This window comes from Protopterus annectens, chromosome 17.part0, assembly GCF_019279795.1.
Source record: "Protopterus annectens isolate FY-2018-M chromosome 17.part0, PAN1.0, whole genome shotgun sequence".
NCBI classification, from domain to species: Eukaryota; Metazoa; Chordata; order Ceratodontiformes; family Protopteridae; genus Protopterus; species Protopterus annectens.
The window spans coordinates 568846272-568918360 of record NC_056751.1 but is presented as its reverse complement, the minus strand read 5'-3'; positions in this window follow the sequence as shown (position 1 = coordinate 568918360).

Here is a 72089-nt window from a genome sequence, read left to right as displayed (position 1 = left end):
TGATGACTTTCTCCAGTATAGAAATCCACAAAGAAATGTTCATAGAAAATGAGGTTCCCATTTACATCCAGGTCCAGGGTAATACACCAGCTTTGGTAGTGTTTTAAAGTAAAATAACTAAGACCTTCAATGTGCCTTTCTTAAACTGAAGAGTGAGTAAAATGCCTTAACAACACTCAGTAGTCTAAAGCGAAGAAGGCCATTGAACAGGACAGTAAGACCTAGATTCAGCTGGTCCAAGTTTCAATAGGATGTACCCAACTTCAGTTGTTGGTCATAGCAAAGAGGATTAAAGGGGGAAAAAAAATCCCATTTAAAAATATGATTTGCACTTTGCAAACTCATATGATAGGTTCAGGTTTCTTGTGCCAGTACTTATGACTAATTTGTAAAAGGCACTGGAGATGTTACAGAGGGTGTATAATTAAAATACTAAACTAAGGGAGTTTGAAACAGGGGGCAAAAAAAAATTATCTTTTCAGAATTGACCTCTGCCTCTAAGGCAAGACAAAACATGTGGTATAGATTCATAGGTTCATAGGTAGATACTAGGCTATCTGCCCTAGGGCATTTATAAGCCTGAACAGAGTGTATTTGGCTTCTGCCTCCCTATTAGATTAGCCTACTGTGCCTCTGTAAAGTAGGTCACAGAAGGTACCCTTTTAAGATAAGTTTACTGTGCCTCTGTCTAGCAGGGACACAGAAGAGATTCCGGGGTGAATTTGCGATTTCCCATCCACGCGTCCAGATTTCACTTCAAGAGGGTCAGCGAGGGGCTATGTCTAACATGAATTGGGATTCTATTCCAGAGTGAGGAGAGCATCTGGGAAATGAATCTGTTCCTCCAGCATGTCCTATTTATTTTTGTGCTGAGGTTTAGGTCTCTGGAGCATGTAGCTCTAAGGGACTTGGATTTTTTGAGGTGGAGCATGTCCATTAATTCTGGGTTTGACATGGCTTTGTACGTCAGGCATAGATCGCCTCTGAGTAAGCGGTAAGCAACTGAGTAGAGCTGGAGTTTCTTTAGTCGAGCTGCATAGGACATCTGTTTGTAGCCCATGATCCTCTTGGTGAGGTTCTTTTGGGGTCTCTCTAGTTGCTGCAGGTGTCGGGTTAGGTACATCCCAAAAGGAGCATTGTATTCAATTATGGGCCTGATGAGTGACGAGAAGAAGGGCACAATGATCTCTCTTGATCGAGATGCAAACCCTTTCGTGATAAGGTGGGCTATATAGAAGGTCTTTCTAACCACTTTGGCAATGTGATTATCAAAGGAGAGATTACTATCTACGTTGGTCCCCAAATCTCTAATTACTTCTTCCATACTTAATGGATTACCACCTATGTGGTAATTTGTGGGCACTTTGTTTTTCCCAAAGGGGATGACTATGCACTTTTTAGCATTTATCTTGAGGCCGTGGCTCTGGCACCAAGCATCCGTCTCTGTGAGATCCTTTTGGAGGATGCTTGTGTCAGCTGGAGATTCGATTCTGGCCCCCAGTTTGCAGTCATCTGCGAACTTTGTCAGCCATAATCCCCCCGTGTTAGCCTGAACCTCAGAGAAGTATCTACCAAACAAGAGAGGTCCCAGAACTGAGCCCTGTGGGATGCCACTTGTAACTGGTTTGGATTCGGACATGTCACCTGTGATTCTGACCATGTGGGTTCTATCTCTGAGCCAGTTTGCAACCCATCTTGTGATATAGGGGTTGATATTTAAGCTGGTAAGCTTATTTATGATGCCCGAGTGGGATATTGTGTCGAAGGCTTTTGCGAGGTCCAGGTAGGCTGTGTGGACTACCTTGCCCTCATCTATGGCTTTGGTAACTGTTTCAAAGAAATCAACTAGGTTTAAGAGGCAAGATCTGCCCTTAACAAAGCCAAATTGGGTAGGGTCCAGTGTCTGGAGGCTCCCAATGTCTTTGTTTATGAGTTCCATGATAATACGCTCCATAGCTTTACAGACCAGACTAGTCAGGCTTATGGGGCGATAGTTTCCAGGGTCTGTTGTGGCACCACCTTTGTGGAGTGGGACCACTGTAGCTGTACGCCATTCTTTGGGTACATATCCTGTAGTAAGGCTAAGTTTGAACAGTGACTTAATGTGAGGGTTCATTTCTTCTTGGAGCTCATGTAAGACACAGCCTGGGACACCGTCCAGTCCCATAGATGCTGTGTTTTTTGCTTTGGAGAGGGCAGCTTTCACCTGTGCATTTGTGATGTCAGGGAGGTTACATTCAGTTGGGATAGGCATTTGCTCCTTTGGGGGGGAAGGGGGGGAGAAGTTTGCGCTGAATCTGTCTGCCAGGATGTTGGCTATGTCTGTAGGTTCGGTATGTTTTGTACCTTTATGCAACAATTCAGAGCATATCTGGGAGTTACTGCCCATGTTCCTGACATAACTAAAGAAGGCCTTGTGATTATCTTTAGTGTCTAGGGCAATTTTTCTTTCAAAGCAGGCATTTGATGATTTTATGAGGGATCGAAGTTTCTTGCTAATACTGATCAGAGATGCCTTCCCTTTTTGGGATTTTGCTCTGTCATGTAGTAGCTTCCTCCTTCTGCTGTATAGCTTATTTATGGCCGGGGTCCACCAGACCAGTCTCCTGCTTTTGGAGGAGTGAGTCTTGGTTTTATTTGGGATAGCACGATCCATGCATTCCTGCAAGTGCTCATAGAATGCATTTGTACAGGATTCTGCGGATTGGGCTGTATTATCCTCTGGCCCAGGGGCTTTGAAGGATTCCACCTCAGTCTTGAGAAGTGCAAAGTTGGCTTTTGAGAAATTCTTTACAGTGATTTCCTTGGCTGGGGTGGGGACGGGATATGGATGTCCAGGGAAATTTGTTTATGGTCTGATCTTACCAATGAGGGGTTTACCTCTGGTGTGGAACATAGAGTCCTCATGTTGGTGATGACCAGGTCCAATATGTTGTTCCCTCTTGTGGGAGTGGTGACCAGTTGTTCCATTGCATTAGAGTTTATAAATTCAAGGATCCATTGGGTGAGGGTGTTTGGGCTTGAGTAGTTTTCCCAGTCAATGCTTGGGTAGTTGAAGTCACCCAATAACATAGTGTTTGGAGAGACCTTCATATTCTCCAGTGTTCTCAGGAATGCAAGTAGGGTTCCTGTAATAGGGAGGGTGTTCTGTAGCAGGTTACAAACTGAAAGGCAGTTTTGCCCGCTGTTAGTTGCACATGGATGGTTTCCGATGCTTCGTGCAGTGCCACTAACCTGGAGGTGTAGGTATCTTTGATGAATATAGATACTCCCCCTCCTTTTGTGCTTCGGTCCAAGTTTTGGGGCCGAAACTCATGGTATGAGTTATAACCTGATAGTGCTGGAGTGCTCTCAGGAGCCTTGAACCAGGTTTCTGTTACTGCACAGGCATCAATTTTCTCCATACTGAGGAGAGCCTCGAGTGCGTGCATCTTGAGGTTTAGACTTCTGGCGTTGAGTAGCATTACCTTTAGTTTTTTTATCCTTGGGTTGGCTATGGAGGTGGGTTTGTCCTTTGAGCCTTGCCTAAAAAAGGCCCTATGGGGGTGGCAAGAGCCTTGGCCAGTATACAAAAGCCTAAGGGTGACAGGTGCAAGCCGTCCCTAGAGAAGCAACGTGGCTTGTCGAGCATGTCATCCAGGCTGACAGACACTGGATCCCCATTGAATGACACCAATACTTTAGCCAATTGTTGAAACTGATCATTTTGTCTTTATACTGTGGCATCATTCTTGGTGAGGGCAAGATGCTATTCAAGGTCAGGGTCATACCAGCCTGGGCTACATGGTCAGAGAGCTTCTCTATGTCTCTTTTCATGTAGTCCAGGGAGGTACGTCTCAGGTCATTCACACCAGTATGGACAATGATGGAGTCAAACTTGCATTTGCTTTGGAGTGACCTGAGTGCTTGCATTATGTGGCAGATCCTGGCACCCAACAGGCAGCTTACAGTGACCTTCTCCTTGTTCAGTCTGGTGAGCGGGACGTCAGTGTGCCGGACAATAGAGTCCCCTATAACAATTGTATTTGGTGTGTTGTTTGGCCTTAAGGGCTGTGACTGTGAGGCACACTGATTTTGTGAGATATGTGATTTGTGGGTATTGTTGAGGGGTGGCTGTTGCTTGGATATCTGCTTAGGAGGTCTTTGCTGTTTAGGCAGATTTTTATTTAGAGCCTCTGAGTATGTTTTTGTGTGTTTATGTGTTGGGTATGCAGATGCAATAGGTCTGTGTGAGACTGGATTTGTGGTGTGGGTGGTTACCTCTTCCTCCTGACTGACTGTGCCAGTCTTGGGTTGAGAGAGCTCTGCCTCCAGTTTGGCTGTGTAACTGCATCTCTCACATGTATTAGAGTTTGTTGGAAGGAGGAGAGGGTTGTCTGTGTACATAAGGCAATTGTACCATTGCCTCAAAATTCCCAGATTCACCAGTTGGACTGGAGAGTAACCATGAAACTGACCCTTGGACATACCAGATTAGTATAGGGAACTGTTTTTTTACTGATCAGATTAGGGAAGGGAACTTATTTTTCACTTGATCAGGAAGTATGTCAAGCGATGGCTTTGAAATACATTAAACATGCACTCAAAACATTGAAACTACATTTTAAAACATTCAGAAGACTACCGTGAAGGAAAATAATTTTTGTACATAGAAATGCGTGATATTTATTTCAATAAATGCATCTTTAGTTAGTAATGTATAATGTGTTAGGCTTGATTTATTAACTTTGAAGCATTTGCAAGCAGGTTCCTTTAAGAGGTGCTCTTTTAACTTACATTTATATAATTCTAGCGCATTTTCTTTCTTGATATCAGCAGGTTACGTTATTTTAAATAGTGGATCTGTGTTTAGAGAAAGTATTTCTTTTATACTGGCTTTATAACATTTATAACAGGGTCTGTGGAGGATTATACATTCATTAAAGGCATTACCAAGTTTATATGTTTGATGCCTAAAAGGTAATTTACTTTTTTTAATAGTGTGCATTAGCCGATGTCAGATTTCCTTTCAAGATGGCAAGGACTATTTAAGGTGGCAAAGACAAAAAAAAATGAAATGTACTACAATATAAAACGAATCTGTAAAGATAAGACTAGAGATGATAATCAGATAAATACGTTAAAACCAAGGAGAGATGCTGAAGCTGTTGTATCCAGCCTGGGAGATGGCATAGATACCTGCAACAGTCGATCAGAAAACTCTACTTCTGTTGCTCAAATAGTCAAAACAGTGTCTAAAGCCAAGAAGCAAGACATAAATGACCATTATTCTTTTTTTGTTGAGAAACAGAGGCTTTTTTGAGCTACTTGTTTGGACAGCTTTAACACCGCATCATACTTAACACTGTACCGAGATGAAGGTAAGCCCAAAGCCATAAAGGATACTGGTGTCCCAAAGCAAAGCATTACATAAAGAAGTCAATTAAAATGCCTAAACCTGAGGTTACTGAGGAATCCCAAAGCAAAAGAAGCAGTCAATGTGTGTTAGTCCCTAAGCCTGGTCACTCCATAAGAGTCTGTAATCATTTTGGAAAGCTGAATTTCCTATTCATATTTGACACAAATCCCCCTAAATTTTATCAAGAGGTACTAGTAGATCCTTTTTAGCTTGGAGTTCAAGACAGAAGATACCATTCATCACTCCTGAATGAATTTATTTTATCATATTGCTTTGCCTTTGGACTTCACAGAGATTTTTGCTTCTTTGCAAATTCTCATGAATAAAGTTTTTAAACCCTAAAGCAGAAACTCAGTTGCTTACACTGATGATATAGTAATGTATTCAGAAAAAAATGAGATCATGTTTATCCAAAGTACAAGTGATACAAGGCTCTTTAAGATAAGTAGAATGTATAGTTACTGCTGCCAACAAGTTACATTATATGGTAGAACCCAGATACTTGGATATTTCATTGGGAGAGGGGTAATTTCTTCCCAAGCAGGCACATTGGGAAGCCATAAAAAAGTGGCCTGTACATTGTACCAAATGACAGGTAAAAGCATTTTTGTAACTTTTGTTGTGTGCACCATTACATCTGCAATTTGATTTGGTGTGTTAGCTTATGAGGCAGGGAAGAAGAACACCTAGTTTACAGGAAGTCAAGTTTGGCCAAAACTAGATACTCTGTTGAAAAATGAAAAAGTCTCACTGGTAAATGAGCACTAACACGTATTATATTATTCTCTGTTGGGATGTAGCATCATTGTTTTTCCTGATCATGTACCAGTCCAGTGTCATTAGCATCAAATTATGTAGGTAGAATTTATTACTATAGCCCTTTTATTTCACTGTTAGTCAGAGTCCTGGAAACAGTCACAAGAATGCAGACGGGTTATCCTGGTCTTGCTATATGTACAACATATATTATAAAAATTATGCTGGTGTATGCAGATAGCAAAATACAGTAGTAAAAATCTATATTAACATAGTACAATGCAAGTCACCTGTAGAAAAGCTGTAAAAAAGCTGGGATCCTGCAATTTTAGTTGTATTTCCCTCTCATAGAGAGGGATTTTGAGGGCAAAATTGAAAACTCTTGGTAGACCCTGACCAGACAAAGAACTCCAAGAAGAGCTAAACCCACACATAAGGCAGCTGTTTAATCTCAGCCTTACTACAGGATATGTACCCAAAGAATGGCGTACGGCAACAGTGGTCCAACTCCACAAAGGAGACGCTTCTACGGACCCTGGAAACTACCACCCCATAAGCTTGACGAGCCTGGTCTGCAAAGCTATGGAGAGGATCATTATGGAACTCATAAACAGAGACATTGGGGACCTACAGACACTGGATCCTGCCCAATTTGGCTTTGTTAGGGGCAGATCCTGCCTCTTGAACTTGGTCGACTTCTTTGAAACAGTCACCAGGACCATTGATGAAGGTAAGGTAGTTCACACAGCCTACCTTGACCTAGCAAAAGCCTTCGACACAATACCCCACTCGGGCATCATAGACAAACTCTCCAGCTTAAATATAAACCCCTATGTCATAAGATGGGTTGCAAACTGGCTCAAGGACAGAACCCACAAGGTCAGAACTGCTGGAGCCATGTCAGACTCTAAACCAGTCACAAGTGACATCCCACAGGGCTCAGTCCTGGGACCACTCTTGTTCAGTATTTATTTTTCTGAGGTACAGGCTAACATGGGAGGATTGTGGCTGACCAAGTTCGCAGATGACTGCAAACTGGGCGCCATAATTGATTCTCCAGCAGACACAAGTATCCTTCAAAAGGGTCTCATAGAAATGGAAAACTGGTGCCAGAGCCATGGCCTTAAACTAAACACCAAAAAGTGTATAGTCATACCCTTTGGGAAAAACAAAGTGCCCACAAATTACCACATAGGTGGTAATCCATTAAGTACGGAAGAAGTAATTAGGGATCTAGGGACCCAAGTTGACAGTAACCTCTCATTTGACACTCACATTGCCAAAGTGGTTAGAAAGACCTTCGATATTGCCTACCTTATCATGAAGGGATTCACATCTAGATAGGGAGAGGTCATTGTGCCCCTTTACTCTTCCCTCATCAGGCCCATAATTGAGTACAATGCCCCATTTGGGATGTACCTTACCCGACACCTGCAGCAATTGGAAAGACCCCAAAAGTACCTCACCAAGAGGATCAAGGGACTCAAACATATGCCATATGCTGCCCGGCTAAAGAAACTCCAGCTCTACTCAGTAGCATACCGCCTACTCAGAGGCAATCTATGCCTGACGTACAAGGCCATGTCCAACCCGGAATTAATGGACATGCTCCACCTCAGAAAATCCAAATCCACCAGAGCTACGTGAGCGAGAGATTTGAACCTCAGCACAGAAATAAATAGGACATGCTGGAGGGACAGATTCATAACCCAGAGGCTCCCTTCACTCTGGAATAAAATCCCAGTCCATGTTAGGCAGAGCCCCTCACTGACTCTCTTCAAGAGAAAATCTGACGAGTGGATGGGAGATCGTAGGTTTACCCCGGGGGTCACTTCTGTGTCACTGCTAGACAGAGGTACAGAAAACTAAACCTTAAAATGGGCACAGTATACTCATTCCAAGGGGTGGCATAAGCCAAACACACTCTGGCTAGGCTTATAAATGCCCTAGGGCAGATAGCCTAGTATGAACCTATGAACCTATGATCCTATGAGGAAGAACTGTATAACTGCTCAAGGAGCATGAAGAGCATAATTCTGCATTTACTCAATGATTACCAGGACTGACACTGCAAGTAAACTGCAAATAAAGAAAGAAACTGCTTTTATTGTAATGTACTTGCTATAGTTATTATCTCTCTCTCTAGATATATATGCATCTTTCTCTCTGTCTCCCTGCATATATATATATATATATATATATATATATATATATATATATATATATATATATAAAGAGAGAGAGAGAGAGAGATAACTGTCTAAACTGAAAAATGTAAACTTAACGTGAAACAGCCAACAAAAAATGTTAACAGCATTATTTGCACTCCTATATGCAGCCTCTCTCATTTTTTTATTAGGACTGTTTGGATGTTTAATTTTGTATTTGTGTGAGACTGCTATAATGCTGGGGTTGAGGAATATGCTTTTTCCCAGTTTAGTATGATTTCAGAGTTGGTATATTTAATTACTGGGGGTATAGTGGGCATGGGAGTAGAAGGGCTGCCACCTTTCATAATGATTTTTTTGGCATGCTCTGAGATTTTGCAAATAACAGTGTTGCATTTTTCCTTAATCACTCATTAACACCTACACTAAGTGTGCATGATTTTTATTCAAGAACACCCCTTCCCCTTTTTGTGCTTTCTAGTCACTCAGAATGATTACACATGGTACATGTAGTCTGCACTATGTAGTAACCTTTATGAATCCTCTCAATATTTAAGATTAAAAGAAAATCAATAGGAAAACTAGGAAGAAGGTGTGAGTTATGCTTATGTTGTCTGTTCACTAAGAACAGTGTACACTTTGGATACATTTACCCCGGGATTCAGGAAATGATATTTTCCATGCAGGAGCACTGTAGCCGCTCTTGCATGGAATATGGCCACCGAGCAATCCAGGAATGTGCAGTTTTGATGTGCATGAGCATCCCTACACTGTTCCTGCACGGAAAACCATGCAGGATGCTAATTACCTCTTCTGCTGGTAAAAGCTATGCAAATGAGGTGAATTAGCAGTTCAGGAACCAGGTAGGTAACTATGCAGGAACAGTGTAAGCTGCAGAAATGTATTCGGCTACTAGCTGAATACACTTCTGCAAAAATGAAAACGGAGCCATGACAGCTCGAATAAATGCATGTACCCTAATCTGTAGGCATGCCAATGGCCAAATATATGGCCATTGGCATGTTAAAGTGTTTAATTTTTTTTAAAAATAAAAGTTTATTATTTTTTGGCCAATCTCGACTGTTTAAGCATAGGGAAGCATCGCGCAAATGGGGTTGTGGGAAAAATTTAAAAAAATTAATGTGAAAAGTCCATTTTAAGGGAAATCTGCATTTTGCCATTATATTCAATGGCAAGCAGAATCAAAACAATAGCAGGGAACAGTGGCTGCTACGAATGAAGGCTCTTGTGTAATGCAGTAACTATGGATTAAGGCAGTGAGGTATGTTACGACTTATACTGAATAAGTGTCACACTGCACCTAACCATGTAGGTGTTGTAACCCTATCATATAGACAGGAGGTGCAACTAACTTGAAAAGGGAGTGTCATGCTTGCTGTAAGCACATTGGAGCTCTGTTACCCAAGTTTGGGCTTAGCTAAGCACAGCTAAGTGAGGGGGTGTGTCTGAGGCTGTATAGTCTTATTCCATGAACTGAGGAGTGTGTTTGTGCCCAGGGGAGGATCATTTCTCGCTGTTTACACTAGCTACAGGGCTTAAACAGAAAGCATATAGGAAAAAAAGAAAGGAAATAACAGAACAAGGGAAATGCAGTACAAATCAGCAATATGGGATTCTGTACCCCACAATGGACCATTGAAAACACTCAATAATACAGCTGGCAGGTGGCTGCATAGCTAAAAATGGGAGGAGATGTAAAAAAATAAAGGTCAACAGAACAATAAAGGGGAAATGAAGTAGAAATCCCTAATATGGGACTCTTGCAACTCACAATGGGCCATGCAAAGCACACAATAATTCAGCTGGCAGTTGGCTGCATAGCTGAAAATGGGAGGAGATGTAAAACAAAAAGAAATGAAGGGCAATAGCACAGTAAAGGAGAAATGAAGAAGAAATCATTAATATGGGACTCTTGCAACTCTGAATGGGCCATGCAAAGCACACAATAATACAGCTGGCAGGTGGCTGTATAGCTGAAAATGGGAGATGTAAGTAAAAAATAATTAAAAAATGAGCTACAGCAGAATAAAGGCAATCATGCACAAATTACCACTAATGTCTCTAACACTCACAGTGGCCAAAACAAAGCCATGAGTAATATAGGTGGCAGATGGAATGTATCATAGTCAGCCAATCATACAGGCAGCATCTGCAGCACAACACTATAAAGTATGGAAACACCTTACAGACAGTTTTTTTCCACAAACTCTTCACCATTGATGTATACATGCAGGGGAATTTTAACTGGAAAAATGCTAGGGACTGCCATTGCTTTGATCCATCAGTATGTGCTAGAGGCTGATAGCAGAGAGAAGGATAATGCTGACAACCGCCACAGACCAAGGAGGAGGAGAAGAATGTTCAGACCCAGGATGACCTACCAAGGGCTACATGATCTGGAGATAGTAAAACACTACATGGTGGACAGAGACATACTTCAGCAAATCACTGAGCTGTGCCAGCCTCAACTCAGAGCTAGAACCAACAGAGGGGAACAAAGGTATGTGCAGCCTTAAGCGTTCTAGCTACAGGTGCTTTCCAAAGACCTACTGAGGACATCATGGGGATCTCACAGGCATCTGCATCCAAGGTACTCCACCAGTTACTGGATGCCATGCTACCACATGCCAGTGAGCACATTTACTTCCCCAACACATGTGAGGAGTGGTCCAGCAATATGCATCTTTTCCACCTTGTAGAAGAATACCCGGAGGTACTGGGTGCCATAGACTGCATGCACATCCACATCAAAGCACCACCCAGTGAACAGGGTAGGGTCTACGTAAACTGCAAGGACTTCACAGCTGTACCAGGCATTTGCCAGTGGGGGCATCCCATATGGCCATCTGGTGGGGGATGCTGGCTATTCACTGGAGCCATGGATGATGACACCCATCAGAAATGCACACACACCCACACAAGAATGCCATAATGATGCACACGCAAAAACCGGGATCATTATAGAGCATGTGTTTGGGATGCTCAAGTCACGTTCCACTGCCTTGACATATCTGGTGGAGCCTTGCAGTACTCTCCAGCCACATGTGCACAAATGTTCATAGTATGTACCATGCTACACAATATGATCCTGTGGAAACAACTGTAGCAGGAACAGCACAGGGAAGAGCCACACAGCCTATCAGTCCCCACAGGCACAGACGGACTCACAGGAGGAGGCCCCTGAGCCTGGTCCTGTAGGTAGACAGAGGCATGCCCAGTATGTTCACGCCTTGGCAAAGAGGCAATGCATAGCACACACACTGACACTGTAGGGACCTCAGACACTGACACCTCTGTCTGACTCACACACACAGAGTAAAATGGATGACACACACATCACATTATCTGTAACGTACCATGTATATGCAGTGTACTGTGTGCATCCAACATAGGCAGCCATCAAGCACCATCTTCACAACTGCTGCAAGCACAAGGTAAGTCAGTCTTTTTAACAATAAATGAATGGAATAGTATGTTCTGCTAGCATATCTATGGTAATGCTGCATGCATGTAAGGGAATGGGGTGGCCTATTGGGATAGCAGCACACAACTGACAGCTATGTGGGACACCAGGAAATGTCTGTCCAAAACTGACCTCCGTACACTATGCAGTAGTCCCCAAGGTGGCAAATCCCACTGCAGTATATGTGTAGGGACAACTAACTGGGGGGTCATAGGTCACAGGCATTGATGTCAGGGCGGGGGTCCCATAACCACCCCTCACACCCACACAACAAGTCAGCTGTATAAAACTACAGAGAAATGTCTGTTACAGGCACACAAATGGTGGCAAATTTGAATTAACCCCTACAGACTCACACGGTGATAGCACAGCAGGACCTGCAATTGCAGTAAGACTATGAAGTGTAAGAAGTCTGAAATTCAAATGTATGCCAGTAGAATCTGACCTGGGCTCTTTACTGATACGCCTCCAGTCCCAAAGACAGGGCACAATAGTATGGTAGATGGAACCAAAATGTAAAGCAAATATCATCACAGTCTGTGCAAATGTGTACATTTGACAGGTCTGCCCCCCATATACCCTCACAAATGCAATAACATATATGTTTGCATGGAAATAGCAACATAGCACACATTGGTAGGATTGTACCAATACACATGAAAACATGTTGCCTGTCCACAATATGCAGGGATCAATGAGCTATGTGTATGTGTGGTTAATACTGTCTGGATCTGGCCAGCACATTCTCCTGGCAGTCGTCTTGTACAGCCGTAGGTACAGTGCTGCCTTTGACAGGGCCATGTGCAGATAACTGCAGTGCTAACTGTTATGCATGTCAGTGACATCCACTGCTCTGTCACTGAAATACCAAGAAGTCACAGTGCTATGTGGAAGATACTACACATATTAGTGACATCTTGAAGGATGTATAGCAGAGGTGCCAAGGCTTTTGTGAATACAAGTGCTTTGTGGTACTGTTGTCAGTGGTCATTCTCAATAATCCTTTTTCTTAAGTTTGCTTTTACAAATAATGGACATGCCTGCACAGCTGAATGCACTCTGTACCCACACCCATAACTTTCAACTGCTGCCAGCATGATGTCTGGACAAGGGCAGAAATAAAAGTGAAACAAAGACACAATTATAGGCATGTGTTGTGAATATCTCCCTTACATACAGTGAAAGTTGGTAGGGTGAGGGGTTTGCAGTAGCAGGAATGGTCTGAAGGTTATGTTTTCTGAAACAGTAATGCCTGTATTATTTTGCAACATCACACTTCAATTATATGTAACTAACTTGCATTAAAAACACAAGTTTACGTAGAAAGGATAAAACCTCTAGAAAAACACCCGGGCATCCTGCCAAAAAATGTACAAGGCAGAGGTATGCACACACAAGGATATGACATGTCAGATTAGAAAGATGCCACACAAGCAGGAGATCCCCAGCCAGTATATCACCAGGTTGCTGGTGTCATTACAACATTGGCTGTAGCCACACCTCACAAATTACCTTGTTGGGCAAGAATTCACATAGCTGCCCTCATAATATTGGTGTATGCATCATACAACTAGTATTCCTCTGGTAAAGCACTGCAATGATCTGATGATGTCTGGCATTAAATAATGACATAGTACATTGCAGTTTCAGACTACAGATATGTCAGAAAATGTCTGCTAAACAAAATGTGTACCTTAAGGAAAGTCCTGTGTACTCATGAGGGATATGGCTGTAGCACACAAAACTCTGGACTGGAGTAAACCTATCTCTGGAATGGAGTCCCACCCTAACTATAGAAGGTCACACTGGGCATGCTGCTACACTTAGAGAATCACAGGACATGCTGGAATGCACATCTGAATATATGACTGTATTGTGTATATATGTCCATGCGTACAGACATCTATGTACACCTCAACTGTCCCCCCCACATACACATATCAGACAGGATTATCCTCAGCTAGCTGAGGGGATGCATATGTGATATAACTGCATCTGTTGCATGAGATACAAACATATATATAGGAAACAGATAACATATGTCAAGGATACACACACATAGATGTGGGGAATTGAGAGACAGACAATGATATAGAGAGAGACAGAGGTGGGCACAGACAGAGTGATTCACACTCATGGATACCCTGAATGGCATACAGTGATGTTCTGCTCTGGGCAGTTGCATACCAGTTGTAAACAGTTGCATGTGCTAGCATAAAAGGTGAGCTCCATTGTGTAGCAGTACTAAGGTTGAGTTTATAATATCACATCACCTGCCTGTATGTGTGTTTGTGTGTGTGTGTGTCTCCATAGGTCCAAGTATTAGCAGACTCTTCCCACTCAGTACACTTCACATTGCCCTACTTCACATGATCTGCTGCTTTCATTCACCTTAGAAGTACCATTGGACACTGATCAACCCTATACATTCTATTGCATGTGTAATAACTATGTAATGCTATAGTACAGATAACTGGATAGGTAGGGGTTCTAATCTCAATACTGGTAAGTGTGTGTGACAGTCATGTATATAAGAGTGAGGGTGTGTGTGTCTGTTTGTAGGTGAAACAGTTTTAGGTCATTTCCACCCACAACACTTCCCAGTGCCCCATGTTATCAGTCCTGCTGATGTCATTCCCCTTATTGGCACATTTGGCCAGGTATCAGCCCAGTAAGATCAGTAGTGTGTGTGTGTGATAACTGTGTAACACTGTAGTAGAAATCAGTAGCTAGATAGGGGTTTTAATCCCAGATCTGGCAAGTAAGTGTTTGTATACATTTGTAAGATGAAATATTTTGATAAATCTCCCACCAACTGCCCTACTTAATCACTCCTGGTGATGTCATTCCCCTTATCAAGACCTTTGGCCAGGTATCAGCCCACTAATCTCCATAGCATGGGTGATAACTGTGTAACACTATAGTACAGATATAAATCACTAGCTAGACAGGGGTTCTAATCTCAGATCTGGCAAATAAGTGTGTGTGTATATTTGTAAGAAAAAGTATTTTGATAAGTCTCCCACCCACTGCCCTACTTTATCACTCCTGCTGATGTCATTCACCTTATCTGCACCTGTGGCAAGTTATCAGCCCAGTAAGCTCTGTAGCATGTGTGATAACTGTATAACACTATAATACAAATCACTACCTGACAGGGGTTCTAATCTTAGATTTTGCAATTGAGTGTATATGTATGTTTGTAAGAAGAAATAAGTCTCCCACCCACTGCCCTACTTTATCATGTCTGCTGATGCTAGTCCTCTTATCAGCACTTTTGGCCAGTTGGCAGTCCAGTAAGCTACATAGCATGTATGATAACCGTGTAATACTATAGTATAAATCACTAGCTAGACAGGAGTTTTACTCTCAGGTCTGGCAAATGACTGTGTGTGCATGTTTGTAAGAAGAAATATTTTGATAAGTCTCCCACCCACTGCCTTACTTTATCACTCCTGCTGATGTCATTTCCCTTATCAGCACCTGTGGCCAGTCATTAGCCCAGTAAACTCTTTAGCATGTGTGATAACTGTGTAACACTGTAATACAAATCACTAGTTAGACAGGAGGTCTAAACTCAGATCTGGCAAATGAGTGTGTGTGTATGTTTGTAAAAAGAAGTATTTTGATAAGTCTCCCACCCATTGCCCTACTTTATCACTCCTGCTGATGTCATTCACCTTATAAGCACCTCTGGCCAGTTGTCAACCCAGTAAGCTCTGTAGCACGTGTGATAACTGTGTAATGCTATAGTATAAATAACTAGATAAGTAGGGGGTCTACTCTCAGATATAGCAAGTGTGTGTGTGTGTGTGTGTGTGTGTGTGTGTGTGTGTGTGTGTGTGTGTGTGTGTGTAAGTGTGTATGTTTGTAGTAAGAAGTATTTTGGTAAGTTACCCACTCACTAGCCTACTTTATCAATCATGCTGATGTCACTCCCCTTATAGGTTCATAGATGTGTACTAGGTTAATGGCTCTGGAGCCGTAACATGCCTACCCCATAGAGGTGCCCTGCCATTGTGCCACCTGATATTAGTTCCCAGTGGCCCCATCAAGTAGAGCCACTGGAGTGATCCCTGGGGTGAACTTGCTATTACCCATCTACTCATCAAGATCTTTCTGCAACAGGGTCATCTATGTGCTTTCCATGATATGTATGGGAAGTCTATTCCAGGGCATGTGCAGTCTCTGGGTGAGGAACCTGTCCCTCCAACACATTGTGTTAATTGTGGTAATAAGGTCGAGGTCCCTGCAGTGTGTGGTGCAGAGAGCTTGGGATGTCTTTAGATGTAGCATTTGTGAAAGAGTTAGGTTAGACATGGCTTTGCAAGTCAAGCAGAGATCGCCTCTAAGTAGGTGATATGAGACAGAGAATAGCTGGAGTCTTTTGAGTCTGTCTGTGTAGGACATGTGTTTAATGCCTAGGATCCTCATTGTGAGATACTTCTGTGGCCTCTCCAGCTGTAGCAGGTGTCTAGTGAGGTACATGCCAAATGGGCCATTATACTTGATGATTGGTCTAATGAGGGAAGAGTGCATAGAGATGATGAGCTCTTTCTTCCTGGATGCAAAACTCTTGGTAATGAGATGTGCCACATAGAAGGATTTCCTGACCACAGTGGCAATGTGGTGGTTAAAGTAGAAGTTGCAGTCAACCTGTGCCCCCAGATCTCTAATAACACCTACAGTGTTCAGTGGGCTCCCACCGATGTGGTACTTAGTGGGAACTGAGATTTTACCAAAGGGGCTGATGATGCATTTTGTGGTGCTGAGCCTCAGGCCATGGTTTCTACATGAATCAGTGGTCTCAGTGAGGCCTTTCTGTAGGATGTCTGCATCATTTGTGGAGTTGATGATGGCTCTCAGTTTGCAGTTGTCTCTGAACTTGGTCAGCCAGAGTTCCTTTGTGTTGGCCTGGACTCCTGTGAAGTAGACGCTGAACAAGAGAGTACCCATGACTGATCCCTGTGGGATTCCACTCATGACTGGCTGCCAGTCTGACTTGGAGCTTGCTACTTTCACACTGTGTGTTCTGTGAGCCAATTTACAACCCCCCCTAGTGATATAGGGGTTGATGCATAGTTTGGTGGGTTCATCCATAATTCTTGATTGAGAAATGGTATCAAGAGCCTTGGCCAGATTGATGCAGGCTGTATGCTGTGCCTTATTGTCATACACAGCCCTGCTGACTAACTCAAAGATATCAACCAGGTTGATCAGACATGATCTCCTTTTCACAAAGACAAACGGTGTGGGGTCCAGTGTTAGGAAATTACCTGTATGTTTGCCAATCAGGTACATGGTGATGCACTCCATATCTGTACATATTAAACTCATCAGGTTAATGGACTGATAATTCCCAGGGTCTGTAGTTTCCAGACCTTTATGGACAGGGATGACTACAGCAGTGGGCCATTTGGGAGGGACAAAGCCTGAGGTGAGGCTCTGATTGAACAGGACACACAGATGTGGTGCCAGGTATCTTTGTAATTCATGTAGAACACAGCCAGGGATAATGTGGGGTCCCTTTGAAGCTGTATTCCTGACCATGGACAATGTAGGTATAACATGGGTGGCAGTAATCCTGGGTGACTGACATTATCCTGGCATTCTGATTGTTCTTCTAGGGGGGAGAGGGATAAAGCTGGCATTGAATATGTTGGCAAGAATGCTGGTAATATCTGTTGGCTCAGTATAGGAGGTAGCATTGTGCAGTAACTCAGAGCATTTCTAGGTATTGGCATGGAAGTTCTTAATATAACTATCAAAGGATTTGTGGTTGTCAGGGTCTGCTGCAATTCTACCATCATAGGGGCTTTAGATGATTTCATGAGGGATCTTAAGTTATTGTTGACGCTAATAAGGGAGTTCTACCACTCTTTGGGACTCCACCTTTTTCTGCCACAGTGTCTTCCTTCTGTTGTACAGGTTATTAATGGCATGGGACCAACAGATTGGCCTCCAGTGTTTCTGTTGAGCATGACTAGTTCCATGCATTGATGTGCATGTTTGTACAGTGCATTTGTGTTTGATTCAGCAGTCATGCAGGTATTTTCCATTGGCATGGGTGCTGTGAAGTTAGCCACCTCTGTTCTTATGAGACCAAAGTCAGCTTTGGGGAAGCTTTTCAAAGTGGTTACCTTTGCGGGGGGTGTGGGTGAGATGTAGATTTCCATGGTGATTACTCTATGTTGGATCTGACCAGATAACGATTGACTACTGTTGTCAAGCAATGGTCCCATATGTTAGTAATAAACACAGGTCAAGGATGCTGCTTCCTGTACTGGGTGTCAGAATGAGCTGGTCCAGTAGTATACTGCTCAGAGCTACTGTCATACCTGCCTGGCACACATAATCCGAGAGCTCCACCATGTCTCTTTTCATATAGTCCATGGAGGTATGTCTCGGGTCATTTACACACATGGGCGATGACACAGTCATACTTGTAGTTGGTTTGGAATGGTCTGACTGGGCGTGTTATGTGTTGGATTCTGGCACCTGATAGATGTCTGACTGTTCCCTCATCCATGTTCAACTTAGTGAGTGGGACATCTGTGTGGCTCACTATTGAGTCACCTATGATTACTGTATCAGGCAAGGTAGTTAGCCTTTGGAGCTTAGGTTGAGGGTCACACTATGTAGGTGAGATATGTGTCCTGTGCTTTGTGCTGTGTTGTGGTAGTCAAGTAGGTGTCTGTCTTAGTGGTCTCCAATGTTTGGGTAAATGTCTATTGAGTGCCTCTGTGAAGGTGGGTGTGTGGTTATTGTTTGTATGTCAGAGCTGTGATAGGGGGTGTTCTGGAGAGGTCTATATTAGAACATCGAAGTTTCAAAACTTCAAATGCTCTAATATCAAACCCTATTCAGCGAAAGCTGAAAACATCGAACATACAGAACAGCGAATTTTTTCCTAGGGAAAAATTTGCTGTTTCAAAACACATACACACAACACAAGCACACCAAACAAACAGCAATCCACACACATACACCTAAAGTCTTACACCTAACCCTACACTAAACTATACACACACAACTAACTATCCACTTACCTTAACCCAACTCCTAACACTGAGGTCCGTCACTATTGCACACTCACCTCACCTGCGCCCTAACCTTAACTCACCTACCACGCCCTAACCCTCAGATCCACACAATCGCACACTTACCTGACCCACTCCCTAACCCTAACTCACCTAACCCACCCTAACCCTCATGTCCACACAATAGCACACATACCTAACCCACACCCTAACCCTAACAACCATAACCTGCACTCAATTGCACACTTACCTGAACCTGACCCGTAACTTTCCACCACAGCACTGAAAATACCAAAGCAACAGAAACAGACAACCAAATTCTTTCCCTAGGAAAAAAATGTTTTTCTGTTGCTTCAATATTTTCAGCTTTCACTGAATAGGGTTCAATATTAGAACATTCAAAGTTTTGAAACTTCGATGCTCTAATATAGACCTGTTCTGGAGGGATATGTGTTCCATGTGGTGTGTTTCAGGTGTTGACCCTTCTCCTCTTGACCAGCTTGTCCAGTCTTTGCTGGAGAGTGCATATCATCTGATTTGGTGATATAGGGGTATGTCTCAAAGGTTTGAGGGTTGGGAGTTTACAGGAGAGGGTTGTCTGTGTACACGAGGGAGTTGCAACAGTACCTCAGAATGCTCACGTCCACAGAACTACACCTTAATCATGCCAAGAGGGGTGTTCATAACTACTAAGTACTGGAGCTATTTCTGTGAGGAACAATTACTGCTGATGGCTCTCAGGTGTGCTGGAATAATTGATAAAAAAAAACTGTTGAAATGCAAAGCTATTAGGCTATTTGAAGTGCAGGGGGAAAGAACTAGCAAGATCTAAGGGAAAAACTGAAGGCAGACTTTCTGGCACCTGTAACAGTTTACCTCAGCTGTGCAGTTCTCAGCACCTTTGGCCAGTTTTCAGCACATTAATCTCTGTAGCACATGCAATAACTGGGTAACACTGTAGTACAAATAATTAGATAGACAGGGATTCTAATCTCAATACTGGCAAGTTTGTGTGGGAATCATATACTGTGTGGTTTACATCATTTTGAGTTGTGTACCACCCTGTAAACTTCCCGTCACCCTACTTTACTAGGCCTGCTGATGTCATTCACCTTGGAAGTACCTTGCAAGTAGGTGAAATCATGTAAGCTCTGTGGCATGTCTGATAACTCAGTAATACTATAGTAGTAATAACTAGATAGGTAGGGGTTCTAATCTCAATGCTGACAACTGTTTGTGTGTGAGTCTGTGTTTGTGTGAGCATCATATACTGTGTGGGTTATACCATTTTAAGTTGTGTACCAACCTGTAAATTTCCCATCACCCTACTTTACTAGACCTGCTGATGCCATTCACCTCAGATGCACCTTGGGATGAGGTGAAGTCATGCAAGCTCCGTGGCATGTTTGATAACTGTGTAATACTACAGTAGTTATAACTAGATAGGTAGGAGTGCTAATCTCAAAACTGGCAACTGTTTGTGTGTGTATTTGTGTGAGAAGCATATACTTACTAAGAAATTTTATGCAGCTTCTCTCCATTGTTAGATTCCAAACCACTGATTGGTTTTCTTTGGGATTCTCCTTCCTCCTCAGCTCCATACCCCTCCTACTTTCCCCACCTTACCCTCTATTATTTCCTCCTTGTCTCCTCCCCTAAGGTAACTTCCTCTCCAAAGTTATATCATAGTGGTGCTAGCTGTGGCACCATTTCTAAATTGCTCCCTAACCCATTGGACAGTCCTGCAGTTTATGCTGCATGTCTCTCCTGTTGGTAAGTGTTTTATTTCCGAAATTTCCACTTGCAAAACCATGTATGCTATTTCAGTTATCAAGACTACATTCTCAGAAATGTTGTAACAACATCAACTGCTTTTGTATATATTCTGATTGGTACAGACTCTGCACGGTTTGCAACTCTGTTGGTACTTATTACTGAATCTATGCTTATATACTAATAGCTGTAATATACTTTGCACTCAGCTAGTTAGACTATTTGTGGGCTGCATTACAGTTGTTTTTTGCTAAGCTGTTCATTCTGCTATGGTCATTTAGCTGCTAGTCATCTGTCAACTAGTGTAAACCCATACTTTTGGATTTTGTAGTGTCCTGCACTGTTTCTGTTAGCTACTGGAATGGACATGTTCTGCTTACAGCTTCACTAACTGGCGCAAAGTATTCCCAAGAGCATGCACAAGTAAATTCCATGTGCTCGTACTAGATGTTTCCTCTTAGAGTCCTCATCAAAACTACAGCTCTATAAAGAGCCTTACATTTGTATACTATTCTGAGTTGTGTACCACCCTGTAAAATTCCTATCACCCTACTTTACTAGTCCTGCTGATGTCATTCACCTTAGAAGTACCTTGGGATGAGGTGAAATCATGTAACCTTTGTGGCGCATCTAATATCTGGGTAAGACTATAATTGAAATAACTAGATATGTAGGGGTTCTAATCTCAATACTGGCAGGTGTGTGTTTTTGCATGAAGATCATATCCTGTTTGACTGACACCATTTTGATTTGTGTACCATCCACTTTTGTTTACCACCTCCCAATGGCATTACTTTATATAGCGTGGTAACAGCATCTGCCTCACATGCTCCATGTTAAACCATTGTGCAGGCCATACCAGTCCTCTGTACAAATGCCTATGGAATATCCAGTTGTTTGCAACCTATATGTGGTCTGTGTCCCTTAACAGTGTCCATGTATGTAATATTGTTGCCAAATCAGCCACAGTGAGTGTAATGACACACATGCCATCAGGCATCATACCTGACTGAAACATCATGCTGATACAATGTCTGCTACACTATCACTTGTCCAAGCTTGAAGGAGCAATACTTGACTCCACATCCAATTCCTGGTGGGTTATCTCACTATCCATGAAGACATTCAGAACATTACATGCCGTAAGATGTAGTGTGTTATGTCCCATGCATATAATCTATGTGGGTCATGTCATGTGTATGAAGTTTACAGTACATCAAGGTGGAAATGTAGGTTTACTAATCTGTCTATTGCCAACTGTGTTAATGGTATTGTGTGCACATCCCCTGTGTCAGTCCTTATTGTGTGTATGCAAAGGATATACCATTTTTCTCCATGTTCCACCCAGTGAATTCAGGAATACATACCACAAGCCTGTCATACACAGTATCATGCATGCCCTCATCAACTGTATCAGGCTTGAGTGTATGGGAAAGAAATGGCAGGGCCAACAAGTGTTGACAGGTTGAATCTGTTGCAGTTAATGTAATGGCTATGCTTGTGAGGGACCAGCTGACAGCACTGCAGTAACCTGTTCTGTATGTATGAGTCTGTGGTACTACACACCACTGAACTGATATATCTGAAGGCTACCTGTCTGTGACAAAGGGTATGTATACAAGTTCACACTGTCTCTCAACAGTGTCCCTCACACACAATTGCAAGCATATACACCTGGTACATGTACATATAAAGCTGGACCTTGCACCCTCTTGGGAATGTCTGCAGGGCCACAGCCTGCAGACACACAGACACCTGGAACACGAACAGAATACAGCATGTCAGACTACATTCAGTCAGTGGTACTAACAGCTGCATACTATCTAATAATGTACATACACCTGTATGTGTACCATAACAAATGCAATCAGACAGCAGCTTACATAGTATTACATAGCTACACTGTACTATATTCAACCTGTGCATCAGACCCATATTAGCACGTACCTGCATTGATGGTATGGATGACAGGGATTTGGCACATGTATCATCAGATGCACAGGGTGTGGTGTGGGTTTGCCAGAGGCCTAGGCTGGGCCATATGGTTGACATCATGTGTGTGTGTGTGTGTGTGTGTGTGTGTGTGTGTGTGTGTGTGTATGTCTGGAGGGGTATCCAATAGATGGGCTGTGCAGAGATGCTGTGTATGTCTGGAGGTGACCTGCCTGTGATACTGATATGTGTGTGTGTGTGTATGTATGCACACAGTCATGCATTTGGCTGCCCTACACAGGGGTACATTGGATGACTGTGGATCATACATGGCAGGGTGTCCAGTTCACTGTCTCTGTCCACAGACACAGGAACTGGTCATGCCAGGGTATCAGTGGCAGCACCAGGCCCAAGGCCAGATGCAGTACTACTTCCTGATGGTGACTGCTGTCTGCTGGATCTGTGCCCCTGATTGGACTGGACAGGACCAAATGCCTATGGGCTGCTCTGGTGTGATGTGGACAGCAACTCCCCATTGGTAGTACTGGTGTCACTGCCACTATGGACGTGCGAAGGTGTATGGCCCCTTAGACTGTCAGTTGTTGGTGCTGACCTACATCCACATGGCTGATGCACATCTCCCACCACACACTCTAGCACAGACATGCCACAGTCGAGGATTGCCAAGGTCTCACCTCACTGTCTATTCGTGACCTCAGTATTTTGACCTGTGGCCTCACCAAGGTCATGTATGTTGCCACATAAATCAGGGAGAGTTGCATCTACCACCCTGAGTATTTGTCTGTTGTGATGTTCACTACATGCCTGTGCATCCATGACAGCCCGAAACATGCATCTGGTGATACCTGCTGTGGGACTTGGGACAGCTTGATGGCTTGACGAGCAGCAATCTTCCTGTGAGCACCCCTGTCCATCCACTCATGTGAGACTTCACCTGCACTCTGGCTATGGCCAGTTTCTACACTCACACCTGCCATAGTCACCACACTAGCCTGTTCAATGCCACCACCTGCCAACTGTCCATCATCTGTTGCCACTGGTGATGGGGTATGTGTGGGGTGGGCATTGTCACGTGTGCGGGGATGGTGTGGACAAGAGTGGGATGCCGACCAATGGCACAGATTCAGCTCGTGACAACCCCACATGTACCTCACTATTCCTATCATTATTGTTTGTGTCTGCAGAGATAATGGCATTAGTTTCCAAGCTGGAGGGACCCTGTACCCCATAGCCACCTGTGAGGGGAAGACAATATATGTACATTAATACCTGCACTTTGAGGTTGGCTGGTACACACACACACACACACACACACACACACACACACACACACACACACACACACACACACACACACACATATACACACACACTTGCAGGTGAGGTGACACAAATCTGTTACACAGACCACACATTACCCAAATGGTGACATGCATGACACACAGCACTCAACACTATGTATTGCAGCCAGTTTTACTACATGTAATTAACAATATAGAGCTTGATTAGTGTTAGTGGTTGAGGGTCCTTCCCCAGCACAGACTGCACCCATGTACACATCATTGCTGTTCACCTGTATAGCACAGTGGCAAGTACTATAGAACATACCTCACAACTGTACAGATCCTTGTAGGATGTGTAGATGTCTGGTTCATATATTTGCTCTGTTTCTCATAACCCCTGTGTTTCTATGATACATAACTGAGATGATCTGAGGAGTGATATCACTGATTAATGACATACATTTGAGTGTCAGACCTCCAAACTAGCAGTAAATGTATGGTCACACAATTCCTGTTACACCACCAACCTTTGAAGCTTACAGTGGATATGATAAGTGTACACAACTCTGTTAACATGCCATGTTCTTGTAATATATAAGAAGAGACCAGAATAATGCATTCAAATATGTTACCCACCTTTCATGTGACATATGACCTGTGCAATCCAATCGATAAACAAACAAATATATTATGTGTAAAATATAATGACTGCAATATGTACAATATGGTGGTTGCATAAATGTGCACACCCTTAAAATGATACTTTGTTGAAGCACCTTGTTAGTGACAAACAGCATTCACTCTTCTTGTGGATGTGTCTATCAGCATGGCACATCTTGGCTTGGCATTATTTGTTCATGCTTCCATGCAAAGGCCACCCAACTCTGTCAGATTGCAAGGGTAGCTCATGTGCATAGCCCTCGTCAGGTCACATTGTTTTTTTTTTATCTGGTATAGGTCTAAGCTCTAGCTGGGCCAATCCATAACCATGAGTGTGTTCAGGTGGAGCCATTCTTAGGTAGCTTTGAATGTATGCTTTGGGTCTTTCTCATGTTGAAGGCTGACACACCTTCCCATCCTCAGTGTTCTTACAGATGTCTGATGGATTTGGGCCAGATGTAGGTTTATTTGGAACTGTTCAGAATTCCCACCACTGTGACTACATGCCCAGCTCTGGCTTTGGAACAGCATCCCCACAGTAGGCCACTGCCACCAGTGTGATTCGCCATGGGGATGTTGGTCTTCAGGTTAAGAGAAGTGTTGCTTGTGCACCACACATACCTTTTGGTATTGTGGCTGTGAGGTAGACCCACAGTCTCATTACACAATAACACATTTTCACACATGCCTTTAGGAGACTTGGTGTGCTGTACTGCAAATTGTATCCACCCCTGGATGTTTTTTAGTGTGGGGAAATGCTTCCATCTTCTGACTCTACCCCATAGGCCAAATGTATGCAGAATACAGGAGAGTATTCTCACATGTAGTACACAACACCATTACTTGCAAGAGATTCCTGCAACTCCTTCAGTGTTGCTGTATGTCTCCTGGCAGCCTCCCTGACCAGGTTTTGACATGTCTTGTCATCATTCTTGGAGGGTTGTCAGGTTCTTTTCAACAGCACTGTTGCCCCATATTCAGTCCACCTTTTGAAAACTGTCTCCACTGTGTTCCATGGTTTATGCAATGCTGTGGTAATATTGTAGTACCCTATTCTTGACTGATACCTTTCAAATCTGAGATCCCATTTGCTGCTTTGTAAGTTGCCTACAAGCCATGGCTGTTGCTGTTACAGGCAACTGAGCAAATGTCATGAATATCCTACTTGGACAACAGACTATTTGGTGTTACTCAGACTGCCTTTACTAGATGGTGGGTGTGTACCCAAGCAGACTGAATGCTGTCAGTAAATCACAAGCTGCTGCAATAAAATAGTATTTGAAGGGTGTGCACACATGTGCATCCAGCTTATTATAAGGTTTTTATACTGTTACCCAACACATTGATTGGTTTTACAAGAGAATTGTTCATGTCATAGGTCACATTAGAGGTTGGAAAAGGTACGGACTGACATATTGCGGTCTTAGTTTGTATATATATCACAAACACCTGGCATCTTAACAGGGGTGTGTACACTGTTTATATCCACTGTATGAGAGTAATGTTTCACACATGTCCCTACTTTATGCCATTTGCCCCCCCCCCTCCATTTTGCTGGTCTCTGCCCAAAAGTCTTGCACTGACAGGTTGTGAAGTATGCTACATGGATGTTACATTCTCTTCAGATAGGACCCTGTGGTGGCCACTGTGATGCAATGCAGTTACCCCCACCACAAGTGAACATGCACATAAAGCAATATGGTTATGAGTGACAGTTGTGTGCATGGTACATTGCACGGCCTTCACACGCCTGGGGTATTGGCAAACCACAACAAAACAGTTCCATACTCACCAGCTTCAGGTTACCATCCCACATGCAGACCAGAGAAACCTGGGTAGTTGTGGGAGAGAAGTATTGTCAGCAGACTCACATGTGGCATTGGTACAGGATGGATGCATCATGTCTGCACATTTACAATACAACCCCCAATACTGCACAATTTGCTGTCCTTCACCATAGATGTGTACTTCTGTGCATTAGAGAACCCCATCTGCAACTGCAATCTGACCTGGCACATGCACGTAGATACTCAACAAATACAAGTATGTCTACTACACTAGTCTAGTAATCTCCACTGGGGCCTTACCTGCACACTCCTTGCCCATTGTCTGGGTGCCGCCCACCTCCAGCAAGTGGGGGGCTGTACCCTGATGTTGTACTGGGTTGGGTGCCCCAAGGTTGCTAAGGAGCTCCTTGGTGGGTGTCAGTGGGGGCTGCATGGCTGGGCCACCATTTGTGGGTGTGCTGTCCCTGGCTACTGCAGCACCCTTTGCCGGGCATGACGTATGAGGTAATTTGCACGATGCCAGACCTGCACATATGTATGTGTGTGCAGGCCAACATTGTTTACCCTGTGGACAAGGTCATCCCACAGGCCGGTCCTCTCCTGCAGATGTTTCTGGTGCCAGTCAAACATTATTCAAACATAACAAAATTTAAAGCAGCTAGGATGGTTAGAACTGCAACATCTGATTAAATTCCACCTACTAACCATTGCCCACAACACTCTTTATAAACCTTCTAATACTCCAAATTTATCTAGCCTCATCACCCCCTATAAAAATCTGAAGTCCTTACGCTCATCACACAAACTTCTTGTACACACCTCTAAACCTAAGAACAGGGCTGGGGATTCTCTCTTCTCTAATACTGTAGGTAAATCCTGGAATCTTCTCCTTAATGACCTCTCCTCACTCACCTCTTTATCACTCTTCAAAAACAGACTTAAACTTTACCTCAAATCATACTGGCTATGCCCTTGTACCAAACTGGATTAGTCATCTATCTCTTCAAACTTGACTTTGCCTAAACATTGCTTATCACCCAGTGTTATATCTTCCTTCTTACTATATATTTGTCATATCTCCCTTTTTTGCATTATTTCTATCCTCTGTAGATACCTATTTGTAAGTAAATCCTTAGTAACATCACTACACAACTAACTTCCGTTTTCTACTATTGTATTTACCTGAATGATGTTTCTGTACCTGCAATTTGCACTGTTTATGACTCTTGTCCTCATTGTACATCCTGTGCTAACCTGTATGTTGTACTGCACGTTACCATTGTTGATGATTTTTATTATGATATTTGCTATTTGTTGTTTGTACTTATATTTGTATTTTATTGATCGTGTCTTGGAGCTTATCTCCCTGGGCCTCTACTGAAAATGGACATATATCCAGTTAGACTAGCCCGGTCAACAAATGTAAAATAAAAAAATAAAGATAAAAATAAAATAAATAATGGCATGGTTCTGTAGTATGATTATATTTGTCTCAGCTGCTGAGAAAGTTGACTTTTGCTGATGCAACATTGCACCTGGAAGAGCTAAAAAGGGTAACACATCACAAGACCTCATATATTTGGCAACAGTATGTAGAGAACCAGCACAGCTACATTGAATACCAGTAGCCACCACTCGCAACCACACCATACCCCTGTAATCTATCAGCACTGTATCTGCTTGCTTTGCACTGCTGGTCCTGATGTGTCATATTCCCCCCAATGAGGGCTAATTAATTTCATAATCCTCTACTCCTCATTCATGTCTGTGTAGAGGCATGACATTGACCATCTTACATGTGGATGGGGCATGGATGGTTGCAAGGCTTAGTGTGACTACAGTATGTAATGGAGCTGGGAGCACATGCCTTAGTTTATGTAGGATGTGGACAGGGATGCAATCAGGTCCCATGGATACTTATGTTTGTTGCCTTTCAGTAGGCATTATGTACCTGCTCACTGGTGATGTGGGGAGGGGTGTGGGTGCTGTGCATATCCACCTATAGTGATGCTGAGCCAGAGGGTGATGTTTGCTCTAAACCTATCTGCAGCAGGTTTGCTATAGCTATGTTGTGTGTGTACGTGGTCTGATTGACCACTATTACAGGTTGGGTTGGTTTGTTGCCTCTGAGATTGCAGGCATACGTGAAGATGGCCTTGTGAATGGCCTTGGTGGATGTGTCCAATTTGTACTCATAGTTAGCCTTACAGTACTCCATCTGTGACCTTATGTGCTTGATCAGACAAAGGCTGACATGAGGCCAAGTTGGTGCTTTTTCCTAAGTTGCCCTGTACAGCCAATATAGGGACCACGCCTGTGGTTTGTGTATTTCTGCTGTCAAGCAAAGGGGATTACTCTACTTTGGTGGACGCAGGTCTTACAAGTAAGGTATTGCTGAGTCCATACAGCTATGGTGGTGTTCATATAGCTGTTTGTAGTAGGCATGGACACACAGTCATAACAGTTGCACACCTCTCCAATTTCAAACAGATAATAATGCTTATTGTAGTACCCATGGCTGTGTCAGAGCAATGCAAAAACCAGTAGCTGTAGAAATTTCACTCTGTTGGATGTAGAGTACCTAAGATTACAAACATGTGCAACATGTACAGCTTATTTAACTGACATTTGCATCCCATGTCTGTTATGAGGTGGGAAGATACACCTACTCATACTGACATATGCACAGGTAATACCTGATACACATTTCTGTTCTATGTCAGTGTGGCACACTGTATTCACACTCTAGCTGCCCAGTCATCCCTCTCAACCCGTTAGAGCAGGACATCTGTAGGACATCACACATACATGGGGGGTAATGGGACAAAATTAATGACACTGTCTTAATATTGCTGTAACACACGAGTCATTCAATAGCACAGTAGCCTTTGCACTGACAGACACACCCTGAAGAATGTCCAACTCTCATATGTCAGAAAGAGAGGAGAAAGGCTAGGAGTGTGGTAGTGAGGGTAAGAACTTTTAATGTTGGCAGTTTGACTGGTATAGGGACAGGGCTAGCTGATATTATGGCCAAAGGAAGGTGGATATATTGTGTGTGCAAGAAACCAGATGGAAGGTGAGTACAGCTAGGTGTATCAGAGGCAGATCACAATTGTTCTATCAGGGTGTGGATGGGAGGAGAAAGGGGGTAGGGGTTATCCTTAAGGAACGGTATGCCAAGGGTGTTTTTGGAGGATGACATGATTGTCTGATAGTGTGATGTTTATGAATCTGGAAATTGAAGGTGTAATGAATGTTGTTAGTACATATGCTACACAATTTGCTTGTGCTATGGATGAGAAAGAGAAATGTGAAGTCAGATGGATGACATGGTGATGACTACCCAAGGGTGAGAGAGTGGTGATTGCAGCAGATTTCAATGGCCATGTTGGTGAAGGGAACAGAGGGGATCAGGAAGGGATTGGCATGTATGGTGTTAAGCAAAGGAATGCAGATGGTGAGATGATAGTGGATTTTGCAAAAAGGATAGACATGGCTGTGATAAATACATACTATAGCAAGAGGGAGGAGCATAGCCTGGCATACAAAAATAGAGGGAGATGCACAAAGGTGGAATATATCCAATGTATGAGGGCCAGCTTGAAGAATATTGGAGACTGAAAAGTAATGATAGGGGACAGTGTAGTTAGGCAGCAGAGACTGTTGGTCTGTAAGATGATGTTGATGATCAAGAAGAGGAGGAGTGTGAGGGCAGCACCAAGGATCAAATGGTGAGAACTCTAAAAGGGTGATTGTGAGGTGGAGTTCAGGGAAGGATTAAGATAAGCACTGGGTGGCAATGACGATTTGGCAAATATCTGGGTAAGTACAGCAGAGCTAGTAAGGGAGATGGATAGAAAGGTGCTTGGTGTGACATGTGGATGGAGGAAGGAGTACAAGGACACCAGGTGGTGGACTGAGGAAGTACAGGACAGTATGCAGAGAAAGAGTTTGGGGATGAAGGAGTGGGATTGTCGAAGAGATGTGGAAAGTAGACAGGAGTATAAGGAAATGAGGTGCATGGCAAAGAGAGAGGTGGCAAATGCTAAAGATGAGGCATATGATGACTTGTATAACAGGTTGGACACTAAGGAGGAATGAAAGGACTTGTACCAGTTAGCTAGACAGAGGGACAGAGCTAGGAAAGATGTGCATCAGATAATGGTGATAAAGGATAATGAAAGAAATGTACTCACAAGCGAGGAGAGTGCATTGAGCAGATGGACAGAGTACTTTCAGAGGCTGATGAATTTAGAGAATGAGAGAGAGAGATGGTTGGATGATGTGGGTATGGTGAATCAGGAAGTGCAACAGATTACCAAGGAGTAAGTAAGGATAGCTGTGAAGATGATGAATACTGGAAAGCCTGTCGATCCACATGGCATGCCTGTGGAAGCATGGAGTTGTTTAGGGGGAATGGCAGTGGTGTTTTTCACCAGATTGTTTAATGATATCTTGGAAAGTGGGAGGTTGCATGTGGAGTGGAGCAAAAGTGTTTGTGTACCATTTTAAGAATAAGGTTGATGTGCAGAGCTGTAGTAACTACAGAGGGATAACATTAATCAGTCACAGCATGAAGTCATGGGAAAGATTAGTAGAAGCTAGGTTAAGCAGGGTGGTGATGGTGTGATGACATCAGGGATCAGCTGTGAGCCCTTTCTTATTTGCAATGGTGAGGGACAGGTTAACAGACAAGATCATACATGAGTCCCCATTGACTATGATGTTTGCAGATGACATTGTGATCTGTACTGAGAGTAGGGTACAGATTTAGGAGACCAAGAGTACAGGCAAGATGGAGAGGGTGGAGGAAAGTGTCAGTACTGATTTTTGACAGACGAGTAACAGTTAAAGTGAAAGGGAAGGTCTACAACAGGGTAGTGAGACCAGCTATGTTATATGGGTTAGAGACAGTGTAATTGACAAAAAGGCAGGAGTCAGATTTGGCCGTGGCAGAGCTACTGATGTTAGGATTTGCACTGGTTGTGATGAGGGTGGACAGGATTAGCAATGTGTATATAACAGGGTCAGCCCATATTGGACAGTTTTGAGACATAGCCAGAGAGGCAGGATTACATCAGTTTGGTCATGTATTGCAGAGGGATGCTGGATATATTGGAAAAAGGATGGTAAGGATGAAGCTGCCAGGTAAGAGGAAAAGAGGAAGGTCTCAGATAAGGTTCCTGGATGTGGTGAGAGAGGACATGCAGGTGATTGGTGTGACAGAGCAGGATGCAGAGGACAGGCAGAAATGGCAACTGATGATCCACTGTGGTGCCCCCTAATGGAAACAGCCAGAAGAAAAAGAAGGAGCTGTTGTAATGTCAGTCTTTACAGATATGCAAATGATTTGCTAGACATAACACAACTGTATGAGTAAATGACTACAAATATGAGGCACACATATGGTCAGTCTGCATAACACAGGACAGTTTAATAGTATGAGCTCAGTGTATCACATGCAGTTCAACACACACACGTGCAACAGTACTTTACTATGCAAATGTCATGTATAGGTCTCTGACATTTCTGAGACAAGCAGGTATATCATAGTTGTATTCACAAGTAAGCTATGGATATGTATGCTATCCTAGTAGCTGGCTTAGCATTTTCACAGTCAGTATCATTCAACACACACTGCAATAGTAGTCATATGTGAGCCATCCTTTCCTGGGGTGACTTGGGGTCCGGACCAGTGATCTATGTCACTGCAGATAGACCCAGGTGTCATGGCCATAGGTTCTGATCAGCAATATATCAGTACATCATGTTTTGTTGAGACATATATGTTACAGTTCCTATTTCCCATTCTTACATACCCCCTACTGCAGTCCATTACATGCTTACTTGTTTGACATACCTGTTTGTTTTATTCAAGTGTAGGTGGTTCTGTCCTGCTTGGATTTTCTTTTTCTTTTCGCTGTTTCTCTCTCTCTCTCTCTCTCTCTCTCTCTCTCTCAAGTATGTGGGGTGTACATCTGTTTAGCATAGGCATCGGCTTGCCATTTGTAGGTAATGTTCATGAGCAGCTGATGGCCTGTGGACCAGTTGGTGTCCCCCACTTTATAATTGCATACAGGACAGCTGTATTGTTATTTAAATAGCCAATAGCATGGCAAACACACTCCTATCATTGAGTATGTCACTTGAGCGTTGGCCCTTTTCCTTGCCAGTGAGGAGGCTTTCATGGAGGTGTGTGAACAACAGAATCACAGAGGGTATTTAGAAACACCTCTTACAACCAAAACTGTGGAGACAGGCCATCAGAATGGGGAGAACTTTCCAGACATAGGGACAGCATATACGTATTGCTGTTATACATTTGGATTAATGCTAGTCTAACAGGGTTTGTGTGGGCATGGAGTTCCTGGGTTATTTTAACTCTGACAGTGTTATGTGTTTGACAAAACTCTCACATGTAGGGCTATTCACAGAATGGCCAGCATTTGGACTCCTATGTTTGGTGTGTTTCTCAGACATTTTTTGTCTTTGGAAGATCAGTAGCATACTCTGAGAATTGCAGTCAGTAACTGATAATATCCATTTGTGTTTCTGACCTCATATCCCTCAGAAAATATATGTTACAACTAGCCCTGTTACAACAGCAACAGTCTCAGTTTATAACAGGAATATTTCAAATATGCCCCTGTTTTTGGGCCTCTATCCCACAATTATGGCAGGCTTTGTCCAGATGTCATGCAGTAAGAGGTTGATAGGGTATGGTGTATGATTATTTAGTGCCTACATTCCTGACATTATCCCAGTGATGTATCAGACTGCCAGACATGTTATGTAGAAGAGGCCTTATATATGAGGGAAAGCCTGGATATTCTGTGGGACCCTGTACAGTTGAAAGGTCTCTATATTTCTGGCAATTGTTGACAGACTGTTAGGAGTGTTTAGCAATGCACTGTGTCAGTGTTATTTGGACTGTGTATGGAGGGGTGAGGATGTATATGTTATGTCTCCTTTTCTATCTGCCTGTGCATGTTGCTCTTGTTTCTAGTGGTCTATCAGCTGTATATGTTTGTAGGGGCAGACTGAGACATGTCCCATACCACAGTCAGGCATCATAGTACACTGTATATGTGGGGGTACTGTGTGAGTGGCAAACATGCTGAGATGGTTTTGTTCACACAGTCCTTATACTGTACTGTTCCTTTGGCTTACTGGTATGTCACTGTGACTGTGGTTGAATTGGTTCTGGGTGTGTACTTTCACACTGGTGTATGCTTTTCTGTGCTGTGACATCCCTTTAGTGCCTGATAAATTTGCCAATGCATGTGTAATTCCCCCTAGCAGATTTGGGTTGGTGTTGTGTCAATCTGATTGTAGTTTGGATAGTGCTTGGTGGCATGCTTATCAGCTGCGTGCAGTTTCCCTACTGTGATGTTATGTCCAGATAGTTGTAGGACATAGTGTTGCCTGGCCTCCATAAGTGTTGTGTATTTCTGCCATATCAGTGGGCTAATGTGATGATTTCATTCACTAACTAGTGGGAAGTAAATGAGTGTTGGACTTGTGCTATTTTAATCAATGTATGTTAGGACTTGACATAAGGGTGTTACTGCAGCAACTGTGTCAGCTTATTTACGCCAGTATTTCAGATATGTCCCTATTTCCATGGCTTTTTCTCCCTCACTTTGTCAGGCCTGGTCCAGTTTCATTGCACTAAGGGGTTCTTAGCCTACCTCAGGGTAGGACTGTTGCAATATTTCCAGGTTTATTGCTCATATTTCTGGTCTGTTCCATAGATGCATTATTTTCATATCCCTTGTAAATCACTGTGATGATCTGAGTATTTCTGACAGTAAATGGTGACATACATTTCATTTTCAGAACTCACATCCTTCAGAACATATATGTTGAAACATATCCTGTCATTCTGGCAACATTCTACATTTATAAGAGTGATATTTGAAACATGCCATAGTTTAGTCCCATTGTCCCCCCATTTGAACAGCCTTGGGCCAGATTTCTTGCAGTAAGGGGTTGGTAGGTATGATTCTGAGGTATGACTCCACTACATGTTATGTGTATATATATATATATATATATATATATAGTCATGGCCTCAAGCTAAATGCCAAAAAATGCATAGTCACCCCTTTTGGGAAAAACAAGACACCCATGAATTACCACATAGGTGGCAGCCCCCTTAATACAGAAGAGGTAATAAGAGATCTGGAGACCCAGGTAGATAGTAATCTCTCCTATTGCCAAAGTAGTTAGGAAATCCTTCTATGTAGCCCATCTAATTACTAAAGGGTTTGCATCTAGAAATAAAGAGGTTATAGTGCCCCTCTACTCGTCACTCATCAGACCCATCATAGAGTACAATGCCCCATTTGGGATGTACCTCACAAGACACTTCCAACAGCTGGAAAGACCACAAATGTACCTTACCAAGAGGATTACTGGCCTCAATCATATGTCCTTTGCAGCCCGACTGGAAAAACTCCAGCTATACTCAGTCGCATATCGCTTACTCAGAGGTGATCTCTGTCTGACTTACAAAGCCATGTCCAACTAAGAACTGATGGACATGCTCCACCTAAAGAAATCCAAGTCACTGCGAACCACTCGGTCTAGTGAGCTAAACCTTCTCACAAAAATAAATAGAACATGATGGAGGGATAGATTCCTGTCACAGAGACTCCCCATGCTTTGGAACACAATTTCTAACTACATTAGGCAGAGCCCCTCACTAACACTCTTCAAGAGAAACCTTGATGAGTGGATGGGTAACAGAAAATACACCCCTGGGATCACTTCATTGGCTCTTCTTGACAGAGGCTCAATTAATTAATCAATAGGGTGGCGAAAGCTGATACACTCTGGCTAGGCTTATAATGCCCCCGGGCAGACAACCTAGTACCTACCTATGAACCTATGGACCTATATATGTATGCATGTATACATATATATATATATATATATATATATATATATATATATATATATATATATATATATATATATATATCAGGTACAGAGATAGATAAGCGCTTTCGCATGTAGCTTCTTCAGATCTAATAAACAACTGAAAACACTTGGTGTTTAAATACCAGCTCATCATACAATGTATCCAGTCACATGCTGTGCATCATTAGATTACTATAGTAATGTTAAAAAGCACATCATAGCTAATAATATATACCATGTATAAACACCCCCTAGACATATTCTCAAAGGCATAAATAATAAGATTATTTAATATATAATACAAATATAAATATTAATAAATAAATATACTAACATTAAATAAATAAAATTTAATTTATATATAAAAACTAAAGCAAATATATAGCGTACTAAATGCAGTTGAGCCATAAAAATACTTCTGAAGCATAAAACTAGGCTAATCTGTCAGATATACAGGAAGGACCATATGCAATTCATGCATTATAGATGAAGTACAAAAGTAAAGTATGACAGTGCAACTTCATACCTAAACTATCGCTTCCTAAGAGACGTAGCTCTTAGGGCAGGTTGTACCGAAATATGTTCATTTAATCCTGGTGAACAATGTGCTCCAAGTCTGAAGATCCAGCTCATCTCGGCTAGATAGGTTTTATTTATCAAGTCGCCCATTCTAGCATCTACATCTAAAACTTCCAACACTAGAAATTTGAATGTGTGTGTATTACCAGAAATCTGCATATATTTGGCTATCGCACTATATGTCATACCTCTTTGTGCACAATACATGTGGTCATGTATCCTTTCCGTTCAGATATGGTGAACAACATCCACAGCTGCTAGCAAAATGGCAGCAACTAAATCATGAAACAAGCTATTCCTATGTGAGATTACTAATAGATTACTTTTCACCTATTGAAAAAGAATTGACTGAACGCATTCAATGGCTGTAGGAACAGATTTACTCCCAGTATCCTGCAGCATTAGTTGATATTAAAGTGTGCGAGATTGTAGACCACATACACATCTATGGAAAGAAACTTTTAGCTCCAAAAAAGAAAAAAATTGCAACGTGACACTGGGGACTTTGCGCAGAATCATGTATTTACCTGGCCAAGAGAAAAGGCTGCTAGGACTGCTAATGAACAGATTATTTCGAACAGTGAGAGGAACTCACAGAATCCACTTTTAAAAACAGGAAGTTCCAACAACAACGTGGCTAGGAATGGTCCTATCATACCTGACTCACTGGAACATACGTCTACGCTGCATGCACAAGGCTCAACATCTAAAGAGGCAGAGAGAACTAATACTACATCTGAAGTACACAAATCTGCATTACTTGCTCCAAATGCAGATAGTAGCAATGGAGGAGCAAGAAAGGTGAATAGTGAACTGGCAGTACAGAGGAGAACTACAGAAAATGGACAGATGAAGTTTTTTTTCCGACCTGCCTTTACCATACCATCACAACAGGAAACGGTCATTGGAAGGATTCGAAAAATGGAATCAGAACAAGTGGAGATATTTCCAAAGTGGGCATAAATTCAATAACATCGATGTGAAACAAGTGCAGGAGAACTAATATGGACCATCTCGAGAAGAACTTTGATGAAGGATGATAATCGGGTCCTGAACAAAGGTTTGTCTTTTGTGCCTGCCCAGTCAGAAGACTTATCTGATACATTAACCAAACTCAGAATATTTGCCATGAACATTTGTTTGAAAATGGTATTTAGTGATACAGATGCAAACAGTAATAATGATTCGTTATTTTTTGGATATAAGAAGCCTAGCACATTTATACCGCAGTGTCATCCTACAGTAGATACATTTGTTAGGATGTGTGAAAATGACATATATAGTTTGCTTAACAATGAAAAAAGAAGAAAAGGTTTTGTCAACTTAACCAGAGCAGAACAATATGCTCTGAAGTGTCTGCAAAATGATAATACAATATCCATCAGACCAGCAGACAAAGGTGGACAGTTAGTTGTTATGGATAGGGAATTTTATGTGGATAGTATAAATAATATGCGTCAAGACATAATACATATAGGCTTATAGATCTGAACACTGTAGAATAAGTGATAATATCTACAGATCACTTAAGGACTGTTTGGACAACTATTTATTAACCAACGATTTATATATGTATTTTTTTAGTAGAACATCTTAGAATACCTGCGTTGAATGGTTTGCCTAAGATACACAAGGACGCAACTAAGCCTCCCTTCAGACCCATAGTGGCAAGGAGTGGATGGTTCACTGAGCCAATTTCCATATATCTTGACAAACAGTTTAAACCCATTTTATCTACATGCAAATCAGTGTTAATTGACACAAAACATTTTCTACATGATTTGTTTAAATTTGTAAATGAGAACAATGGCAGAGATTTAGGATGGTTTTTCACTATGGATGTGAAATCCTTGTTTACCAGCATATCTAATGACAAAGGTGTACTGATGGTTAGAGATGTTTCAATAAGTAGAAACGTATATGATAGTAAACATGTAGACTTCTTATGTTTATTAACAGAAATGGTGTTGGAAAAAAATGTTTTTACTTTTAATGAATCTTATTATTTGCAAACATCTGGTGTAGCTATGGGCACTTCGTGTGCTAATAGCTATGCCAATTTGGTTATGTCTAGATGGGAGGAAAGTGTCATGTATGCTTCGGAATATTATTCTTCACACATACCCTTCTATAGACGGTTTGTGGATGATCTTTTTTTTATTATGGAGAGGTGATTTATTACAGTTGCATCAATTCATCAATATGCTGAACACTAGTACTAGTTTTTTGGAATTTTCATATAAACATTCAGATGTTTCCATTGAATTTTTAGATGTTTTATTGGCTAAGAGAGATAATAACACTATAGACACTAAATTATATAGGAAGGAAAGTTATCGGCCTACATATGTACATAGAAACAGCATGCATCCTGGTCATGTGTTCCACAATGTACTGAAAGGGCAAAGTATGCGTATTAGTCGATTACACAATGATGACATGGATTTTGAAAGAGTATTAGAGCAGTTAAACAGTGACTTTAGGTCGAGAGGTTACCATACAGATGAGGTGAATAGAATGCGAGAAATGGTTAGAAGAGAGAGATTAACTACGGCCAATCCATATTATTCTAAACACAATAATATGCCTCATGATGTCAACAGGAAGAGAAGTAATACTCCATTTTTTAGTCTCACATTTTCTAGTAATGAGAAAAATATAAGGGAGATAATATCCAAACACTGGACCATTCTGGGGACCAACAAAGATATATTCTCTATTGTGGGTGACAGACCCAGATTTGGGTACAGAAATAAGAAATCCATACGTCATAGGTTATGCTATCTGCAACTTGTTAATGTGGACTCAATTAACATTCTGACCAACACACCACTAGATGTGACAAATGCTCATATTACAATTTTATAGATGAGTCCCATATGTTTATACATCCAATCAGTAAAAAATCATTTACACACTTTCCAAAAGCAAACTGCGATACTAGGAATTTGGTTTACTTAGCACACTGTACACTATGCCAGAGTTTCTATATTGGTAAAACCAACAGAAGCTTGATGGAAAGGATACGTGACCACATGTATTGTGCACAAAGAGGCCCCCCTGCATAAACGTAGTAAAAACTTTGTGGAATGTTATTTCTAGTTGCTTTATAGTTTTCAATGATTGGAGATTCGATGATATGAGTTTTCGATGAAATGAGTTTTCGACAATTTGGTCTCGATTATTTGAAATTCGATGAAATGATAATTCGATGATATGAAGTGGAACCATGTATATATATATATATATATATATATATATATATATATATATATATATATATATATATATATATATATATATATATATATATATATAATGTATATTTATATTATGACTCTACTTTTCCATATATATATATATATATATATATATGTTTCATCAGACATATATATATATATATGGGTACCTATCAGTTCACCGACATGTCAGAACATCGACACTCACATCTTTGACGCCAAATCAGTGACAGGTCATAACATCGACGTTTCAGGTAAATGATCTTCCCCCTCACAGGACCCATGGTAGCACTCGTTTCTCTGTTATAACGCGTAAGGTTTACATCACTATTTACAATTTACCCTGACAGCGTTGTCCTTACCTTCGTAATAGTGAAACGAGTGCTACCATGGGTCCTGTGAGGGGGAAGATCGCTTACCTGAAACGTCGATGTTATGACCTGTCGATTTGGCGTCGAAGATGTGAGTGTCGATGTTCTGACATGTCGGTGAACTGATAGGTACCCATATATATATATATATATATATATATATATATATATATATATATATATATATATATATATATATATATATATATATATATATATATATATATATATATGTGTGTGTGTGTGTGTGTGTGTCTATATACAACACATGAATGGTTCCACAAAGCTTTCTCCCTAATATTGTATGCCTCTATTGTATGATATGTTTGAAAAACCAACATTAATTGCTGCAGCTCAGAAGGTGTAGTGGTTCATTTTTTCTGATTATAGTGTTCAGGGTCATGGGTTTGACACTTGGAAGTGCTGTTTTATTTTTTGTTTATGTTAAATGACCAGAATGCATGATATGTTTGTTAAAGCATTACAGATTCACACAGCACAGATGAGAAAGTGGCATTTTGCTGTGATTGTAGAGGACAGCATCCCGGGTTCGAGACTTGGCAGGGCTGACTATTTTGTTGCTGGGCAGAACAAGGTATGATGGATACAGAGTGACTGAGGCACATTTAAACATATTATACTTATAATTTGATATTATAAAATAATATCTATATACACGTTATAATTTTACGTTTTCCTTCTATGACATTCCCCTATGTGTGTTCATTAAATTATATTTTTGTGTGACTATACTGTATGGGGTACTTGTGTTTATATGGGAGATTCACATCTTTTCTGCACTGACATCTCACTTTTGGAACTGCTACATTACCCTGGTTGACAAAAACAGTTGCTACATAATTTAAGTTTACTAAAATAATTTTAGCACTACTTTCACATAGGAAAAAAAGCTGCTTGCCTTGGTACTCGAACCATGTACACCTGCATATAAATCCACAGTTTTATCCACTACACTACTTTGGCTTGGAATTTTCACTGTCTATTTGCATTTAGCTCTTATGGGATGTTTAAGCTATGCTAAGTGGACAGCCATAACGTGCATGTCCACTTAGCTACACTTAAACATTCCTTAGGCTAGTGAAAAATGTATACATTATTATTATATTATTAGGTTATATGGGTGTGTATTGTGCTGTTTTGACAACTTCTTGGGACTGCAATTGTGAAATACTGGCATTGATTTGGCTTTCAGACTTCTATCCTTCAGTGACTCCTGCTAATACATATCCTGCTATCTATCAACATTCTAATTGTGTGAGAGCAATTTTTCAGGCGTGTCCTTAATGTAGTATTTATTCCCCCCATCATTTGTGCCTTTGTTAACATGAACTGCTGTGAGGGAATATTGACATACATTTGCTTTCAGACTTCTACCCTTAAGTGACTCATGCTGATGCATGACCTGTTCTCTATCAACTTTCTATGTTTGTGGGGCTGTGCTTGTGCTTTTTAATGTTTGTGGGATATCTCCCCCGTTATGTGTGCATTTGCACACATTTCCTGCTTTAGCAGGTTGCAAAAGTATTGTACGGCACTTTAGCAATGCAGGGGGTGTATCATAGAACCTGTCACATACCCCATGCATTGCTTTCTGGTTGCCGAGTTTGCTTTTAGTGTCCGCAGACCCTGAAATGATCACTTTTTTCATTTCACTGTCTGCAGACAATGGCATACTGGCATGATATTAGAGAAAAGCTCTAATACTATTCCAGTTTGGCTTAGAAAGTGCCCTATGGCACTTTCTGAGTGCAGGGGGTGTGTTTAGTGTCCCTGCACTACTTGGACACATCCCCTGCACTTGTTAATGGTTCGTGTCCATGTAGATTAAACAGCAGCATGCCTTCATGAATATGCAAGGTGCACAACTGTTCTAAATGGACACAAACAACTCTGCAAGAATAGTCTTATTCTTGCATGGAGTTTCATGAATGTGGGGGTTAGTGTAGGTGTTAATGGATCTGACAGAGATCTAGATCTACACACACACACACATATATGTATATATATATATATATATATATATATATATATATATATAAATATGTAGAGAGAGAGAGAAGGAGGGAGAGAGAAAAAGCGGTACCCTGTATTTGATTTAAAAGTATGTTGGTCGACATTTGCATAAGTGTGACAAGTGTGCAATATTGACAATGCCTGTGTAGGGGAATATTCCCTTTCACCACAGTTTGTACAATCTTGGAGCTAGTATGTATAATTATCAGGGGTTGTGGGGTGCAAAGCATGGCATTATTTCTTTGTTTTTGTTTTAGGAATATTGCAAACACAGAGGTTCTTTCTCAGAGCGTGTGTAGTAGTGTTTTGATGTCTGGTTTGTCAACCTTTTGCTGTCATTGCTACTGAGGTCAATATATCAGCTAGTAAACTGAAGTAAGTAGACCTATATATATATATATATATATTCACTTTGAATCATCGAATGTTCAGAACACCGACGTTCTGATCATCGAGACCAGAACATTGATGTTCAGAAATTCGAAAATTCAAAATGAACCGTAACAAAAAAAAAAAAATCACAAACATTATGTTATGCTTCACCCCCCCCTGCACCCCCCACAACACCCCTACTTTAATATTCCAACTCCGAGATCGCACTACAGTGGGGTAAGGGAAATCTCCCATTTACTACTATATGCAGTAGCGCTAAACGGGAGATTTCCCGTACCCAACCTGCAATGCCAACACTCAGATGGCACACACACACACACACACACACACACACACACACACACACACACACACACACACACACACACACACACACACACAACATGCAGGGCACCTTGCTGCCCTGCATAGACACCCAACATTCTACAATCTCACTTAACTGGCACTTCCACTTTAAACCTTCGATGTTCTGAACATCGATGGTCTGGTCTCGATGATCATAACTTCAATGTTCTGAACATTCGATGATTTAAAGGGAACCCATATATATATATATATATATATATATATATATATATATATATATATATATATATATATATATATATATATATATATATATATTGATATATATCATCTATAGCTCTATAGCTATCTATATAGATAGACAGATATAGATGTGTGTGTGTGTGTGTGTGTGTGTGTGTGTGTGTGTGTGTGTGTGTGTGTGTGTGTGTGTGTGTGTGTGTGTGTGTGTGTGTGTGTGTGTGTGTGTGTGTGTGTGTGTGTGTGTGTGTGTGTGTGTGTGCATCTCTCTCTCTCTCTCTCTATATATATATATATATATATATATATATATATATATATATATATATATATATATATATACACACACACATTAGGCTGACCCTGTCCTTATCCACCAAAACATGTGCATGGAGAATAAAGAGAAAGGTTTATTTAAGGCAGTGCATGCTGTATATCTCAGAAAATAGTGGTGGAGATGCAAGTATATAAAAAGCACAGAATTATTTAAGAAAACAAACAGAATATAGCCCCCTTGGCTTTTCTTTCCCGTGACATTAACTATTCCCATATTTACAGTAACTCAGAAGGGAAGGCCACAGTCTACAGAGGTATCTGCACCACACACGCTTAGTCCCATGCAGTCCTTTCAGCAATGAACTGGAAATTAAAAGTCAGGCAATAATATACAACAATGGACTGTGGCACTGTCTTTGTATGGTACTTAAGATGCTACATCAGTAGCATAGTTTGAGAGCTGCACACTTATATCCAAATATTTCAGACATTATCAACAAAGAGTTTTACTAACAGGAATGGTGACATTCGCATACTCGGTGCTAACACAAACATGCAAAGGATAGAGTAGTGTCCCTGTCTTTACTGATTATAGGAACATTAACTCTACACACACTATAAACTAAAATTGTCTGCCTTACAGGACCTGATATTTTCTCGACTTGTTAAGCACCTATTTGCTTGTTCTGATTTTCTGCCAAGGAGTGTATCATATAACTGATTTGTTTGCAGTTAAAAGCATTCTGTAGAGTCTCCTGGCTCCTTTATCTGTTTAAAACGTTCATGTTGTGCCTCACTGCTGTTCTTCTGCTGTGATAAACATTTCTGTAGTGTTTACTGTCTAAAAGAGTGTAGGCTAGTAGCTTTAGTATTGTTCCCCACGCTCCCTGTTGGTGTCTAGCTGTTATATTGGTGGCTTTGCAGTTGCCCGCCCCTACTGTAAATTTGATCTGGGACACTCCTCCCAGTCTAGTGTCATTAGCTTGTTCTACCTAATACAGAGAGGACATTTCAGCAGGCCAACCCACTCAGTTTCCTAACCTTGAATTATCTTCTGCTTTTCCTCTCTCCCTTCCCTTTACAAAAAAAAAAAAAAAAACTTTGCTAGAATTTCCCTGTGTTCTGTTTAACTGTAACAAAAATATTTACACTTGTTTCCTGCCTTTCCTGTAACTAGTCTAGTCCAGATACAGATTTGCTATATCCAGGACTGTTTGTAAGCTTCTGAGTCCCTCAAGCCTGTCTGTGTTGGAGGGGAGCCTGCTAGCTTATCAGTGGGAGTGGTAAGCACTAGGCAACCTCTCTACCACATAAGGAGTGGTTTCTGGCCCAGAATTTGTAGTTATTGGCCGTTTGGGCCATTTTTCCATCTCTTTCAACTTTCTGATTTAAAAGCCTGCATTTGTGCTTGTTTCTTTCCTGTAACTAGTCTAGTTCAAATACAGATTCTTAGTGTCAGCACTTGAATGTGCTTATTCATGCTCAACACTTGTTCAGAACTTATTGTAAGCACTAAATAAACTACAAATTACTATGGCACTCAGCCTTCCTCATTACCTAGAGGAAAACAGTTTTTGTACTTACCTTCCTCACTTGCTAAGAGAAAAACAGCTCTTGTACTCACTTTCCTCACTTGTCTAGAGGAAAATAGTTTTTTTATTCAGTCATGTCTAAGGGTCAGCTCCCAGTGTTCTCTCCTGTCTATCTGATGAATCTGGGCATCTTGGGGCAATGTAGCAATTGCTTCATGTACACAGACAACCCTCTCCTCCTACCACCCAACACTACAACCTGTAAGAGATGCACTTACCTAGCCAAACTGTAGGTAAAGCTCTCTCCAACCAAGACTGAACTTGACAGTCAAAAGGAGAAGGTAAACACTTGCACCATACCACACCACGCTCATCACATAGTCCCACTAAGCCTACAGCACCAAAATCCACACATAGAAACACAAAAACATTTGAGCAGGCTCTCAATAATAATCTGTTCAAGCAACAGAAACCTCCAAAGCAGAAACGCAAGCAACCTCCACCCCCTAAAACAACCCAAATGAAACATGGCCCACAGACTCAGTGTACCACACAACCACAGCCAATAAGGCAAAACAACGTACCCAACACACTAGTCATAGGTGACTCTATAGTCAGGCACACTGATGTCCCACTCACCAAGCTAAACAAGGAGAAGGTTACTGTCAGGTGCCTGCTGGGTGCCAGGATCCACCACATAACCCATGCACTCAGGTCACTCCACAACAAGTACAAATATGAATCTGTCATTGTCCATGTTGGCGTGAATGACCTGAGACATACCTCCCTGGACTACATGAAAAGAGACATGGAAGAGCTCTCCAATCTTGTAGCCCAGGCAGATATGACCCTAGCCCTGAGCAGCATCCTGCCATCATCCGGAATGATACCGCAGTACAAAGACAAAATGATTGACTTCAACAATTGGCTAGGCTTCTGGTGTTATTCTAAGGGGGTCCAATATCTGTCTGCCTGGGATGACATGGTTGACAGACCACGATGGTTTGCCAGAGATGGCCTACACCTGTCACCCCTGGGATTCCAGATACTGGCTAAGGCTCTTGTCACCCCTATAGTGCCTTTTTAGGCAAGGTTCAAATGACAAATTCACCACTGTAACAAGAACAGGCAAGCAAAAACTGAGGGTAATGCTACTCAATGCTAGAAGTCTAAATCTCAAAATGCACAACCTCAAGGCACTCCTTAAAATGGAGAACATTAATATCTGTGCAGTGACTGAGACCTGGTTCAAGGCTTCAGAGAGCACCCCTGCATTACCAGGCTATAACTCATACCACACTTTTTGGCCACCTAATCTGGACTGGAACACCAAAGCTGGAGGTGTGTCCATATTCATTAAGGATATCCACACCTCCAGGCTAGCTGCTCAGCATAATGCATCTGAGGTTATCCAAGTGTAACTAACTCTGGGCAAAAATGCAATCCAAATTGTAGCTTGCTACAAATCCCCCGCCATACCCCAGGATTCCCACTCCTCTTTTCTTGATATACTGGAAAATATTAGGGTTCAACCAAACACCCTAATAATGGGTAATTTCAACTACCCACCATTAACTGGGAAGACTACTCAAGTACCGACTCCTTTACTCAACACTTCCTGGAATCCATAAATCCCATTGCCCTGGATCAACTTATCCCACTCCCACCAGGGGCAACAATATCCTAGACCAAGTCATTACCAACATGAGTGGCCGGTGTTCCACACCTGAAGTCAACTCCTTGTTGGTCAGATCCGACCATAAGCTAATCACCCTAGATATCCACATCCCGCTCCCACCCCCCACCCCCATTCAGGAAACCATGGTAAAAAATTTCTCCAAAGCCAACTTCATGCTTCTTAAAACAGAAGTGGTGAACTTCATGACACCCATGTAGATGGACAATACAGTTACGACTGCTGAATCCTACACAAATGCACTCTATAAGCACTTAAAAGAGTGCATGGATTGTGCTATCCCAAACAGAACCAAGACACCATCCTTCAAAAAAAGGAAGCCAGTCTGGTGGTCCCCTGCCATAAATAAATTCTACAACAGAAGAAATAAACTGTTGCAAAAGAGATTAAAATCCCATGAGTGGAACAGCTCCCTGGTCAGCCTCAGTAAGAAGCTCAGATCCCTTATAAGATCCTCCAAAGCTAGGTATGAAAACAAAATCCCCACTGATTCTAGGGACAACCACAAAGCATTATATAGCTATATCAAGAATCTCAATAGCAACACCCAGATCTGCTCTGAGTTACAGCAAAACTGCACGAAAATTATAGAACCAACTGATATTGCCAACATCCTGGCAGATAGGTTCAGTGTTAACTTTACCCTCCTCTCACCCCCTAAAGGGCCCATATCTATACAGGAAGAATGCAGAGTCCCTGTAATTACAACTACACAGGGAAAAAGCTGAACTCTCTAAAGCCAAAAACACAGCATCCATGGAACTGGACAACATCCCAGGCTGCGTTTACACAAACTTCAGAACAAACTGGCTCCCCACCAAAGCACCATGTTCAGTCATAGCCTCACATCTGGCTTTGTGCCCACTGAATGGCGCACAGCAACAGTTATCCCACTCCACAAAGGGGGAGTCACCACTGATCCTGGGAACTATTGCCCTATTAGCCTGACGAGTCTGGTCTGTAAGGCCATGGAATATATCATCATGGAACTCATAAACAAAGACATTGGTAACCTCCAAACTCTGTATCCCACCCAGTTTGGGTTTGCGAAAGGCAGATCATGCCTTCTGAACCTGATTGACTTCTTTGAGGCAGTCACCAAAGCCGTAGACGAGGGTAAGGTGGTTCACACAGCCTATTTTGACCTCGGCAAGGCTTTTGGCACCCTCCCCCATGCTGGAATTATAGATAAACTCACTAAACTAGGTATATATCCCTATATCACAAGATGGGTTGCCAACTGGCTCACTGACAGAACCCATACTGTAAAAGTTGCAGACCCTAAATCTGACTTCAAACCAGTGACAAGTGGAGTACCACAGGGTTCATTTATTGGACCTCTCCTGTTTGGTATCTACTTCTCTGAAGTACAGGCTAACACAGAAGTCCTTTGGCTAACAAAGTTCACAGATGACTGCAAACTAGGAGCCATAGTCAAGTCCCCAAATGATGTGGACATCCTACAGAAGAGCCTCACTAGGACAGATGCCTGGTATAAGAGCCATGGCCTCAAGCTCAATGCCAAAAAGTGCATTGTCATCTCCTTTGGTAAAAACTCTGTACTCGTGAACTACCACATAGGCGGCAGTCTACTTAACACCGAGTGTGTGATAAGAGACCTTGGGACCCAGGTGGACAGTAGTCTCTCCTTTGATAATCACATCATCACAATAGTCAGGAAATCTTTCTACATGGCACACCTCGTCAAAAAAGGGTTCTCATTCAGGAAAAAAGAGATCATTGTTCTCCTCTACTCAACACTCATTAGACCCATTATAGAGTACAATGCCCCTTTTGGAATGTACCTCACAAGACATCTGCAGCAGCTGGAAAGGCCACAGAAGTACCTTACAAAGAGGATTATTGGCCTCAAACAGATGCCCTACACTGACTGTCTCAAAAAACTCCAATTGTACTCCATAGCATATTGCCTACTCCGAGGTGATCTCTGCCTAACATATAAAGCTATGTCAAACCCAGAGCTGTTAGACATGCGACACCTAAAGAAATTCCAATTCCTCTGAGCTACATGCTCTAGGGACTTAAACCTTGTCACCACAATAAACAGGACATGCTGGAGAGATAGATTCCTGTCCCAGAGACTTCCCATACTCTGGAACAAGCTACCCATCTATGTCAAGCAAAGTTCCTCATTAGCACTCTTCATGAAAAATCTTGATGAGTGGATGGGAAATAGGAAATACACCACGGGGATCACTTCTGTGGCTCTACTTGACAGGGGCACAGGAAAATAACTTTCTTGGGTGGCATAAGCCAGGGAACCTTGTTGGCTAGGCTTACTTAGGCCCTTGGGCCGATAGCCTAGTACCTACCTATGAACCTATGAGCCTATTTATATTCACAGCAAGACATTATAACAGTGACAATTTATTTTACTGTGATACCTTTCTCTTTTTCTTTCCCTCTCAAATATATTGAATTAATATAAATTTACCTAGTTTAATTTATCTCACAGGAAAAACACTGCTTCATGAATGTGTTATAAAGGCATTTTAAAGACAAGTCTGTGACACCAGCATCTGTATTCATAACTGTGACATATCTATCATCCAGTGGTCTGTAGTATCACCAAAAGTTAGTAGGCTTTCCCAGGTCTTGCTTTTAGCTCTTCAAAGTCTTCACCTGAACTTGAATTAGACCATGAGCCAAATTCAGAAAGGTTATCGTGAGGACTAAAAGATCAAGGTTTTCAAACAAGCAAGACATGGGGTGTGGGGAGCGTTAGACACCCGAGATACTCTATAGCATGCCATAAAGGCGCTGAGAATAATTCAAACCCTGTACCCTCCCAGAAGTAAAATTAGCCACCTGTGCCACCACTAGTCACTGGAAATGGCATAAAATATTACCTAAGTCTTTTATCTAAAAAGAAAGAAAAGTGAAACGAAAGGGGATAAAGGTTTTGTTCCCTGCACCCTTGACATCAAAAGCAACAGCAGTAGTGCATTATTGTAACTGATCAGTTAGTACACTAGACAGCTCTGGAAGAATTGCTTTAAAATATCACTCAGAATCACTGTAAAAGTTAATACAACAACCAGCCTAGCAATTTACAAACACTGCATAGAATGAAACTGTTATGTCTGGCATTACTGATTGACAGTAAGGATATGTGATATATATGGGCATGGACAAAAAAATAAGAAGAGACACGAGACACACATTGCCAATTCAGGAACAGGTAAGAGGTATGCTGGTGCATATGTTTGTTTGTGTGTTCGTGCATGCTTGAATTATGCTCGTGACTGGGAAAGTGAATGGGTGGAGGTTTGCCACCTATGTTAACTACATGGAAGTGTTGATCTGCACCCATGGTAGTTAAAGAGGATTCAGAGATATGCAAAGTAGCGAGTAATGAGGCCTTTACTCATTGCAGCTAATCTGTCTCTGAACTGCAGTTTTGTGCATTGTGTCAGGCAGCCCCTTTTGGCCACAGCTCTTACTGCCAGCAGTGGGGTTCTTTCTGAATGCCTGAGTATGTCTCCTATAGGTCATGACTGGGAGGTCAAACCTCAAGAGCCATGAATCCTAGGACATATCCCCTACTCTACTTCACAATGACCTTTTGACTTGAGAAATGGCCTTCTTTTCTTCAGACTTCCTGTCTACATCCTTTTATACACATTTAACTGGTAGTCACTGTTCTGGCTAATACAGTTAGTTTCCTACTAAGGTTTCTGTCAGAATTTCACATGCTCAAAACACATTTAAAATTATGTATCCCAGTCTCTACACTGAAAATATTACAGACAACCTCCTTTTCACACCAAAGTACCAGCTTTGGACTCATACTGTGCAAAGGTGGTACTATACATAAGTAAGGACAAAGACCTCCTAAAAGTGGACTCTTGTTAGTTTTGCCATACAGCATTATGTGACACAGCATTTCAGGCAGATTGTCATCTGTATAGGATCTGGTATTAAAGACATTGTCCAGTCTGATGGGCAATTTTATGATGGCTACCATGTTGCACTCTTATAGTACATACATCGCTTACAATGGTTATGTTTTTGATTATGATGTTGTTAATCCTATATGACTGTCAACCAGAAAGCACTGTGTTGTATATATTTTGGAAACTTTCCCTATGCTGCTTGTCAATCATCAGTCACCTTTCTGGCCAATTAGCTTATTTGTGTTCCATTACTGGAGCAAGGCTTGATCTGATGAAGCTGTCATTCATATACCCATCGAGGTGGTTCATAATTATTATGGTTTTAGCTCTATACTCCCACCATCCAATCAGCATAATGCAGGTGAGGAGTGTGTCTGTGTGCAATGCACAGTCTGCGAAGGATGAACTTCTACTGAACTGAAGAAGGCCTGAATAGGTTGAAAGTGCTTTTCTTCCTTTTTTATCTTTTGGTTTTAAATGAAGTTTATAAAGCCTAAAGTTTTAAATTTTCAACATTAAGGTTTCAACGCTATCTTCTAGCTCCGTGGTGGTCAACTCAGGAATATTTTCTGTTTTTTTCTCACTTGTTTGCATCTGGAAAGGCCTTCAGCAGCTAAGGAGGTTTTTTGTTCTGCCATTGGTGAACCCCTGGTCACAATCAGAGCTCCATCTCTCTGCAGCACAGAGTCAGGCTGAAAGCTTCAGTCTTGATGGGAATGGGTTTCAGAATATTATGACACAGCCTTGGATGACTACATCCAAATCTTTTGTGGAGAGCTTCCAGCTTCTGTAAACTCCTAAGGGAAGTAAGGGTGATGCTGTGTTGACATAACATGAATTATACAGAGGCAGCATATGCAAAGCATGGTTTTGTACTCATTGGGCAACTTTTTGGTCACTCACTCACTCATAGCTCCCAAATAGTAAGCAACTACACTACTGATTGTAACATTTTTAACCATATTTGTCTAACATACCAGCCTTGAAACACCTGGGTAGGTAAATTTTCTATTCTGAGTTATTGCGATAATTGTGTACTTATTTTAGTACTTATTAGTAATTTAAGATTTGCCTTGGTTTGTACTCTAGTGAGAGTTGAGAAAGAACCTTGCCATTTCTAGGCCTCTGATTGCTGTAGAACCTTAAAATGGTTTACTATCAAAATGTTGAATGCACATAGTCGAATGTGCACATCATCGAAACATTTCCGCGAAATCCATACTGCTGAAATTTCAGGCTGCCAAAATAAAACTGAATGGTGACATGTCTGACTGCTTCACACTTAAAAACAAGTGCTAACATGGGTCAACATGGGAGTGAGATTTTGCAGTTCAGAATACTGTTTTTTCTGTATTCAAAGTTCAGAGTTCGCAGAAGTGGCTCGACAATGTGATAGTCAACATTTTGATGGTAAATTCCTTAAAATATATTATTTTGCTAATAGCCAGTGGACTCAGTTGAATATTTTTAGCTTTTCTGTGCTGTTATATGTTGTACACATTTGTACGGCCTTGTGCTCATTTGCTCAGAGCTGCTATGTACTAAGCAACCTTGCTATACTGATTGTGACATTTTTACCAACTGGAAATGCAAACTCTGTAAACACTCAGTTTAATAAATACAACAACAAAACTTTCAGATAAAATCCTTCACTGGTGGCATTAACACTGATGAAGGATTTTATCTGAAAGCTTTGTTGTTATATTTATTAAACTGCTTGACCGTTTACAGAGTTCACGTTTTTAGTTGGTAGTTTTGCATTTCTTGCAGCTCTGTTTTACTGCGGTTTGATCTAATTTTTCTTGTTTGTCTGACCATATTAAACCAGATTCAACTAAAATATAAGCCTTGAAACACCTGAGATAAGTACATTTTGTATTCTTACTGAGTTACTTTGGAACTGTGTACTTATTTTGGTACTTATTAACTAAAATCAGCTTTGGTCTCTGCTCCAGTGAGAAGGGAAAAGCACCTAGCCATTTCTAGGCATCTGATTGATGTAGAACCTTGAAATGTGCTATTTTGTTATTTGCCAATGGGATCACTTGAATATTTTTCACTTTTCTGTATTGTTATAAGTTGTATGAGTTGCAAGGCACTGCTCATTGCACTGACACATTTAACCATGTACTGTACAGATGCACGCTCTTAGAACCTTAACTTTCACTGTATAATCTACCCCACAAATTCCTACTGTATTTAATAGTTGGTAGTAGCATGAAGAGCACCTGGTTTGCATAAACAGTTGCATTGCTCTTCATGTCTGGATTTAGATTTTTCATTTCAGACAGATTAACACTCCAGTAAATCAGCTCTTAATCTCATATGCACTGCCTCTCGTCAGCCCACATTAATAAGCAAATGGAGCCACTGATTAAGACTTTTAAACTGTTTCTGTGATCACTTTGGTTGAAATGGGCATCTTGAGGCAATGTAACAACTGTCTTGTTTATGACAACTACCTACTACTTAAACAAGCTATCACAGTATGTGAGAGATACAGTTATATCAAGTTAATGCAGGCAAAGATCTCACATAAAGCCACTACAAATAGCAAATGGGCTGTCAGTAACAAGCAATAATATATAAAACAATAATTCAGACCAAACACATGAACTTACATATGCTGAAGCTCTTAGAAGTAACCTATCTAACCAGAAAGTACCCCTAAATGTAACGTAAGAAACTAGTACACTCAGCAACCTCCATAACACAGGCAGCACCCATCATAAACATACATCCAAGCATCACATTGCCTCAAATCAAAGGCCCACACAATCCAGTATCCTAGTTATAGGTGACTCATATAGTGAGATTTATTGAAGCGCTGCTTACCAGGCTTTGCAAAAACAGGGTCATTGCCAGCTGCATATCAGATGTCAGAATTTGCCACATCAATGCATGCACACAGGTCCTTGCACCTCATGTGCACATGTGATCCAGTCATAGTTCATGTGGGAGTAAAGGACTTGAGACATACCTCCCTAGACTATGTGAAGAAAGACATGATGGAGCTCTTAAAATATGTATTTGGGGCTGATATGACCCTAGCCTTGAACAGCATTCTACCATGCCCAAGAATGACTCTGCAGTTGGAACAAATGGTTATTGATTTCAACAATTAGCTTATCTTCTGGTGTCACTGAATGATAGAACAATATATGTCAACCATAGAGAAGATTGTAGATTGTCTTAAATGCTTTGCCAGGGATGATCTGTACCTACCCCCCCAAAGATATTGTCTAAATCTTTTTCCACCAGCATAGTGCAGCTTTTAAGCAACATCAGGTTCCTAAAACTTCCAACATAATAAAACAGAATATGGATAATATAATGATGTTATTGTTCAACACTAAAAGCCTTAACAAAAAAACCTCCACTCACTACAATCAGTCCTTACCTTGAAAAACATTGATGTATGCATCATCACATAGATCTGGTTCAAGAACAGAGAGTATACTCCAATAGTGCAGGATTTGAACCTACAACATATTCAGGCCCACCACACAAAATGAAGACACTAAAAGCAGCAGTGTCTTCATATTCTTAAAAAAACATGTCACCTCCAGACTAATTAGACAAGATAATGACCTGGAGCACCTCCATGTCCAAATTACTATCAACAAAACCTCTTATCATATCATAGCTTACTACAGGCTCCCCTGTAGGTCCCCCTCAGCCTTTCCATCTTATCTAACTAGTACAAAGTCCCTATGCATTAAGCCAAACACCATTCTCTTTAGAGACTTAACTAACTTCTTCTTCACTGGGAGACTTATACATCCTCAAATATGTATGAAATTTCTGGACTTCACCAGTACAAACTCTCTGGATGAATTAGTCCACATCCTTAACCAGGGGTGACAAAAGTCTGGACTTGATCCTTACAAATATAGGGCAGTTTTGCTTCCTACACATTCTAACTTCCTCCATGGCCAATTTGGACCATATCTCAGTCACATTCACCACAAGGGTAACACTTCCAACATCTTGTACCTCTGAATTCAGAGATTATTCTAAGACTTATATACTAAAATTGAGTCATGACCTGGCTAAATTCAAAATCTTGATAACCCCACTGCCTTTGCAGAATTCTTTACAACCAAATTTTATGCATTTGTGATAATCCATATAGAAGAATCTGTCCCCCTTTTTGAAGTAAATACAATTCCTAATTTAAAAATGAACCATTATGGTGAAACCCTAATATAAACAGACTGTATAATAAAAGAAAACCTGTTGTATTCAAAAGTAAGTTTCTCAAGAACCCAAAAACATTCCTGCTAAACTTAATACAAAACTCTGGACCCTGATAAAATTGATAAAAAACAGATATGAGGTAAAACTATCCATCCAGGTGAAGGATAACCACAAAGCTTTTTTAACTATGTTAGAAACCCCATACACAATGCCCAACACTGCACATAACTAGTAATAAATTATACCAAATACCCAGATCCAGACACCTTAAGCCAATCTACTAGTGGACAAATTTTGCTCAAAATTTAACCTACCCTATATTCCCAAATCATTGACCCACATCTACACTCCCCCTCAAATCTCCAAAGAACAAGTCCTCAAGGCAATATACAAGTCCCAAAACACTACTTCTATGCACCAGGCAACATACTGGATTGCCTATACTGGTCAGCCTGAAACAAAACATGTCAGATATCCTGCACAGAATACTCAATGTTATCCTCCAAACAGGCATTGTACTGGACAAATTCAGAACAGTAATAGTCATCCCCTTGCACAAAGTTGGTACATCAATGGACCTGGGCAATTATAGAACTATAAGCCTGTTCAACCTCATCTGTAAAGCTATGAAAGGATAATAAAGACATTTATAAAAAAGGGCATTACTCTGCAAACTCCCAATACATTATAGTTCAGCTTTGTCAAGGGCAAATCCTGACTACATAACTGGTCACATTTACACTGCATATCTGGACATTGCAAAACTGTTCAGCACCATCCCACATTTCTATATTATAGACAAACTCTCTAACTAAATGCAAGTCCCTGTATAATCTATTGGATAGCAAACTGGATCACAAATGGAGCCCAGGAAATTAAGGTGGGCTGCTCTACCTCTTCCAAAAGATCTGTCACTAGTATGCAAGGGATTTGTCTTTGACCCCTCCTCTTTGGCATTCATTTCTGAGAGGTCAAAGCAAACATTAAGGGTTTATGCCTGACCAAGCCTGTAGATGACTGTAAACATGGTGTCATCATAAACTCCCTGGAGGACACTCATATCCTCCAAGATGGCCTTTCCCAAAGATGCAGCTGATGTCAAAACCAGGACTAAAACTTAACATCAATAAATTTATAAAAGTATCTTTTAGCAAGCATGACTTCCTTTGTAACAGTCACATTGATAACCTGCCCCCTCCTATGAAAGCTGATTCTGTAGTCCGGGATCTGGGAACCTATGTAGACAATGAACTGTACTTTGATCACCACATATCCACTACTGAAAAGAAGTCCTTTGTCGTTGCACAACTTATACCGAAAGGTATGGCAGGCAGCATTATAGTCATTCCACTGCACTCAACCCTCATTAGGCCATTTATTGAGTATAATTCCCCTTTTAGTATCTACCTGTCAAAACACTTGTCATAACATGAAATACTTCAATGCTTTCTTACTAAAAAATCAAAGTCCCAAACTATAAAAAAATGATGCAGACCATTTTAAGCCCCGTCCTTCTTCTCTGTATCATACAGGCTGTTAAGAGGTGATCTCTGCCTTGTATATAGAGTATCAACAGATCTTACCCTTTCTGACCTATTAAATTTCAGCAATTCCAGTATTAGCATGGACAATCATTCAAGGGATATCAATCTCTTTTGTTACATAAATAGGACATGTTGGAGGGATAGGTATGTATTACAGTGAATTCCACTTCTATGGAAGCAACTCCTTCTCCACATAAAACAAAGTACTTATCTTATCCTATTTGAATGTAATTTGGATAAATGAATGGGAACCACAAATTAATTCCTAGCTAAGCACCCACATCCCTCATGGATAGGGGCAACAAGTAAATGTTACAACATATTCTTCTTCTGCCCTCCTCTATATTATTCAAAAACAAAACACAAGTGCCAAAACTCTACCATGCGATTGTAAGGCTAAGTTTCTTATGATCCTGATAGGTCAATAGCCTAAGAAGTATCTTTGAACCTAGAAATAACAGTGAGCCCTAAATGAAGCCCTGTTGTACTTTGCAGTTTAAAGAGCGAATAAAAATTATACTAACACTTGACACTATTCACTAGGTTCATATTATATAGTAGCAGGCAGACCATTTCAAGTCAGTATTAGAGTAAACATGTTTGGATCAAAGTTTTTCAGTTGGCATACTGTGATTAACCTTGTCGAATTCACTAACAAAACAAAGAAAACCAAATCAAAGTAATTAATCCAAAAGGTGCAAGTGACACTTAAAGCTGGAAAAATGGTTTTATTTAGCGCTTTCATCAGTCTGTGAAAATGACTTCTTCAGAATAACATTAAAAAGCTTTCCACACCCCTTATATAACCTTACATATTGTCCACATTACATCCCTATTATCAATTAAGCTCTAAAATCATGAACATTAAAGCTACACCCCTCAGTTTATCCACATCAAGCAAAACCAGTCTAATACAACATGGTATAAATAAAATTATACCATGACCCCCCTAAAACGTGCACGCTGATTGGCCTGCGTGCACATTGTAAATCGAGTTATACTAATGGAAAAAGGTCTGGTCACCTGGACTTTTTTCCATTAGTATAACTCTACTTTTAAAACACTGTCTCGCTATGTTAAATGGGTTTAACATAGCGAGACAGCTTTAAAATAAGCAATGGAGATCTCCGTTGCTTATTTTAAAGCTGTCTCGCTATGCTAAACCCATTTAACATAGCGAGACAGGTTTTTAAAAAAAAAGCAACGGAGAAAGCAAGATCTCCGTTGCTTTTATTATGTTAAATGGGTTTAATATAGCGAGACAGTTTTAAAATAAGCAACGGACATCTCCGCTGTTATTTTAAACTGTCTCACCATGTTAAACCCATTTAACATAGCTTAAAACAGTAAAAAGCAATGGAGATCTTGCTTTCTCCATTGCTTTTGCCCACAGCTCTGATGTACTGCGCAGGCGCGCAGTACATCAGAACTGCCGCGGATGCCAGACATCTGTGGAAGGGCAGTAAACAGGCATTATACTATGCCATTATTTAAGAAAAGTAATAGTTTCTTTTCTTAAATAATGTCATGTATAATAGCAATAACCATTTCTGGGTGTGGGTAATGCTGTATTTACCCACGGTTGGCTTTGTTTGGTCCCTCGGGCTTCACCCTTGGGACCAAACCACGCCAACCGTGATAAATTTAGCATTACCCACACCCAGGCGTGGGTTATTGCTATAACATTTCTATCTATTACATTTGCAAGACCACATTTTTTTAAAAAATGAAAACTATTTACATTTAAAATGAGGTGCACCACTGAATATGCTGTATTACATATATACATATATGTTCTAACGCCAAAAATACGAAAGACACACAGCCAACAGAGCACGGTTCCTACTACCGCCAAAATAAAAATATAAATGTAAAGTCCAAGCATAAACTCGTGTGTAGGAACCAAATGGCACACTCAGTAATAAGTAAACAGCTTCAAGTACTTCAACTCTTCAATAAAAATATAAAACGTAGGAGAACTCTTCAGTTAAATTAACAAAGCTTTAATTATAGTTAGCGCTTTCACCCGTAGGCTACTTCAGACTTTTCAACTAAACATCCAGTATTCAGATTTAAAAATACTACATACATCCATTATTGGTCAAATTCTAGACCAATGAAAGAAAAGTTGCGTTATACTCATATTACGCTAATGCGTACCATTGAACTCTAAAAATATATACCCACAAACTCAGCTCGTAATCTGGTTTGCAAAAACAATTAACGTGTCCCTTTTCCACAATGCATTATATATGATGTAGTAACCATCAGCCCATGGTACAGGGAAAACACCATGTCAAATACATAAAATACAAAAATTAAATACAAAAATTATAACACATTCATTTTACAAATGAAAATCAGATTTTAATTTCAGGTAACTAGTGAGGGACATGACCTCATTCAACCCAGGGGGACTTGTGGCATTAACTCTCAATTGCCACATCATCTCATTATACTCTAAAAATAATTCACTTGGTCCCCCTCTTTCACTAACCTCTACATGCTCCAATACTGCAAATTTAAAATTATGCTCAGGGAACCTATTGAGGTGTTTGACAAGGGTGTTTTTGACATTCCCTCTACCAATGTCGTACACTTGCTGGCAAATATGTGCTCAAAAGGAATTTTTTGTTTTGCCTATATAGTACCTTTTGCACATTTGACATCGTGCAATATAAAGCACATTCTTCGTTCCACAATTACTCCTGTGGAGGGACTTGATTGTTCCATATTCTGGTATATCCACCCTATCACCCTCTAAGATGTGTTTACATTGTGAACGATGTCCACACTTCCTTGTAGAACCACTTCTTTGAAATCTTGCCCCCTCCTTTTCCCCTTGCAACATGTTCTTGATATAGGTGTCCTTTTTGTAAACCACCCTTTTTCCCCTAACTTGTTACCCACCTGTTCATCATTTTGTAGAATAAACCAGTTTTTGAACAAGATGTCTCTAAATTGGGGGAACTGAGGGTTGTATGTCATAATCAAAGCTTTATCGAATCCTCCTACTGCCAAATTGAGTAAACCAAAAAACGAGCAGGCAACAAATTCTTCAACACTTTATTCACGTTAGCGCTTTCACTGACACCAATGCATCAGCTTCTTCAAAGCTTTATTGAAAGTACTGTTGTTACTGTTCTTACTGTTGTCTCTTACTCTATCTTCTTCATTAACTACATCTTGTACTTCATCTTCCCTACCAAGGCACAACAAGGGGTAAAAATCTTGTGGAGACCCCCTTCTAGCCAACATGCCCAATAGGACATCCCTTTCCTGATAGAACATGTCCAACTCACTAACCATCCTTGCAAGCCTTACCCCCTGTCCCTTAACCAGGGACCTTTTTTGAGGCATGGGGTGGTCACTTTCAAATTGGAGTAGAGTATTCGAGTATGTTGGTTTTCTATAAATGGGAGATGTATATTTCTTCAACTCCTTGTTTTTCCTAACCTGAATGTCCAAGTAACTAATACTTTCTGCATTAATCTCCATCATAAACTGCAGGAATGAGGTGTTGGTGTTGAGAAAAGAGAAAAACTCTTTCAACTGACCCTCACTACCTCCCAACAGAATTAAATATCATCCAGGTATCTACCATAAAATGTGCACAGTTTGTAGCCATCAGATAGAAACACACTAGATAACTCCCATTGAGCCAAGACAATGTTTACAAACATGGGGGCACATGCTGCCCCCATGGCAACACCTGATGTCCATCTAAAAAGCTGACCCTCAAATAAAACGTAATTGTTTTCGAAAATAAGTTCCATCAGGGTCTTAAATGTGAGTGCCCTAGTGTGTGTAAAATGGGTATATTTACACAAAAAAATCATAGAACAGGTCAACACCTTCAAAATGTGGTATGATATTGAAGAGGTCCTTCACATCCACCGTTACAAAAATAATATCTTCCCTGTATAAATCATGTTTAATCTTTCTTAGGCAGTCCCATGAGTCTTTTATTATATGGGAGAATTTACTGAGACTATTTTTCATCTGGAAATCAAGAAATGTAGCTATAGTCAGGGTCTTTAAGGCCTTGGCATCAACTATAGGCCTTAAGGGGGTTGGTGGTGTTTTTGTGGATCTTAGGAATGCCAAAGATTGTTGGAATCCTAGGATTTTTCTGTAACATAAAATCATATTCTTGTTTGGAAATCCGATTATTCAGTAGAAGTTCATACAGGGCTGCATCTATATTCCTGTGTGCTGTGTTGAGTTCGTTAACCAAAACTTGATCATATCCATCCCCAAACAAGTGGCTCAGCATATTATCCACATACTGCTGTTGATCCATCACCACCAACCCACCCTCTCTGTCTGGTTTCATAACCCTGATTGATCTGTTGTTAGAGATATTAAATAACAAATTTGCTTCCTCTTCTGTCAAATTACCCTTACCTCTAGGGATCTTACTGTGTTTACAAATAGTTTTAATGTCATTGACACACATAAATTCAAACAGTTGTAAGGTTGGGTGCAGGGGGGGGGGTAAATACGCTGGTCTTTCTACATGCTGGAATGTGCTGACTACAAGGTTCTCCATTTAAAACCATGTTGAGATTGAGCTTCCTAATATACACCTTAAAATCCAGAAGTGTTCTATCAACTTTGGCAATTTTTAAGGGAACAAATTTAAGCCCTTTTTGAAACAGATTAGCCCACTGTTCAGTGGCCTGGGTATTGCTTAAATTAAATATTTTAAAATCCTGGTGTTTATTGCATATAACATTGCAATTCCAACTATCTCCACCAAACCCTAGGTCCCCGCTTTCTGTTTCTACCAATTCCCAGCATTACCTCTCTCTCTCCCCCTCCTCACCATCCCATATGCACCCTTCCCCCATCCATAGCCATTCCATGGGCTCCTGTTGTATGGCCGGTTGTTGTTGCGATTGTATTGTAAATTCCGGATTCTCTCTGTCCTCCTGGAGGGGGTTCCTAAAGGGACATTATCATAGTTGACATTTTCATCTTGATAATCTCCAGTTATGTCCCTTCCCTCTCCTTCATGTACAGACCTTCATCTATACACTCTAATTGTGCAGGATTTAACCCAACACTGCCCTTTGGCAAAGGATAGGCCTGTCCTAACTCATATTGCTTTCTATCGCTTTCTAGTTTTTTGCTTTTTTGTCTTTGGTACTAGAAATAGTTTTATCCACGTTAACAAAAATAGCTTTGAATTCATTAATTTTTAAAGAAAAACACAAGTCCTGTTTTATTTGTTCATCAAGTCTATTCACCGCATCCTTCAACAAATTGAATTTTTTGTCATTGTCCTTTAACAAAAGCTCTAGCAACTCGCAAACATGACGGTTGAACATGGCTAACAAGTCTGTATGCAATTCAGAACCACTAACCAACCCATTAGGGAACTTTCAATGTCTAAGACCCTTAAGGATCTGTTCCCGTTTTAGACATTCCCTTAGGTAGTGGTTCTCCAATTGTAACTTTCTCAGTTTAAACACATCTTTTTCCAAAATTTTTAGTTTTTGATCTACAGTACCTTGGATGATGTGTTCCGATGGGAAAACAAATTTGCAATGTCCGTCTCTATTAAGCCAGTCAGATAGATTACATCCTTGCTGGGAATCGTTTCTATTGTTGAATTGACTTCGTTGACCTTGTCTGGTACCCGGAACTCCATATTCAGACCGCTGGCTGCCATAAATCGGGCTCCTCTGACCTGGAGGTATAGTAGCTGTTGATTCATTTAAATGAATCGTACCTTCTTTGCCCTGAGGCCCAAACGTAGTTGGGGAGCTGTTGAGCTTCCTCCCAAAGCCAGTCAACTGTTGCATCAACACCCCGATGGATGAAAATAGGTTCCCGATAGCTTTCGCTAATTCGTCCGTGGAACCTCCAGCTGTTAAAGTGCTTCCTGTACCCATCTCCATAAACTCTACAAACCATGCTGAACACAAAGTAAGTAATCCAAAAGGTGCAAATGACACTTAAAGCTGGAAACATTGTTTTATTTTATCAAAGTAATGTTGAATTCCTGCTATGAGAAGATCATTTCTGTCATGCCAAGAAGCTTAAATAACACAAAGAGACAGAAGATATGGTCTAACCTCTAGTAGGTATATATTATAAAAGTCAGGTAATATTTACATCAAAATGATGCTTTGGAACACAATGAAAAAAGGCATCATAGTAATGTAACTTGTCAGCTTTTAGTCCATATATTTATCTGTTTCTTCAATGTATTTCCAGATCTTGACAATTCAACAGGGTCTTGTAAAACAATAAAAGTGTGAAACGTGTAGACACCACTTAAATACTAAATAAAACAAAAAGCTCACACTGTGGTAAATGTGCAGAGGCTAAAACTCAAAAGTCAGAGCAAATACAGACTTTAATAACTCTAATAACAAAACCAAAGTAAAAACGGTCAAGCGCTTTCATCCCGTATATGACAGAACTTCTTCAGAACCATAAAATAGTTAATCATACCTTCATTAAATAGTCTCAATGCAATCATGTGACATTAAAATCATGTTTGATACACCAATAAAAACTTTACATAAATCGTAGCTACACTTTTATATGGTGATGAGCTATGGCCAATCACCACATCAGCCATGAGAATACTTGAGGCTGCTCATCATAAATGGTTAAGACGCATTCTGGGAATTTCGTGGCAGAACAAAGTAAAAAATGAATGTCAGAGAAAGAATGCAATAATGGAAATTTGAAAATATCATTATGAAAAGAAGACTACATTAGCTTGCTCATGCTACCCACATGGATACTAGCAAGATTCCTATACAATCCCTCAACTGGGAACTAGCTGGATACAAATGAAGACCTGGCAGACCTTGACAAAACTGGAAAGGAGTAGTAACAAGAGACCTCTGTCAGCTGAATTTCACTTGGAGGAAGCTAAAGAATCAGCAGCTGATAGGACACAGTGGAGCCAACTTGTGGCCATATGCATAACTGATGTAGAGTGAACTGAATACCGAAGACGGAAGATGCTGGATATCCACTGGAACCAAAGCTCATGACTTCAGTGAGAAATCCAAGTGGGGCTGCAGAAGAAAATTTTAATACAGTCCTGCCCCAGACATGTATTGCCATTGAGCATGTATTTGGAATGTCAAAGGGTATATTTAGATGCCTGGATGAGTCTGGGGCTGCCCTTCAGTACAACCCAGTTACTGTGTGCAGGATGCTTACTGCATGTTGCATTCTACATAACATGATCTTGCACTTATCTGGTGGTGAAGTGACCAGTGCTGCCACTACAGCTCCCATTTCTAGGTCTAATATGACTAACAATGACCAGACAGACAGCAGTGTTAGTAAGGAATCCTCTATATGTGGCATATGTCTGCACAGGTACAGAGGTGAAATCTAATCCATAATTATGTATGGACCATGACATGTAGGTTAATGTTTCTTTTCTTGTAAAAAGCACAGAGTATAATTGATACATTGAGTGCTATTTGTGCATTATACTCTATGTTACATGGTCTGCTGTCACTGTTTACCAAACATTCCCTCTTACCTTTAAATATATATATTTTTTTATTTCTGAGCAGGTATTCGTTTTATTGTTAGTTTCATTCATGAGTGCTCATTGACACCTATTCAGTCAAGTTATAATGTATGAGGTAAGGAATACTTGTATTTTTAACTGATTTTCAGAAGACCTTCAACTAGGTGATACTTCAGTATGCATATACTGATTCTCATGAGAGTATGTCAAAATATAACATGAGTTTTTACTTTGCACCTTAATGGAATATGTTTCACAGACTTTTTAGTATTATGTGATGTTTTCTCAGTTTTAATACTACATATTTTAAATGACTTAATTCTTTCTGAAGATACTGCACATCAGATTATTTCTTTTTCTCGTACACAAGAAGTTGTGTCCTCAGAGATCCAACACTTGTGCAGTGCTGAAGGTAAAGTGGCAAAAGTGCTAGTTTTCATGGCAAGATAATCATGCACTCTTTTTAATTTTTTGAACTTGTATGTTATGGCTATTTGTCAGCTGTAATATTGATGAATTGAATGTTCTGATAATGGTACGTCTTTAAAAGGTATAAATCAGTGCAATTTGCATGTGATTACATATGGCTTTCTTTCCAGATATTTCCTTTACTTGTAAGCAAAATTATTGTTGAAATAAAATCGATGCAGATACTTGACTTAGTAGTGTGCTAAAGTGTGCACACATTTATTTTGCATTTTTTTTAATTATTTTATTAATAACTCACTGCCTTTACAAGTAAACACTAACATCTCCTAGTAGAACTCTAATTCTAATGGCATTAATTGTGTAGTTTGATCACAGCAGGTCAAAGTCAAATGTGTCATGCATGACATCTTCTAAAGACAGAGTAGAAGAAGATGAAGCTGCATGAAATCTTGAGGAAGGTCTGTTATGTGAGCTGGGTGGTGACTTGCTATGATGTCATGACCTACCTGATGCAGGTATGCCTACAGATCTGATAATGCTGTGAGACCAGGACCTTGAATGACAGGTTGCTCTACATGTTGATGAACAGTGATTTGTTCTGCATGAATTCTATTGTGTTTATTTTCTCCATAGTAATAGCACAACCTTATTGTGAAGCTCTTGCAGTGTGAGGAGATGTGCCACAATGTCTGGACAGTATCTCATCCTCTTTCCCTTCCATAACTGACTCCAATTTGAGCCTTGTAAGTCCTCACCAGAGGCATCTGTGGATGCTTGGTGTGCTGACATCAGTAGCATAATGAATGTGGGGCAAAAGGGGCAACTCCCCTTGTGCAAAGTGCTAGGGGTGATTGGGCATTCATCATCCCGATTGCTCTTTAATGCAATTCTGGATTTTAAAAGATGGTATTGAATTTGCAGTCAAACCTGAGCACTGTAGTGCACTTTGAGCAGTCTTAACTGCAGCAGCTGCTTAATGCATTGTAGCAAGCAGTTTGCTACAGTTTAATAGTAAAAAAAATATATGTATTTTTTTCACACTAAAACATGAGCACTATAGTGCTCCATGCAGGTTATAAATATGTAGTAACTGCGTGTTGCATTTGTATTAAGCTGTATGCTACCATTTACCTGAGTGCAGTAGCAATGCATGCAGGCATGGTATAAACTGTAACAATGGTTTGTTTCATTTGTAGCAAGCAATATGTTACAGTTTAAAAGAAGAATAGATTTTTTTAAAGTTAAACCTGAGAGCAGCAGCAGTCTGCACAGACAGGATATAAACTGTAGCAATGGTTTGCTACATTTGTAACACACAAACAAATATTTGTTTTTTAGAACTAAACCCAGAGTGCTATAGTGTTCCACGTGGGCAGGTATAAACTGTAGCAACCATTTCCTATATTTGTAGCAAGCAGTTTGTTACAGTTTAAAACAAGAAAATATTTGTTTTTTTTAGAACTAAAACCAGAGTTCTGTAGTGCTTCATGCAGGCAGGTATAAACTGTAGCAACTGTTTGCTATACTTGAAGCAAGTTATTTTCTTTAGTTTAAAAGAAGAAATGATTTTTGACTAAAGTGTGAAGAAGGAGGTTGGGGACTGGGCATAGAAATGGGACCTGAATTGCTGGGACAGAAAGGAGGGGGGTGGTATGCCATGCATTTGCCACTTGGTTGGTATTCCATTAGAGGGAACAGATGCTTTTTTCATTTTTTTTTATTTATTTTTATCTTGGCTGGGGTGTGTTTGTGAGGTCTGTTGTACGGCCTTCAGGAAGCATCCCGAAAGTGCTTGTTGAGACAGCTATAGTATGGATCAATGTGATCATAGCATTATCGCTACTCTCTGCCATTTCTACAGTGTTGGAAAACCTCAAGTACACCCTGGTGGACTTTGACCATTTGTAGATGAATCTCTGTTGCAGTGATTCGGCCTAAACAATATTGCATTACATTTGCTGTGTGTGTTTCCTAGTGTAGCTATGACAAATGCCTGCATCTGGCACCCCTTTGTAAAGGTATCATTGTGGACACTGCATCAGAAGTTCTGCTATGATTCCTAATCTGTTCCTGTGGGTTTGGAGATACTGGCATACAGGTCCATGGGCTTCCTCCCTCTATAGCCTGTAGTATAATGCCACCAGGTGCTTGAGTTTGTGATCCAATGTCACTTCCTGCAGAGTTATTAAGTTGTCATGGGGTGTGAGCTCCTGCCATTAAACTTGGTTACTGTGTGCCACTTTCTTCAGGCTGTTCCATAATTATAATTATGTTATTATTGTCATCATCATTACCATCATCATCATCAGGAATTCTGCTGTAGGTATCCTTTAAAATGATTGGTGTAGTGGGACTGTTTATTTCTCTAGCTGACCCTGTAAAGAATTAATTGAACACATTACTGCTTAGATGGTGGGGTGCACTACTGCATGCTGTGAGATGGCAGGGTGGACTACTGCATGCTGTTAGATGGTGGGGTGCACTACTGCATGCTGTTAGATGGTGGGGTGCACTACTGCATGCTGTGTAACTGAGGACACTTAATAGGCATACTGTGTTGATCAGTACCATTATGTGATGATGTGGACAGATCAACTGTTAATAGTAATTGTCATGTGTTACATTTAATCATCATATTTCATCCTTTGAGTATGTGGGTATGTGCATATATATGTATAGCTTTCAACACAGTTTGTCACAGTAAACTTCTACTTCAAATGTCCTCACTAGGTCTCTCTGAGCCAACCCTTCAGTGGTTTCAAAAGCTACCTGTCCAATGGATATCAGTCAGCAAAATAGCACTCCTTATCTCCCAGTCACCACTGGTGTTCCACAAGGATCTATCATTATTTCCCTCCTCTTTAACATTTTCACCAGCACCATCTATACTTCCACACAACTGGCCACCCTCTTACAATATGCAGATGATTCAGCTCTCATTTGCACATCTGATAACATGGTACACCTCCATAAAATTACTCAGGAAGCTTTAAAAGCAACTGGAACATGGCTTCATAACTCACAACTCATGCGCACCCCAAAAAAGACCAAACTACTCCCTTTTTTACCCAAATCCTTCTCTCATGAAAAAACAAAGTTTAAAGTCCTCTCTCTTGATAATACATCCATTGAAGTCACTCCTCATAGCAAAGTATTAGGGCTGATAGTAGATGATAATCTTACATTCCTTGTGCATATACAGTATGAGAAAAACTCATCAAGAACTAGGGATACTTAATAGAGCCAAAAACGTTCTCGATGACACAACTAAAACTACATGTGCCACTGCTTATTTCCTCCCCACACTTCTTTATGGAGCTCCCATCCTTACTAACCTCCAGACTTCACAAAACTTAAAACTTCAACAATGCTATAACAAAGTGCTAAATTTGCAGCACATACCACTTTCAGAACCCACCACTGTATAGCACTGAAAAGTCTAAATTGGTTAGAAGTACCACATCAACTTACATATGCATAGCTTCTTACCACGTATAAAATTATCCAGCCTCTGTCTGCCTGTCCAGTACTAAAAACATTCTACACAACTATGTTCCCAGTCAAACATTGCATTCTAGTGACCAAAAGCTCCTTTCTGTCTACAAACCTAGCAATGTAACTCTCAACTTCTAAGTGCAAGAAATCTGGGCAAAGTTTGACAAAATGTGAGGACAAAGGCCCAAAAATAGGAACAGATTTTAAACACTGCTGCTCTTATAAACTTAGAAAGTTGCTAGAATAACAGAGTTTGTGTTAACATGCAATCTATGGAGGATTTGAAGTCTAAAACTCAAATGTATGCCATTATTTAATGACTTCAATCCTCAGACCCTCCCAGTGATTTGCCAGAAAATCCCAAATTTTATGAGGAACAAGCCAAAAATATGAGGCAAAAATCTGGACAGTCTGCGAAAATCTGGACATTTGAGAGGTATGCCGAGGAAATCTGCTGGGCATTGTTTGTACTCATACAAGGTTGCTAAGGCCTGGAACTCCTTATCTGTATACATCAGGTCAATACCGTCCCTTCCATCTTTCAAAACCACTCTGAAAGACTTCCTAGCTAAAATTTGGTTTTGTTCTTGCTCAAAACCAGGATATATTACTTCTGTCCATACACCTGTTTTTCTCTCTCTTCATATTGCAGTTCCTGTTTGTATTAGACTAACTTACCTTTAATTTATCTACAAACTTTCTAAAATTTTTCTAAATATTAAGTGATTGTTATATACCTTGTAGCGATTCTTGACCAATGTTTTTATAATTTGTCTAACATGTTACAATTATTTAAACTGCAGATTTTTTTGTTTTATTTTTGAAGATTGCAAAATTATTGTTCTTAAAATGTTTTGCAGTAATTTGTAGCTTTTGTATCTAGACCTCCACTGAAAATAAACTTCTACCCAGTTGGACTTTCCCAATGATCAAATGTCAATAAATAAATAAAATAAATATATGTTACTGTTGTGACGCCAACCTCCCTGAGCAGGTGTCTGTTGATACTGCTGATATAGGTAACAACCAATGTCCACACCACCTCTGAATATTCCAGTGCCATTGTTGTCTGGTTCATAATCATCCCGATGAATGGACAGGAGGTCTTCCTCATTAGGTTGCAATATAGCCTCCTCCCCAGTACAGCTATGGGCAATTGCATTCAGCTTTGCCTTGGATCTTGCATGTCCTACCATATCATTGGCCCTCTTTTTGCACTGTGTTAATGTGCGGTTTATTTCACAAACAGAATGTATACCCTTAACTAATTGGTTCCATATCATTGCCTTCATAGCTTGTTTGAGTTCCTTTTTCCAAAAAGGCTTTAGCAATGGCCTTTATTATATATTTATTTATTTTATTTATAAAAAATAAAAAAATAAAAATAAATACATTTATTATATATCTTAAAGGAACCAAAAGGATGTTGTTCTCTTCATAGCTAAAGTTGTCCTTTCTCTGTCTGGATCCCTGTTGCTGCATCATTCATTTAACTAAAACAATATACCAAAGTCATTCTGAAACTTTTGTTCAACTCATCAGGCAGACAACACAGCAATGAAAGCATGCCTGATTTTATCACAAACAAATCAAATATCTGACTACAAAAACATGTTTGTTGACACAACATCCATATTTATATACACATACTGCAAATCCAAATATAGCCAGATGTGTTGCAATAACCTGTACAGCACCATCAACAAATTATTAAGCATTATTGTAAGCACTTAACATTACGCTGTCATCTTATGCCACTGTTGACAGACATTTATCCTGCCCCTATCACTTTTCTGCATTTATGCTGGCATTCCTCATGCATGAGTGACAGTCATAAATCCAGCAGTAAAGCAGTATATATCCTGATGCAACAATACATGGGTGAAAATACAGTGCATCATACTTTAAAATAAGTTCTTAAACCTGTGTATCAATGAATGCCTTCAAAAATAATATCTAAAATGCCTTCAGCGTTGCAATTATTCCTCAGTTTCAGTGATACTGTAATGAAGTACCATTAATAAGTGACACTCCTGTCATGAATGAATATATGAATTGTTTTCATCTCACTGTCAGATCTATAAAATCCAGATCAGGTCCCAGATGATTGGAGAATAAACATTCTAGTGCCAGTATTTAACAATAAAGAGGGCATTCATAGCTGTGACAGTGTAGAGGTATCAGACTTCTGTCACACTGCATGAAAGTTCTGGAGAAAGAGGTTGTTAAACAAATATGCACAGTAGTAGAAAGTAAGAAGGGAGATGCACAGTTTGGAGTCAGCTCAGGATACAGGGCAACTGATCTGATGTTTGCAGTGAGAGAGATAGTTGAGAAGAAACTAGAGATGTGGAAAGAGTCTAACTGGGCATTCCTAGACTTGGAGAAAGCATATGGCAAGGTCCCAAGAAAACTGCTTTAGGCAGGTCTGTAGTGGTTCAAAGTCCCTAAAACATTGGTAGAATTAGTTCAAACTATGTACAAGGACCCAATGACTCAAGTATGAACAGTGTTCAGTCTTATAGAGGGTTCCCAATGAGAGTTGGTGTGCACCAGGGTTCAGCTCTGAACCCATTGCTGTTCATAATGGTGATAGACTACATTAGCAAACAGGTCAGAAGAGACAGATCAACACAGTTGCTGTATGTAAACGATGTGGCATTACAGGCAGACTCTGAGCAAGAACTTCAGCAAAGGATGTGGGAATGGAATGCAAAACAGAGACACATGGAATGAAACTGAGTACAGATATGACATCTGTAATGGCAGTAAATGGTGTTCAGAAGAAGCTAAAAATTCAGATAGAAGGGAAAATATTGGAACAGGTTAATAGCTTCAAGTATCTAGGGGGTGGTTGAGGAGAAGAGAAGTCTGAATGAGGTGGCCAAAGCTAGCATTAGAGGGGCTGCAGCCAAGAGGCACAGAGTGTCAGGTGTGGTATATGACAGGAGAATGCCAAAGAAGCTGAAAAGTAAGGTGTACAAAACAGCGGGTGACCAGTATTACTATAGGGCATGAAAACCTGGGCAGTAAAGGCTGAGCAGTTGAGGAAGCTAGAGGTGATGAAGATGAAGTTTTGGGATGGGTGGTAGGATGCACACTGTGGCACAGACAAAGAACTGAGGACATAATAGAAGAAGCCAAAGTAGCTCCAATTATAGAAAATGTCAAAGAGAACAGATTACGGTGTTTCAGGCTCATGTGCAGAAAAGCCGAAGGCAATCTTTTGAAGAAGATCTGGGACAGACAGGAAGAAGTGACGAGGGATCAAGGGTGGCCAGCAAACAGGTGGATAGACTGTATGAGAGAAGACCTATGACAGTCAGGCATGAGTGTTGAAGAAGTCAGGAGAGCGGCATTGAATAGATAGAGATGGTGGCAATTGACACAACACCCTGATTCCATGTTGAAGCTGGGGAAAAATAGGATAATGATGATGATGATGTCATTAGTCCTAGTAAACTGTCATCTAAAGTCAACATGAATGGCTTTCAACTAATTTCTATTGTTTTTATAATTGTTTTCTTACTTGAATATGTTTATGATTACCTAAAGCATTTCCCATCTATCTCAAGTGATCAAAAGTTAAAAAGGCAAACTTCAACTTATTCAGGTAAATTCAGGGTCAGTTACTCATGTTGCATGGAAATTAGATTTATTTACACTTAACTCTTTGAATCACAGTAATATATGGCAACGTAAGTCAGCAATCCAGATAAGTACACCTCACTTACTTTGTTGTAAATGTGCTTGGCTCAGAGGTGGAGTCCACATCAGTCCCCAGCACACCTCTGCTCTCCAGGTGAATGCACGAACAGCACTAGTAATTCTCAGAAGTCCCTATGATTAGGAAAAAGGAAAATGGAGTCAGATCTCATCGAGTCTGTATGTTTATGAAGTGTAATCCAAGGCCATCTAGCATACTGTGATTCACGTTATTACCTCAGATCACTCGATACTTAAAATAAATTCATAATGACATTCACAGTGATCTATCTTTATGTAGTAAAAAAAAGGCATGGAAATGGAAATTATTTGTACTGATGCAATACTGAAACGGGCATGCCTTAATAAAGAATTTGTGCATGGGGATCAGGTATAAAATTCATATAAAAATGGCAAAAGTCAATCACAGAAGCAGAAATAGATCTGATTTCATCACTAAATTTTATTTGCCATGAAAAGGAAATGTGAAAATATTGCTTTAAAAAAATAGTTATGTGATAAAGCAATTCAGTACAACTAAACATGCCAGTAATAGCAGCTCCATTAGTAATACCCTACAGGGTAATTTGTATGGTGAGGTCTCATTGGCACATTTTGTGGTTATAAACCAAGGTACTACAGCATTAAACTTACATTCCTCATTCTGGTACAGGTACTTCAAAAGATGGCAGCACCTATAAAGACACAAGGCTGAGCTCCAAGCTGGTTTGACAAGGAGTTCAAAATTATGCCTTACCTTCTTAGGAATTTTTACCTAGCTAAGGTTAAGTCCTATTTTTGTGGGATTGAATGGAAGAAAATTGACATATGGTAAGAATTAGTTGAGCACCTTTCATCCGGACAGTTACAATTACCTACAGAAGCATGTGCCTGACCAGCTGGCTGAGTGAATAGATCAGGTGATGGCAAGAAGACCAGAGTTCTATTTCTTTAATCATATAAAACATAAGTTTAAAAAACATACTATATAGATATTGCAAAACTGAAGGTATATGTTAGAAGAAATGTAAGCATAACTGCAACTATATATCGATGTGCAGTTGTAATGTATGAGTAGGCATAAACATATCTGTATACTGAAATGCATCTGCATGCAAATATGGAATGTTTATGTGATGCCATGATTTCTGTAAAAATACAAATAAATATATATGAGTAAAGAAAATGTGTAAATATGCATATATCTCTCTGCAAAATTCAGATGTACATCTGCATGAGTTTACTTACAATTACTTCTTTCATGTATATAAATGGATGCATTTATAAGACTACCAAAACACATGTTTGCATTGCCACATAATTTCATGTACAATAGGAGTACATGCATGCAACTTTTGTAAGGAAAGGATTTTGTTTGTATAGTCCAGAA